The 70,008-nt window shown below is 39.3% G+C and overlaps 6 protein-coding genes across 11 annotated transcripts in view; 2 read left to right on the top strand and 4 right to left on the bottom strand.

Moving 5' to 3' along the window:
- Positions 1–1,598: 1,598 nt before the first annotated feature.
- On the bottom strand, positions 1,599–4,121 carry LOC311068839 (zona pellucida sperm-binding protein 4-like). Of its 3 annotated transcripts, none has more exons than XM_084091584.1 (9): positions 3,533–4,121; positions 3,101–3,460; positions 2,831–3,021; positions 2,660–2,757; positions 2,431–2,588; positions 2,162–2,354; positions 1,945–2,092; positions 1,787–1,859; positions 1,599–1,708 (listed from the first exon to the last, which is right to left on the bottom strand). In XM_084091584.1, exons 1-9 carry the CDS (start codon positions 4,098–4,100, stop codon positions 1,632–1,634), a joined length of 1,866 nt encoding a protein of 621 aa, XP_083947710.1. In that variant the 5' UTR covers positions 4,101–4,121; the 3' UTR covers positions 1,599–1,631. The 3 variants fall into 3 exon arrangements, with proteins under 3 accessions (XP_083947710.1, XP_083947709.1, XP_083947708.1); XM_084091583.1 differs by having other exon boundaries at positions 3,101–3,869; positions 3,918–4,102; XM_084091582.1 differs by having other exon boundaries at positions 3,101–4,121.
- Positions 4,122–6,237: 2,116 nt separating this feature from the next.
- Positions 6,238–8,715, bottom strand: LOC311068841 (zona pellucida sperm-binding protein 4-like). Its single transcript, XM_084091587.1, has 8 exons — positions 7,737–8,715; positions 7,470–7,657; positions 7,299–7,396; positions 7,070–7,227; positions 6,801–6,993; positions 6,584–6,731; positions 6,426–6,498; positions 6,238–6,347 (listed from the first exon to the last, which is right to left on the bottom strand). The coding sequence occupies exons 1-8, from the start codon at positions 8,692–8,694 to the stop codon at positions 6,271–6,273; spliced, it is 1,893 nt and encodes a 630-aa protein (XP_083947713.1). The 5' UTR covers positions 8,695–8,715; the 3' UTR covers positions 6,238–6,270.
- A 1,899-nt stretch (positions 8,716–10,614) lies between these two features.
- On the bottom strand, positions 10,615–12,915 carry LOC311068842 (zona pellucida sperm-binding protein 4-like). The gene is made up of 8 exons (XM_084091588.1): positions 12,111–12,915; positions 11,841–12,031; positions 11,670–11,767; positions 11,441–11,598; positions 11,172–11,364; positions 10,955–11,102; positions 10,797–10,869; positions 10,615–10,718 (listed from the first exon to the last, which is right to left on the bottom strand). The coding sequence occupies exons 1-8, from the start codon at positions 12,892–12,894 to the stop codon at positions 10,642–10,644; spliced, it is 1,722 nt and encodes a 573-aa protein (XP_083947714.1). The 5' UTR covers positions 12,895–12,915; the 3' UTR covers positions 10,615–10,641.
- Positions 12,916–14,809: 1,894 nt separating this feature from the next.
- Positions 14,810–19,363, bottom strand: LOC311068843 (zona pellucida sperm-binding protein 4-like). The gene is made up of 7 exons (XM_084091589.1): positions 19,320–19,363; positions 15,870–15,967; positions 15,641–15,798; positions 15,372–15,564; positions 15,155–15,302; positions 14,997–15,069; positions 14,810–14,918 (listed from the first exon to the last, which is right to left on the bottom strand). Exons 2-7 carry the CDS (start codon positions 15,932–15,934, stop codon positions 14,842–14,844), a joined length of 714 nt encoding a protein of 237 aa, XP_083947715.1. The 5' UTR covers positions 15,935–15,967; positions 19,320–19,363; the 3' UTR covers positions 14,810–14,841.
- A 3,747-nt stretch (positions 19,364–23,110) lies between these two features.
- On the top strand, positions 23,111–38,957 carry bub1ba (BUB1 mitotic checkpoint serine/threonine kinase Ba). Of its 2 annotated transcripts, none has more exons than XM_084091985.1 (17): positions 23,111–23,233; positions 23,444–23,513; positions 25,388–25,560; positions 27,012–27,112; positions 27,733–27,845; positions 30,198–30,235; positions 30,375–30,456; positions 30,902–30,989; positions 31,294–31,505; positions 32,553–32,683; positions 33,578–33,715; positions 33,792–33,871; positions 34,656–34,814; positions 34,987–35,123; positions 35,248–35,383; positions 36,505–36,620; positions 38,738–38,957. In XM_084091985.1, exons 2-17 carry the CDS (start codon positions 23,449–23,451, stop codon positions 38,850–38,852), a joined length of 1,884 nt encoding a protein of 627 aa, XP_083948111.1. In that variant the 5' UTR covers positions 23,111–23,233; positions 23,444–23,448; the 3' UTR covers positions 38,853–38,957. The 2 variants fall into 2 exon arrangements, with proteins under 2 accessions (XP_083948111.1, XP_083948110.1); XM_084091984.1 differs by having other exon boundaries at positions 23,123–23,233; positions 31,291–31,505.
- A 7,183-nt stretch (positions 38,958–46,140) lies between these two features.
- The window catches only part of pak6b (p21 protein (Cdc42/Rac)-activated kinase 6b), a 32,989-nt gene continuing 9,121 nt past the window's right edge, over positions 46,141–70,008 (top strand). Inside the window, exons 1-8 of one of the 3 annotated variants that reach the window (XM_084091946.1) lie at positions 46,141–46,225; positions 48,149–48,207; positions 50,004–50,063; positions 59,110–59,328; positions 61,732–62,301; positions 64,757–65,173; positions 66,054–66,187; positions 68,378–68,504. In XM_084091946.1, the coding sequence (XP_083948072.1) occupies positions 59,119–59,328; positions 61,732–62,301; positions 64,757–65,173; positions 66,054–66,187; positions 68,378–68,504 (1,458 nt within the window). In that variant the 5' untranslated portion in view covers positions 46,141–46,225; positions 48,149–48,207; positions 50,004–50,063; positions 59,110–59,118. Of the gene's footprint in view, positions 46,399–48,148; positions 48,208–50,003; positions 50,064–59,042; positions 59,329–61,731; positions 62,302–64,756; positions 65,174–66,053; positions 66,188–68,377; positions 68,505–70,008 lie in introns of those variants that run through there. The other 2 variants (XM_084091947.1, XM_084091945.1) reach the window with 2 other exon arrangements.

The following is a 70,008-nucleotide window of genomic DNA, read 5'->3' as shown; positions in this document are numbered from 1 at the left end:
AAAAATCGTCATTTTGCGTCATCGGAGGATTATTTGGCCAGAGGCTAGAAACTACAGCCAGTAGGAGGAGCTGTTCCGCATGTTTTCAACCCGCCCATAGGGGGGGGTTCTCACTCACAGAATGTACAAATAGTGTCAGCCATCTTTTTTTGGAAGCTAAGCTAACAGGCTCTTGTTCTGTGGAGAAAGCTGAGTAGTAGGGGTTACCATCCTCTTTTTCCCGGACATGTCCGACCGTCGAGATCGTCCAAAATGTCCGGGATTCAGCTTTTGCTCTTTACAGTCGCCATTCATTGTTTACATGCACACATCTTGTTTCAATCTAACTGAATTCATTCCGATTGGTGAATCTGAATGTAGTGTTTACATGAACGCTAAACAAGTGTTCAGTTGATGTGCGTTTTAGCATTGCTAAGAAAATTCCCGCTCCTCCGTGAGAGATAACCTACAAGACCAGTGCGTCTCACAGGTATCGCTCATCAGTAATCACACCACCGGCCTCGCACCATTCTCTCCCGCAGCCCTCAGCCTCGTCCTGCTCGCCACAGTAAACATGATGAATGGCGACTGTAGAACGCAAAAGCCAAATCCCGGACATTTTGGGCGATCTCGAAATCCCTGGCAGACTCGTCACGGAGACTCACTAGTAGCCTAGCCTTGTTTAACTGCGTTCTCTTACCGGTAGGCGTGGCTTGGGAGTAGCCTCGTAGGGCAGCAAAGCAAGAGCATTCTGGGAGTTGTCTTTCATCCACATGAGCCAAAAATACATTTTCTGGCTTTTCTCAGTCTAGAAGGCTCCAAATTCAAAAATAATTTCACATTTCTACTACATAAATGACCCATTTTAAATACACATTCATCTTTCCAGAGGTGAAGTATACCTTTAAAATGTTTATGTACTAGGTCAGTATACCATTTTGTGGCTGTTTGAACACAACCACATGAGCATCTACTCTATGAAAGCAATATGGTAAAATGTGTTCGACTACCTCTGGAAGTGGCCAAAAATAGACACTCAAAAACAATTAGCCCCTTTTTACACCATTACCACAGTCCATTTGTGATCCGATTTACAAAAATGCTTCCTAGTACCAGATGGAAACAAGGCCTTGGACAGCTACCTAGGTGGGATACAACAGTTAAGGGATTAATGCTTAAATGAAAGCAGTCTACATTACTGGGACTTGCCTGAAATTTAAAAAAAAAAAAACACAATATCAACCAATCCTTTATCCCAAGATATGACTATACTTGCGTGACTGTAAAAAAGCATTACAAAAAGCCAACGAGTGACCTCAGAGGGGTTTGGCCATCAATATGCAGTTATGTTAGTTCAGCCATAAAGTCGTATGTAAAGCCTGAAACAGACAGAAGCTAAAACCTTAATTTGATATGTGAAACATGAACAGGGCCCCAAGTTAACAACTAGAACTTGACAAATAGTAAAGTTATATGGCTTAGGCAGAAACTTGGTTTGTTTAGTTCAAGTCATGAATCTCAATGCAAAAAGAAAAAGGTTTAGTAATGCAGAAGTCAAACTGAGAACAGTCATGAAACAGCCAACTCCAGATAGAAATGAATACCAAAGAGAAACATGTTGAGTTTCATGAAGTTTATTAAAACACTTAAATTCACTTGACCAGGTTAACTTGTCCACTAGACACCACAGTTTGCCCACTAGAGATGGTCTTGACGTACGCGTCTCTTCCTGTAAAAAGTGGTAGAAGCATGAGGGGCATTCAAATCAATTCTCAGTTCCTGAAGTCAACTTACAGCAAGCACTCACTTTTCCTAGTGCAGCTTTGCTCACAGGAGCCAGAGGAGGGATGGCACACTGCTGTACTACAGTGGATGAAGATCTAACAGAGGGGGAAAGGGTTAAGCCATAGAATTCACTGTAAAAAGCACTAATATTAAGGGTTGCGGTAAGGCTGCAGAGCATACCGTTTCCTGCAGAGGAGCCAATGATGCTGGATCTACAAATGTGAACATCTTCACAATAAAGCGCTTGTAGTGGGTCGGGAACTGAAGACCAGATGATCCAGCCACTGGAACCAATGTGGTCAGGTAACGATCATCCTGGTAAGGGCATCTGAAAGGCAAAGAGGCAGTCAGAAATGCCTTACAGCACACTAGATGGATAAAGACTGGCCTTGCTCACCCATCAACCAGAAGATCCCATTGGGGTAGACTGAATGGACTGGGGGTTGATGTCGCCCAGCAATGTCCCAGCATCAGGACAATGTTGGGGTCGGTCCTCTCCAAAATGTGCACCTCAACAAACACAGGCTCCCGCAGGACTTTTGTAACTGGATAATCAGCATCACTGTAGTAGGACGTGTACGCCTCATCCCCTGAGGAAGAATGCAGCGTTTAACTAGAAACTGGAGTTTAAGAAATACTTTAGGCATACTTGGGACCAACACTTACCTTCTGCACAGCCTTTGGTGACACATTGACCATTTGCCAGTCTAAGCTCCACCCTGAGGGGTCCAGGAGCAGCTACTGGTGGAGGTGGAGGAACGGTGTTGACCTCCACAACCAGAGCTTCCACAGAGGTACCAGAGTACCTACACTGGAAGAGAAGCCTGGACGACAAACAGTCAGCTTGTAGCATTTGTCAATGATTCACATTTATGATAAAGCATACATCACTTACTCAAAATGGCTGTCCCTTGTAATGGAACCAAGTGGTCCGATACCCACTTCATATGAGGAGGTCATTCTGTTTTCATACACCACATATCCACTGTCCTCCTGCAAATAGCAACATTGTTAGCATCCAATCTATTCTAAGCCATGCAGAACAAAACCACAAGCAGCTACTCACTAGTATGCTTGTGCCACATGCAGTGACAGGGAACTGGTATATAGCAAAGAAAGGTGTGGATCCCACAGGACTGCAAGCTGGATCACCACTTCCACCCAGGAGACGGACTGAATCCAGGCTCAATCGAGGCAGCGTAACATCTCTAGCCACCACTACCACAAACTGACCATCTCTTATACACTGGACAGTCACTGGAACATGTTACAAGAGCAGGTTATTGTTGAGGATCAGTTTAACATGAATGCCTCTACATTGACTCTACACTCTTACCTGCCTTCCCATAGTAACACTGCTGTCCATCAAAGCAGCAGTTGATAGCAGCACACTCAGCACCACTGATACCAGGAGGTCCACATTGAATCTGCTCATAATCAGCTACAGTACATTTGTCAAGGGGCTCTGCCTGTGCCACTGGCTGCTTAGGCAGAAACTGCTGAGGAAACTGTTGACCTGACTGAGGAAACTGTTGACCAGCTTGCTGTTGACCTGACTGAGGAAACTGTTGACTAGCTTGCTGTTGACCTGACTGATGAAACTGTTGACTAGCTTGCTGTTGACCTGACTGAGGAAACTGTTGACTAGCTTGCTGTTGACCTGACTGAGGAAACTGTTGACTAGCTTGCTGTTGACCTGACTGATGAAACTGTTGACTAGCTTGCTGTTGACCTGACTGAGGAAACTGTTGACTAGCTTGCTGTTGACCTGACTGAGGAAACTGTTGACTAGCTTGCTGTTGAACTGACTGAGGAAACTGTTGACTAGCTTGCTGTTGAAATGGCTTTTGAACCTGCTGAAGAAACTGTTGACTAGCTTGCTGTTGACCCTGCTGAGGAAACTGTTGACTAGCTTGCTGTTGACCTGACTGAGGAAACTGTTGACTAGCTTGCTGTTGAACTGACTGAGGAAACTGTTGACTAGCTTGCTGTTGAAATGGCTTTTGAACCTGCTGAGGAAACTGTTGACTAGCTTGTTGTTGAACTGGCTTTTGAACCTGCTGAGAAAACCATTGACTAGCTTGCTGTTGAACTGGCTTTTGAACCTGCTGAAGAAACCATTGACTAGCTTGCTGTTGAACTGGCTTTTGAACCTGCTGAGAAAACCATTGACTAGCTTGCTGTTGAACTGGCTTTTGAAGCCGCTGGTCAGTTTGCTGGAACATCAGAGCTTGAGGATTCTGGGGCAGATCACTCCACTTCGGAACAGCATGACTGAACGCACAGAACCAAACACAAAGTGCCAGAGACTGAACAGCACACCAACTTCCTGCCATTGTTCAACAGCTAGTCACACTGCTGAGGTGCTGCCCTTTGGTCCTTTTGTACTCTACAGACTTTGGCTAATTAATGATAATCCCTCCCTCTTCATTAAGTCATGATTCTCCAGACTTGCACGAGTGGGAGTTTATGCAACTAGGTGATTCAATTGTTTCTTAAAAGTAATTTTTTCCCTTTTGAACATACATAAAACCACATTGAGCTGAATTCAGAATAGTTTTCTAGTACTATTTCTGCCATTCTGAATTCAGCCTTTTTTATATTAGATGTTTTAGCTATTCTGGATTGTTTTTTTGCTTTGAAACACATCATAGTTTTCTCATGGCAACAGGCCTGTTTTTTTTTTAAGAAAGTTTAAATCACACCTGCTAGCGCACCTCTTAAAGGGATACTTCAGCATTTAGCATTAAGCTTTGTATCAGTAGAAAACCTGTAGTATTTTCGAATTACGGTGCTTCCCTCCCTCATATCCCCCTGAGACGAGAGATTTATGTATTTTTTGTCTGGAGAAAATCCTGCGATGACGTAAAAATCGTCATTTTGCATCATCGGAGAATTATTTGGCCAGAGGCTAGAAACTACAGCCAGTAGGAGGAGCTGTTCCACATGTTTTCAACCCGCCCATAGGGGGAGGATCTCACTCACAGAATGTACAAATAGTGTCAGCCATCTTTTTTTGGAAGCTAAGCTAACAGGCTCTTGTTCTGTGGAGAAAGCTGAGTAGTAGGGGTTACCATCCTCTTTTTCCCGGACATGTCCGACCGTCGAGATCGTCCAAAATGTCCGGGATTCAGCTTTTGCTCTTTACAGTCACCATTCATTGTTTACATGCACACATCTTGTTTCAATCTAACTGAATTCATTCTGATTGGTGAATCTGAATGTAGTGTTTACATGAACGCTAAACAAGTGTTCAGTTGATGTGCGTTTTAGCATTGCTAAGAAAATTCCCGCTCCTCCGTGAGAGATAGCCTACAAGACCAGTGCGTCTCACAGGTATCGCTCATCAGTAATCACGCCACCGGCCTCGCGCTGTTCTCTCCCGCAGCCCTCAGCCTCGTCCTGCTCGCCACAGTAAACATGATGAATGGCGACTGTAGAACGCAAAAGCCAAATCCCGGACATTTTGGGCGATCTCGAAATCCCGGGCAGACTCGTCACGGAGACTCACTAGTAGCCTAGCCTTGTTTAACTGCGTTCTCTTACCGGTAGGCGTGGCTTGGGAGTAGCCTCGTAGGGCAGCGAAGCAAGTGCATTCTGGGAGTTGTCTTTCATCCACATGAGCCAAAAATACATTTTCTGGCTTTTCTCAGTCTAGAAGGCTCCAAATTCAAAAATAATTTCACATTTCTACTACATAAATGACCCATTTTAAATACACCTTCATCTTTCCAGAGGTGAAGTATACCTTTAAAATGTTTACGTACTAGGTCAGTATACCATTTTGTGGCTGTTTGAACACATCAACCACATGAGCATCTACTCTATGAAAGCAATATGGTCAAATGTGTTGGACTACCTCTGGAAGTGGCCAAAAATAGACACTCAAAAAAAAAAAATTAGCCCCTTTTTACACCATTACCACAGTCCATTTGTGATCTGATTTACAAAAATGCTTCCTAGTACCAGATGTAAACAAGGCCTTGGACAGCTACCTAGGTGGGATACAACAGTTAAGGGATTAATGCTTAAATGAAAGCGGTCTACATTACTGGGACTAGCCTGAAATTAAAAAAAAAAAATATATATTCAATATTAACCAATCCTTTATCCCAAGATATGACTATACTTGCGTGACTGTAAAAACATTACAAAAAGCCAACGAGTGACCTCAGAGGGGTTTGGACATCAATATATGCAGTTATGCTAGTTCAGCCATAAAGTCGTATGTAAAGCCTCAAACAGACAGAAGCTAAAACCTTAATTTGATATGTGAAACATGAACAGGGCCCCAAGTTAACAACTAGAACTTGGCAAATAGTAAAGTTAGATGGCTTAGGCAGAAACTTGGTTTTAGTTCAAGTCATGAATCTCAATGCAAAAAGAAAAAGGTTTAGTAGTGCAGAAGTCAAACTGAGAACAGTCAGGAAACAGCCAACTCCAGACAGAAATGAATACCAAAGAGAAACATGTTGAGTTTCATGAAGTTTATTAAAACACTTAAATTCACTTGACCAGGTTAACTTGTCCACTAGACACCACAGTTTGCCCACTAGAGATGGTCTTGACGTACGCGTCTCTTCCTGTAAAAAGTGGTAGAAGCATGAGGGGCATTTAAATAAATTCTCAGTTCCTTAAGTCAACTTACAGCAAGCACTCACTTTTCCTAGTGCAGCTTTGCTCACAGGAGCCAGAGGAGGGATGGCACACCGCTGTACTACAGTGGATGAAGATCTAACAGAGGGGGAAAGGGTTAAGCCATAGAATTCACTGTAAAAAGCACTAATATTAAGGGTTGCGGTAAGGCTGCAGAGCATACGGTTTCCTGCAGAGGAGCCAATGATGCTGGATCTACAAATGTGAACATCTTCACAATAAAGCGCTTGTAGTGGGTCGGGAACTGAAGACCAGATGATCCAGCCACTGGAACCAATGTGGTCAGGTAACGATCATCCTGGTAAGGGCATCTGAAAGGCAAAGAGGCAGTCAGAAATGCCTTACAGCACACTAGATGGATAAAGACTGGCCTTGCTCACCCATCAACCAGAAGATCCCATTGGGGTAGACTGAGTGGACTGGGGGTTGATGTCGCCCAGCAACGTCCCAGCATCAGGACAATGTTGGGGTCGGTCCTCTCCAAAATGTGCACCTCAACAAACACAGGCTCCCGCAGGACTTTTGTAACTGGATAATCAGCATCACTGTAATAGGACGTGTACGCCTCATCCCCTGAGGAAGAATGCAGCGTTTAACTAGAAACTGGAGTTTTAGAAAGGCTTTAGGCATACTTGGGACCAACACTTACCTTCTGCACAGCCTTTGGTGACACATTGACCATTTGCCAGTCTAAGCTCCACCCTGAGGGGTCCAGGAGCAGCTACTGGTGGAGGTGGAGGAACGGTGTTGACCTCCACAACCAGAGCTTCCACAGAGGTACCAGAGTACCTACACTGGAAGAGAAGCCTGGACGACAAACAGTCAGCTTGTAGCATTTGTCAATGATTCACATTTATGATAAAGCATACATCACTTACTCAAAATGGCTGTCCCTTGTAATGGAACCAAGTGGTCCGATACCCACTTCATATGAGGAGGTCATTCTGTTTTCATACACCACATATCCACCATCCTCCTGCAAATAGCAACATTGTTAGCATCCAATCCGTTCTAAGCCATGCGGAACAAAACCATAAGCAGCTACTCGCCATCATGCTTGTGCCACATGCAGTGACAGGGAACTGGTATATAGCAAAGAAAGGTGTGGATCCCACAGGACTGCAAGCTGGATCACTTCCACCCAGGAGACGGACTGAATCCAGGCTCAATCGAGGCAGCGTAACATCTCTAGCCACCACTACCACAAACTGACCATCTCTAATACACTGGACAGTCACTGGAACGAGTTACAAGAGCAGGTTATTGCTGAGGATCAGTTTAACATGAATGCTTCTACATTGACTCTACACTCTTACCTGCCTTCCCATAGTAACACTGCTGTCCGTTAAAGCAGCAGTTGATAGCAGCACACTCAGCACCACTGATACCAGGAGGTCCACATTGAATCTGCTCATAATCAGCTACAGTACATTTGTCAAGGGGCTCTGCCTGTGCCACTGGCTGCTTAGGCAGAAACTGCTGAGGAAACTGTTGACCTGACTGAGGAAACTGTTGACTAGCTTGCTGTTGACCTGACTGAGGAAACTGTTGACTAGCTTGCTGTTGACCTGACTGAAGAAACTGTTGACTAGCTTGCTGTTGACCTGACTGAGGAAACTGTTGACCTGACTGAGGAAACTGTTGACCTGACTGAGGAAACTGTTGACCTGACTGAGGAAACTGTTGACCTGACTGAGGAAACTGTTGACCTGACTGAGGAAACTGTTGACCTGACTGAGGAAACTGTTGACTAGCTTGCTGTTGAACTGACTGAGGAAACCGTTGACTAGCTTGCTGTTGACCTTGCTGTTGACCTGACTGAGGAAACTGTTGACTAGCTTGCTGTTGACCTGACTGAGGAAACCGTTGACTAGCTTGCTGTTGACCTGACTGCGGAAACTGTTGACTAGCTTGCTGTTGACCTGACTGAGGAAACCGTTGACTAGCTTGCTGTTGACCTGACTGCGGAAACTGTTGACTAGCTTGCTGTTGACCTGACTGAAGAAACCGTTGACTAGCTTGCTGTTGAACTGGCTTTTGAACCTGCTGAGAAAGCCATTGACTAGCTTGCTGTTGAACTGGCTTTTGAACCTGCTGAGGAAACCATTGACCAGATTGCCGTTGAACTGGCTTTTGAAACCGCTGGTCAGTTTGCTGGAACATCAGAGCTTGAGGATTCTGGGGCAGATCACTCCACTTCTGAACAGCATGACTGAACGCACAGAGCCAAACACAAAATGCCAGAGACTGAACAGCACACCAACTTCCTGCCATTGTTCAACAGCTAGTCACACTGCTGAGGTGCTGCCCTTTGGTCCTTTTGTACTCTACAGACTTTGGCTAATTAATGATAATCCCTCCCTCTTCATTAAGTCATGATTCTCCAGACTTGCACGAGTGGGAGTTTATGCAACTAGATGATTCAATTGTTTCTTAAAAGTAAATTTTTCCCTTTTGAACATACATAAAACCACATTGAGCTGAATTCAGAATAGTTTTCTAGTACTATTTCTGCCATTCTGAATTCAGCCTTTTTTATATTAGATGTTTTAGCTATTCTGGATTGTTTTTTTGCTTTGAAACACATCATAGTTTTCTCATGGCAACAGGCCTGTTTTTTTATTTTTTTAAGAAAGTTTAAATCACACCTGCTAGCGCACTTCTTAAAGGGATACTTCAGCATTTAGCATTAAGCTTTGTATCAGTAGAAAACCTGTAGTATTTTCGAATTACGGTGCTTCCCTCCCTCATATCCCCCTGAGACGAGAATTTATGTATTTTTTGTCTGGAGAAAATCCTGCGATGACGTAAAAATCGTCATTTTGCGTCATCGGAGGATTATTTGGCCAGAGGCTAGAAACTACAGCCAGTAGGAGGAGCTGTTCCACATGTTTTCAACCCGCCCATAGGGGGGGGATCTCACTCACAGAATGTACAAATAGTGTCAGCCATCTTTTTTTGGAAGCTAAGCTAACAGGCTCTTGTTCTGTGAAGAAAGCTGAGTAGTAGGGGTTACCCATCCTCTTTTTCCCGGACAGCCTACAAGACCAGTGCGTCTCACAGGTATCGCTCATCAGTAATCACGCCACCGGCCTTGCGCCATTCTCTCCCGCAGCCCTCAGCCTCGTCCTGCTCACCACAGTAAACATGATGAATGGCGACTGTAGAACGCAAAAGCCAAATCCCGGACATTTTGGGCGATCTCAAAATCCCGGGCAGACTCGTCACGGAGACTCACTAGTAGCCTAGCCTTGTTTAACTGCGTTCTCTTACCGGTAGGCGTGGCTTGGGAGTAGCCTCGTAGGGCAGCGAAGCAAGTGCATTCTGGGAGTTGTCTTTCATCCACATGAGCCAAAAATACATTTTCTGGCTTTTCTCAGTCTAGAAGGCTCCAAATTCAAAAATAATTTCACATTTCTACTACATAAATGACCCATTTTAAATACACATTCATCTTTCCAGAGTTGAAGTATACCTTTAAAATGGTTACGTACTAGGTCAGTATACCATTTTGTGGCTGTTTGAACACATCAACCACATCTACTCTATGAAAGCAATATGGTCAAATGTGTTGGACTACCTCTGGAAGTGGCCAAAAATAGACACTCAAAAAAAAAATTAGCCCCTTTTTACACCATTACCACAGTCCATTTGTGATCCGATTTACAAAAATGCTTCCTAGTACCAGATGTAAACAAGGCCTTGGACAGCTACCTAGGTGGGATACAACAGTTAAGGGATTAATGCTTAAATGAAAGCGGTCTACATTACTGGGACTAGCCTGAAATTTAAAAAAAAATAATATTCAATATCAACCAATCCTTTATCCCAAGATATGACTATACTTGCGTGACTGTAAAAAAGCATTACAAAAAGCCAACGAGTGACCTCAGAGGGGTTTGGGCATCAATATATGCAGTTATGCTAGTTCAGCCATAAAGTCGTATGTAAAGCCTGAAACAGACAGAAGCTAAAACCTTAATTTGATATGTGAAACATGAACAGGGCCCCAAGTTAACTAGAACTTGGCAAATAGTAAAGTTAGATGGCTTAGGCAGAAACTTGGTTTTAGTTCAAGTCATGAATCTCAATGCAAAAAGAAAAAGGTTTAGTAGTGCAGAAGTCAAACTGAGAACAGTCAGGAAACAGCCAACTCCAGACAGAAATGAATACCAAAGAGAAACATGTTGAGTTTCATGAAGTTTATTAAAACACTTAAATTCACTTGACCAGGTTAACTTGTCCACTAGACACCACAGTTTGCCCACTAGAGATGGTCTTGACGTACGCGTCTCTTCCTGTAAAAAGTGGTAGAAGCATGAGGGGCATTTAAATAAATTCTCAGTTCCTGAAGTCAACTTACAGCAAGCACTCACTTTTCCTAGTGCAGCTTTGCTCACAGGAGCCAGAGGAGGGATGGCACACCGCTGTACTACAGTGGATGAAGATCTAACAGAGGGGGAAAGGGTTAAGCCATAGAATTCACTGTAAAAAGCACTAATATTAAGGGTTGCGGTAAGGCTGCAGAGCATACGGTTTCCTGCAGAGGAGCCAGTGATGCTGGATCTACAAATGTGAACATCTTCACAACAAAGCGCTTGTAGTGGGTCGGGAACTGAAGACCAGATGATCCAGCCACTGGAACCAATGTGGTCAGGTAACGATCATCCTGGTAAGGGCATCTGAAAGGCAAAGAGGCAGTCAGAAATGCCTTACAGCACACTAGATGGATAAAGACTGGCCTTGCTCACCCATCAACCAGAAGATCCCATTGGGGTAGACTGAGTGGACTGGGGGTTGATGTCGCCCAGCAACGTCCCAGCATCAGGACAATGTTGGGGTCGGTCCTCTCCAAAATGTGCACCTCAACAAACACAGGCTCCCGCAGGACTTTTGTAACTGGATAATCAGCATCACTGTAGTAGGACGTGTACGCCTCATCCCCTGAGGAAGAATGCAGCGTTTAACTAGAAACTGGAGTTTTAGAAAGGCTTTAGGCATACTTGGGACCAACACCTACCTTCTGCACAGCCTTTGGTGACACATTGACCATTTGCCAGTCTAAGCTCCACCCTGAGGGGTCCAGGAGCAGCTACTGGTGGAGGTGGAGGAACGGTGTTGACCTCCACAACCAGAGCTTCCACAGAGGTACCAGAGTACCTACACTGGAAGAGAAGCCTGGACGACAAACAGTCAGCTTGTAGCATTTGTCAATGATTCACATTTATGATAAAGCATACATCACTTACTCAAAATGGCTGTCCCTTGTAATGGAACCAAGTGGTCCGATACCCACTTCATATGAGGAGGTCATTCTGTTTTCATACACCACATATCCACCATCCTCCTGCAAATAGCAACATTGTTAGCATCCAATCCATTCTAAGCCATGCAGAACAAAACCACAAGCAGCTACTCGCCATCATGCTTGTGCCACATGCAGTGACAGGGAACTGGTATATAGCAAAGAAAGGTGTGGATCCCACAGGACTGCAAGCTGGATCACCACTTCCACCCAGGAGACGGACTGAATCCAGGCTCAATCGAGGCAGCGTAACATCTCTAGCCACCACTACCACAAACTGACCATCTCTTATACACTGGACAGTCACTGGAACGAGTAACAAGAGCAGGTTATTGCTGAGGATCAGTTTAACATGAATGCCTCTACATTGACTCTACACTCTTACCTGCCTTCCCATAGTAACACTGCTGTCCGTTAAAGCAGCAGTTGATAGCAGCACACTCAGCACCACTGATACCAGGAGGTCCACATTGAATCTGCTCATAATCAGCTACAGTACATTTGTCAAGGGGCTCTGCCTGTGCCACTGGCTGCTTAGGCAGAAACTGCTGAGGAAACTGTTGACCAGCTTGCTGTTGACCTGACTGAGGAAACTGTTGACTAGCTTGCTGTTGACCTGACTGAGGAAACTGTTGACTAGCTTGCTGTTGACCTGACTGAGGAAACTGTTGACCTGACTGAGGAAACTGTTGACTAGCTTGCTGTTGACCTGACTGAGGAAACTGTTGACTAGCTTGCTGTTGAACTGACTGAGGAAACCGTTGACTAGCTTGCTGTTGACCTGACTGAGGAAACTGTTGACTAGCTTGCTGTTGACCTGACTGAGAAAACTGTTGACTAGCTTGCTGTTGACCTGACTGAGGAAACCGTTGACTAGCTTGCTGTTGAACTGACTGAGTAAACCATTGACTAGCTTGCTGTTGAACTGGCTTTTGAACCTGCTGAGAAAGCCATTGACTAGCTTGCTGTTGAACTGGCTTTTGAACCTGCTGAGGAAACCATTGACCAGATTGCTGTTGAACTGGCTTTTGAAACCGCTGGTCAGTTTGCTGGAACATCAGCGCTTGAGGATTCTGGGGCAGATCACTCCACTTCTGAACAGCATGACTGAACGCACAGAGCCAAACACAAAATGCCAGCGACTGAACAGCACACCAACTTCCTGCCATTGTTCAACAGCTAGTCACACTGCTGAGGTGCTGCCCTTTGGTCCTTTTGTACTCTACAGACTTTGGCTAATTAATGATAATCCCTCCCTCTTCATTAAGTCATGATTCTCCAGACTTGCACGAGTGGGAGTTTATGCAACTAGATGATTCAATTGTTTCTTAAAAGTAAATTTTTCCCTTTTGAACATACATAAAACCACATTGAGCTGAATTCAGAATAGTTTTCTAGTACTATTTCAGCCATTCTGAATTCAGCCTTTTTTATATTAGATGTTTTAGCTATTTTGGATTGTTTTTTTGCTTTGAAACACATCATAGTTTTCTCATGGCAACAGGCCTGTTTTTTTTTTTTTTTAAGAAAGTTTAAATCACACCTGCTAGCGCACTTCTTAAAGGGATACTTCAGCATTTAGCATTAAGCTTTGTATCAGTAGAAAACCTGTAGTATTTTCGAATTACGGTGCTTCCCTCCCTCATATCCCCCTGAGACGAGAATTTATGTATTTTTTGTCTGGAGAAAATCCTGCGATGACGTAAAAATCGTCATTTTGCATCATCGGAGGATTATTTGGCCAGAGGCTAGAAACTACAGCCAGTAGGAGGAGCTGTTCCGCATGTTTTCAACCCGCCCATAGGGGGGGGATCTCACTCACAGAATGTACAAATAGTGTCAGCCATCTTTTTTTGGAAGCTAAGCTAACAGGCTCTTGTTCTGTGGAGAAAGCTGAGTAGTAGGGGTTACCATCCTCTTTTTCCCGGACAGCCTACAAGACCAGTGCGTCTCACAGGTATCGCTCATCAGTAATCACGCCACCGGCCTTGCGCCGTTCTCTCCCGCAGCCCTCAGCCTCGTCCTGCTCGCCACAGTAAACATGATGAATGGCGACTGTAGAACGCAAAAGCCAAATCCCGGACATTTTGGGCGATCTCGAAATCCTGGGCAGACTCGTCACGGAGACTCACTAGTAGCCTAGCCTTGTTTAACTGCGTTCTCTTACCGGTAGGCGTGGCTTGGGAGTAGCCTCGTAGGGCAGCGAAGCAAGTGCATTCTGGGAGTTGTCTTTCATCCACATGAGCCAAAAACACATTTTATGGCTTTTCTCAGTCTAGAAGGCTCCAAATTCAAAAATAATTTCACATTTCTACTACATAAATGACCCATTTTAAATACACATTCATCTTTCCAGAGTTGAAGTATACCTTTAAAATGTTTACGTACTAGGTCAGTATACCATTTTGTGGCTGTTTGAACACATCAACCACATTTACTCTATGAAAGCAATATGGTCAAATGTGTTGGACTACCTCTGGAAGTGGCCAAAAATAGACACTCAAAAAAAAAATTAGCCCCTTTTTACACCATTACCACAGTCCATTTGTGATCCGATTTACAAAAATGCTTCCTAGTACCAGATGTAAACAAGGCCTTGGACAGCTACCTAGGTGGGATACAACAGTTAAGGGATTAATGCTTAAATGAAAGCGGTCTACATTACTGAGACTAGCCTGAAATTTAAAAAAAATAATATTCAATATCAAACCAATCCTTTATCCCAAGATATGACTATACTTGCATGACTGTAAAAAAGCATTACAAAAAGCCAACGAGTGACCTCAGAGGGGTTTGGCCATCAATATATGCAGTTATGCTAGGTCAGCCATAAAGTCGTATGTAAAGCCTCAAACAGACAGAAGCTAAAACCTTAATTTGATATGTGAAACATGAACAGGGCCCCAAGTTAACAACTAGAACTTGGCAAATAGTAAAGTTAGATGGCTTAGGCAGAAACTTGGTTTTAGTTCAAGTCATGAATCTCAATGCAAAAAAAAAGGTTTAGTAGTGCAGAAGTCAAACTGAGAACAGTCAGGAAACAGCCAACTCCAGACAGAAATGAATACCAAAGAGAAACATGTTGAGTTTCATGAAGTTTATTAAAACACTTAAATTCACTTGACCAGGTTAACTTGTCCACTAGACACCACAGTTTGCCCACTAGAGATGGTCTTGACGTACGCGTCTCTTCCTGTAAAAAGTGGTAGAAGCATGAGGGGCATTTAAATAAATTCTCAGTTCCTGAAGTCAACTTACAGCAAGCACTCACTTTTCCTAGTGCAGCTTTGCTCATAGGAGCCAGAGGAGGGATGGCACACCGCTGTACTACAGTGGATGAAGATCTAACAGAGGGGGAAAGGGTTAAGCCATAGAATTCACTGTAAAAAGCACTAATATTAAGGGTTGCGGTAAGGCTGCAGAGCATACGGTTTCCTGCAGAGGAGCCAGTGATGCTGGATCTACAAATGTGAACATCTTCACAACAAAGCGCTTGTAGTGGGTCGGGAACTGAAGACCAGATGATCCAGCCACTGGAACCAATGTGGTCAGGTAACGATCATCCTGGTAAGGGCATCTGAAAGGCAAAGAGGCAGTCAGAAATGCCTTACAGCACACTAGATGGATAAAGACTGGCCTTGCTCACCCATCAACCAGAAGATCCCATTGGGGTAGACTGAGTGGACTGGGGGTTGATGTCGCCCAGCAACGTCCCAGCATCAGGACAATGTTGGGGTCGGTCCTCTCCAAAATGTGCACCTCAACAAACACAGGCTCCCGCAGGACTTTTGTAACTGGATAATCAGCATCACTGTAGTAGGACGTGTACGCCTCATCCCCTGAGGAAGAATGCAGCGTTTAACTAGAAACTGGAGTTTTAGAAAGGCTTTAGGCATACTTGGGACCAACACTTACCTTCTGCACAGCCTTTGGTGACACATTGACCATTTGCCAGTCTAAGCTCCACCCTGAGGGGTCCAGGAGCAGCTACTGGTGGAGGTGGAGGAACGGTGTTGACCTCCACAACCAGAGCTTCCACAGAGGTACCAGAGTGCCTACACTGGAAGAGAAGCCTGGACGACAAACAGTCAGCTTGTAGCATTTGTCAATGATTCACATTTATGATAAAGCATACATCACTTACTCAAAATGGCTGTCCCTTGTAATGGAACCAAGTGGTCCGATACCCACTTCATATGAGGAGGTCATTCTGTTTTCATACACCACATATCCACTGTCCTCCTGCAAATAGCAACATTGTTAGCATCCAATCCATTCTAAGCCATGCGGAACAAAACCATAAGCAGCTACTCGCCATCATGCTTGTGCCACATGCAGTGACAGGGAACTGGTATATAGCAAAGAAAGGTGTGGATCCCACAGGACTGCAAGCTGGATCACTTCCACCCAGGAGACAGACTGAATCCAGGCTCAATCGAGGCAGCGTAACATCTCTAGCCACCACTACCACAAACTCTTACGGTACGTTCACACGGGGCGTCAGCGTCAACGCTTCCCATTGACTTTGAATGGGTGACGTCAAGCGTTGCCGAAAAGAATTGTGGATCCGTCGGCGGCGCTTCACTGGCGTTGCTCGCGGCAGAAGTTGAAAAATTCTCAACTTCTGCCGCGAGCAACGCCAGTGAAGCGCCGCCGATGGAAGCGTCAGCCAATCAGATCGCTCTATGCAAATACAGTAGCTAGGCGGCAGCCAATCACGTTCATCCTGTTCAAGAGCAGCAAACTGAGGATAAATTTTAAAATGGAGGAGAAACTAATTATTGCGGTGGGCAATCACCCGGTCCTTTATGACCATTGAATGACAATGAAGCTTGTTGTTGAGTTCCTGTCTAATTTCATTGGCTGACGCTGCTATGACCATGGCGTCAGTGCCAAACTTCAGCCACGCCTTCCGTCAAGCGTTGACGCTGACGACCCGTGTGAACGTACCGTCATACACTGGACAGTCACTGGAACGAGTTACAAGAGCAGGTTATTGCTGAGGATCAGTTTAACATGAATGCCTCTACATTGACTCTACACTCTTACCTGCCTTCCCATAGTAACACTGCTGTCCATTAAAGCAGCAGTTGATAGCAGCACACTCAGCACCACTGATACCAGGAGGTCCACATTGAATCTGCTCATAATCAGCTACAGTACATTTGTCAAGGGGCTCTGCCTGTGCCACTGGCTGCTTAGGCAGAAACTGCTGAGGAAACTGTTGACCAGCTTGCTGTTGAACTAACTGAGGAAACCATTGACCAGATTGCTTTTGAACTGGCTTTTGAAACCGCTGGTCAGTTTGCTGGAACATCAGAGCTTGAGGATTCTGGGGCAGATCACTCCACTTCTGAACAGCATGACTGAACGCACAGAGCCAAACACAAAATGCCAGCGACTGAACAGCACACCAACTTCCTGCCATTGTTCAACAGCTAGTCACACTGCTGAGGGCTGCCCTTTGGTCCTTTTGTACTCTACAGACTTTGGCTAATTAATGATAATCCCTCCCTCTTCATTAAGTCATGATTCTCCAGACTTGCACGAGTGGGAGTTTATGCAACTAGGTGATTCAATTGTTTCTTAAAAGTAAATTTTTCCCTTTTGAACATACATAAAACCACATTGAGCTGAATGCAGAATAGTATGCTAGTACTATTTCTGCCATTCTGAATTCAGCCTTTTTTATATTCGATGTTTTAGCTATTCTGGATAGTTTTTTTCTTCTTTGAAACACATCACAGTTTTCTCATGGCAACAGGCCTGTATATTTTAAGAAAGTTTAAATCACACCTGCTAGCGCACTTCTTAAAATGTTTACGTACTAGGTCAGTAGGCGGTAGAGTACACCGTTTTGCGGCTGTTCGAACACATTCAACCACATGAGCATCTATGAAAGCAATCTGGTTGAATGTGTTGGACTACCTCTGGAAGTGGCCAAAAATAGACAAGCTAAAAAAAAATAATAATTAGTCCCTTTTTTGCACCTTCATTTACCACAGTCCACTTGTGATCCAATTTACAAAAATGCTTCTTAGTACCAGGTGTAAACAAGGCCTTGGACAGCTACCTAGTTGGGATTTAACAGTTAAGGGATTAATGCTTAAATGAAAGCAGGGGTCTGTTCTTCGTACGTCGCTAACTCACTAAGCTGGATTTGATTGTTGGCGATTTGGAATGATCTTGGATTGTTTGGTTCTTCGACGCTCATCCTGGACTTGCTGTCATAGCAACAGGTCCGTAAGCTTAAACGTGCTCGCCAATAGGCTTATTTCATGTTAACAGATTAATTAGATCCCGGCTTTATAAGCGGAGGTGATATGGGAAGTCTTTCGCAGCCATGTCTTGTCCGTTTTTACGACAGGAACCTGTTGCTGAAGGTGCAAGAATAATTCGCAGAGCTTTTCGAATTAATCGCGTTTTGCGAGATAGACAGGTCATATACATTATTAATTTGTTGGAACCACGTTAAATGTTCGACTCGTCGGAGTCGGGCTTTAACAACGGTACAAACTGTTTGCATTGCATTGAGATTCTTTGCGAGTGGCTCTTTCCTTTACACTATTGGAGATGCGGAAAACTTGGGGAAAAGTGCTGTCTGTCATGCCATTCGCAAAGTTTATCAGGCACTCAAGCAGTTTTAGGGGGTTTTGTGGTATTTCCAAGCCACTTAAGACCACAGGTTGTGAAGCAGAATTTTGTGAACCGAAAGGGATTTCACAGTATAAATGTGCAGGTAAATTACTATTACGATTCTTAATATTCCAGATTAGTAATATATCAAATAAAAAAAGTAATGTGATCAAAAAGTATGCAGTTGACTGACTAAAAATATCTTAGATGGTGTGTGACTCCATGTCCTACATCACAAATGTGGTTGCACCTGACAGGGCCTGTGACATTATTGCATGTGCCATACTCCACAACATTGCCACCATCAGAAAGGAGAGGACCCCTGTGGCTGATGATGACCCCCAGCCTGATGATGACCTCCAGCCAGTGTACTTGGACCAACCTAGTGGCAGAGCTGCATGGGACAGAATTGTGGAACACCATTTTTTTTTTTTTTTTCAAACAAAAACCTTCATTAAATTAATAATAAAAGACAAGAAAACATGCTTAGTTCCTTGAGTTTTATGTCAATTATTCTTTGTCAAGAAAAGCCAGTGATGGTCATCTTTTGCCTGCAATAAGAGATATTGTTATGCAAGGTCAGCAATAGTACTCTGTGTGAAATAGTGTATAGCCTAGCACTTACTCTGAAGTTCCTGTTGAAGCAACTCAATCTCTAGTGCCAGTTTCTCTTCTTTAAGGTGTCAAGTTCTATTTCATCCCTTTTTTTCAGGTCAAAATACTAAATTTTTTGTTGTAGACTCCGTTTACAAAGGGTACGGATATCACCCTGTGCCGTTTTTGGATAAAATAAAAAAAAAGTCGTCAACACAAGCATCATGCCACAGAAATAAAAAGGAAAAGTACTACACTGCTCACCTCTGTATCACTTTGTGCTGTAGGCCTTTCTTCCTGCAACTCATATTGCAGTCAGAAATAATATGTACACAGCTATAAATTATGTTATTTATGCACTTACAAGTACTTCCTCCAAAGGACAGTCATCTGAGAGGGTTTCTTCACTGTCCTGTGCAAAAGAAACAAATGGGCATTACAAAGTGTTGCACTTTCTTCCCTTTTGATGTAAAGTTAGAAAAGTCCATGTACTGCACATGCTTCAATCACTTTCCTGGGAACAGGTAAAACTGTTGTGTCAAACTGCACAAAAGAGGAGAACACAATGGCATTACAATGAACTACACTAGGAAAAAATGTGATCAATAACTCATGGCAAAATATTTTTAAGTTAAGTTCAGCAGTTTTCATCTAAACGAGTCAAAGCAATTGATCACTACTCAATATTTATCAGTTGAAATGACTACCAGCCATTTGGATTATAGGCAAGATCATTTATAACTTATTTACCAGTAATGAAGGAGTTGCTGCTAACAGCAACCAAGAAAAAGCGGAGCAAAAGAAACAGATGGTGGCCCTGCACCCCCACAGAAGAGCTGGTCCTTGGGTTGAATGTGACCGACTCACTGTGGAGATCGTCCCTGGGGCCAGCTCTTCCTCAGACCCACAGTGGGGACGTGCCTCAGGTGCTAGAGCGAATCAGGGAAAACGGATGCTCAGTGCTGCTTGTGGCTCCGCTCTGGGAAAACCAGTCCTGATGCAGTTGGCAGATACTGCACCGTGGCCGATACCGGTGAGGAGGGATCTCCTCTCTCAGGCCAGGGACTCGATCTGGCATCCTCGCCCGGAGCTCTGGTCCCTGCATGCATGGACCATCAACGGGTATCTACTAGCCTCCCGGGAGTGCTAAACACAATCACGCAGGCTAGGGCCCCGTCTACTAGACGGCTCTATTCCTCGAAATGGTCTGTGTTTTCTAGCTGGTGTACAGCCCGTGGCATATCACCCCCAGACTGTGGGGTGGCGGAGGTTCTCTCCTTCCTGCAAGAACTGCTGGATAGGGGCAGAACTCCAGTCACTTGGAAGGAATGATTTGGTCATCCGCTTCCTTAGAGGAGCTAAGAGACCGAATCCTCCCAGACCTCCATCAGTTCCCATGTGGGACCTTTCTACAGTTTTGGAGGCCATGAAAGGCGCCCCGTTTGAGCCAATACAATCTATAGACATCAAACATTTGTCTCTCAAGACAGTGTTTCTTCTGGCTCTCGCTTCAGTAAAGCGTATAGGGGACTTGCAAGCGCTCTCAGTGAGCGCGTCGTGTATGGAATTCGGGCCAAATGACTCGAAAGTCATACTCAAGCCAAGACACGGGTACGTTCCTAAATCCCTCAACACACCGTTTAGGGGCTCAGGTGATTTCCCTGTCCGCCCTGCCGGTCTCTAATGAGGAAAAGGACGCAAGCTTCCTTTGCCTGGTCAGGGCGTTAAGGGCTTATGTGTCTCGCTCGGCTGTCTTCAGACAGACAGAGCAGCTCTTTGTCTCGTTCTATGGACGTTCTAAGGGACTAGCCGTGTCGAAACAGAGCCTATCCAGATGGATAGTTGATGCTATAGCGCTGGCTTACGCTTCTAAGGGCCTGCAGTGCCCATTAGGTGTCAGAGCGCATTCCACAAGAGGCATGGCCTCGTCGTGGGCTTGGTCTAGTGGGATTGCCTTGCAAGATATCTGTATGGCGGCAGGCTGGGCCTCCCCGTCTACATTTATTAGGTTTTATAACCTAGAGGTTCCCGCCTTGCAGGCTAGGCTGCTTTTCGGTCTAATAGATCAGTATTGTCTGCCTCGATGCTTTCGGCCCAGATTACTGAAACTGCCTGAGCAACGCTCGCTGTTAGATCATGCAACCCTTTGGGCAGTGTGTAAGACCCATAATTTTCATCAGACTAGGCCGAGTTTTCGCCCTGGCTGTATGGTACACTATCATTATAATTGCTCCTTATAGGATGCTGTTTATTACAGGAATGATGCTTGTAGCCTCTCTTCCTGGACTCTCTGCGAGTCCCTGATGATCATGTACTATATGGGCCCCGGGCACCTGCCCTTGGGACTTCGGTGTTGGATCTCAGCACGCACGGCGTTTTACACTGTGTTCCCCATAGCGTAAGATATTACGCAGTACGAGAGAACCTCTCGTGAGAGAACGTACTCGGTTACTAACGTAACCTCGGTTCTCTCTAGAGAGGGAACGAGTACTGCGTATCTTGCCGTGCCTGCAACACGCTCTGGTTCGCTTCGGCGATGAAAAACCAGATTATCCAGCCCATCGAGCTATATTTATAGGCCCTGGCCACGCCCGTTTCGGCGGAACGCCCTCATTGGATCTGACGTCATGAGGGCCTCTCTCGATAGGCTGGTGCAGTTGCCGCAGAGCAGCCAATAGGCACGCCAGCCGTCTGCGTGCTGCTGCAACGCGTTTTACATTAATACAAAATTAAGGATAATTTTTTGGCTTCAATATCTTGCGGAAAAGAGATTTCCCTCATAGCGTAAGATATTACGCAGTACTCGCTCCCTCTCTAGAGAGAACCGAGGTTACGTTAGTAACCGAGTACGTTTGCTAGCAAAAAAGAGATTTTCTCCCTTTGGTACAATTCAAGTACAGAAATATCACTAGAGTATAGTTGTTTACCCGATTACCCAAAAGTTGTGTTTGGCTGCTCTTCTAATCTCACATCTCCATCTACACTTCTGGAGTATCAGGGTGAATTAAGTGTAACTCAAACTGACCTCAATTAACATACATTTTTGTTGAATATTTCATCAAGGCATGGATTTCAACTAATCATTGAGCTTTATTTACTGTATGCTTGCTCACCTCAGGCCTCATAATCACTGACGTGAACAGATCCAGAATAACTTTAAAAGTCACTCAAGCACAATGATGTAAACATGTTTGTCTAGTGATTGAAACCCTGAAATATTGCTTGTCCCATTTAAACACTACAATAAATGGATCACTTTACTATAAATATAGACTCGACTCTTCTTATTGTTCTACTTCATTGACAATTTTACATTAAATTGTACATTTTGTGATGTTCATTGTTATTTAATTGATGTTCATATATTTAATATACTTGTACCATTGCAAAATAAAAAAAAAAGGATGAAATGACTTTTGGCAAAAGTTAGTTATTAATATTACTAGTTATATTCCAGGTTTTTCTTTTGTAGTTTTTATATGAAAATGTAATAACTCCTGCATTTAAGATGCAAATAGCCTACGTGTGAACCAAAAACAACACATATATTTCCTTGACTAGATGATATAATCACAATTATTAAACCAGTGCTCTTTAAATGATCTTATTCAAGAACAATTAATTCTCCTCACCTGAACGGCCATGGAAACAGAGCGCGCGCCCTGTGTGTCCAGCGGTTTTTTGCAACATCATTTATTTAAATATTTATGACGTAATACAAAAATTGGTCTATGAATTCTCTCAATTGAATTAAATATAAACTGCTGGAATGACCGTATTTTATCTCTGACATACTGTTATCACTCAATTAAATAACGTTTGAATTCGTTTAAAACGTTATATAAACACAATCAGTGATTTAACTCCTGATTTCACTGCAAAACAGAAGAGGGCAGTATATGCACAAGGCTTCCGTAGAAAACAAGAAGAGATAAATGAGTTGCCTTTTGCCTTTACGTTTTTATAATACAATGACATATTGTTTATAAATAGTTTATAAAATGAAATATATATATATATATATATATATATATATATATATATATATATATATATATATATATATATACCGCGAAAAAATAAATGTTAAATTCCCAAGTACGTTATTATGTGACGTCGAGCCGAGGAGGAACGTCGTCAGTTACTTAATACGTCACAGTCACGTGGTAACATTTGAAATTGAGCCTCGAATGCACAACAGACACACATACACCTCTGCTGTCAGTGTTTTATGCTAGCAAACTTCGCCGAAACAGAAATATTTGATGATTTTCGGAGGTACAGTCATGATTATTACAACTTGAAATGTATATGACTCGCAAATATAATGTTTTGTTGATTTGAAAATGATTTGCTAGTATCTGTCGCTGTGAGGCCAGCTGTCATGAATACTAACCCATCCTACTCGTGTTATAAAACATCATAATTTTAGTATTCTGATTACAAATAACCTTCGTTGCATGCTACTGGATTTATTATATCACACAGGATAGATGGCTTTAGGGTTTGAGCAATCAAAACGCGTGAAGATGGATGAACTTTCGTCTCACATTTGGAGGTAAGCAGTGTGCTGAAGATCCACTTGTTCATGATGTTTTTATTGTAACTTAAGTGATTTTTAATAAGTGTTGTTTTGTTTTGGGTCGTTTGTCACACACACACACACACACACACACACACACACACACACACACACACGGCTCATTGTAGTGAAGTCTACATCGATGTAGTCTAACCTGCCGAAACCAAATAAGATTAAGGATAAGTTTATATTAAATATGTTTTAATCATGAGTATTTTATATTATATCTAAATAATTGTGTTCATGTCTCCTAATTTGAATTCCCTTATTAACAAATAACATTTTAATTTACAACAGCATGTTTTTTTTTTTTTTTGCACAGAAGTCAAAGGGCTTATTTATACATTGTTCATGTTAAACGTTCTTCTCCTATTATTTATTTATTTATTTTTATAAATGTTATAAATTTTATAAATCTTGTTTCAGAATGTTCAAAGAACATTTAAAATAGAGGTCGACCGATAGTGGATTTTACCGATAATGATAACCGATCAATCGATTAAAAAATATGAATGTATTCATGTATAAACTATGTACTAATGTATTAACTAAGACACAACTTTAAAATATAAAAATGTATTAGTAAATATAGAAATCAACAAATTAACAATACGTTTATTAACCAAAGTTAATGTTACAAGTGTTAATGTAAATGTAAAGTGTTACTATGGCATATAAATCCAAACATTAATGCTTAACTACACAAGGGCCAGAGCGTTGGTATTAGACACACGTGTGTGTATTGTCTGTATACTCTCACACTTTATTTGCTTCTATTTTAGAACACTTGATGATTCATCAAAATATCAAATCAAATTATGTTAGTGGTGATAAAACCAAACTGAAAGCGACCTCATGATTTGTTTGTATGTTTCAGTCGGCAGCATATCAACACTCATTGCCTTCTCATGTCACTAGCTCTATATATATCCTCTTCCTGCATAACGGATGCATTAAAGCGATCAGCTGGCGTGTTTTGTTTTTGAGGTATTAATTGTTAGCATCCTCTCAGCCTTGACGGCAAACACGCTGTTCTAGTCAACAAATTAATAACTTTATAATGATATGAAAACGCGTACGGTAGTGTACTGTATATTATACCGTTTCATTCTCCGTTTTAAATCCACATCTGAAGTGTCCCGCTTTGTGCTGCGTCAAAACAAACTCCACGAGGCGTCAGTGATAGTTTTTATTTTGCCTCTTCCAGTTATCGGTGCCGATTAATCGGCAAAACCGTTCGATCGGTCGACCTCTAATTCAAACGTTGCATTTTGCAAAATGTTAAATGGAATTAAAACTCATCTCTGATCACCAAAATTACATATTTAAATGTTTTTGGAAGAAATTCTTCATGCCTTAAAATATCTTGACTGTAACTCGACACCCTCGCCTCATTTAGTATGCGTGGTTCTATGAATATGCAAATGAGCCCCGCCTCCACTCACTCAGCTCAGAGATCCACTGGTTGACGATCACACGTTGATCTGATTGGTTACAAGGTAGTTTGTGACGTCAGAAACACCAGCGATTTCAAAGCGTGTTTTTGAGACTGTCTTTGGTTCACTGCAGTTTTAAGGAGGAAATACTCAGCAATGGAGTCGACTTATGAATTTACACATGCTTTGTCTTAAAGCAGATTAAAAACACCACATAGACACATAAACAACATTAAAATCTGGATTTACACCACAGGGGGACTTTAATGTTTGCATAACCAAGAAAAAAGCGTTTTTATAACTTAAAGGGAATGTTGTTGTTGTTGGACTGTAACTAGTACTTCAGTTCATCCCATATATTGATCTGTGACTGTTTTATTTTAACTTGTGTAATCGTGAGACTTCACGTTTCAGCGCTCCAGCGGAGACTGCGCTCCCGTCCCAGAGGGTTCCGACTCCAGAAGAACAGGCTTCCCAGCAGGAGGATCACGTGCAGCTCATGTACTGCAAAGACCAGGTGTACCAGGGAGACGCGGAGTTCAGCCTGGAAGAGCTTCGTGCGCAGCGCTACTACAGGGCTCTGAGCGGTACGCGTGTTTTACAGCATGTCTGATGTTAGTGTGTTTGAGGCTTTAATCAAGTGTGGAATCAGAAGTGGTTTTTTTGCAATTATCTTTTTATTGATTTTTAACATTTTATTGACATAACAGACAGAAAAAAGGAAAACAAAACAAAAAATAAAATAAAATAATAAAAAAACAGCAAATTAAATCAACTCAGTCCATGGTCACAGATCACAGTTCATCCTTTGTGAATGATATGTAAACATGCCAAACCCCGTTATGACATGGTAGTGTCAGAGGTCCATAAGCGGTTCCCATATCTTTCGGGAGGCGTCTCCCTTGGTTTTTAGGGTGTATGTGCGTTGCTCCAGTCTTAAAGTTTCATTTAGGATTTGTTTAAACAGATTAAATGATGGATTATAATAATCCTTTCCTGCATGTGGTGTCCAGCGTCTTGTCCAATTCCGTACCAAAGAGGTAACGTGTTGGTGAAATGTCCAGTGGGGTTTTCACAATCTTAACAGTTAGATCATGTACCGCCTTCCAGAAATGTTTTAATTTCCTGCATTCCCAAAAAACATGCATAATTAATCAGAAGTGTTTTAACTAAACCCATGCGCTGCGTCTGAAGTCTGACGTCACTTTCCCGCGGGAACACACTCGCTCAGCCGGACGGAGTGGCAGGAGAGCTGATGCGTGACTGGATTTAAGAGGAGAAACTGAAAACACCAGTAAAACGAACGATTATCAGTTTAAACTAAAGGTTGGACTCGATATAGTGTTCCTTACAAATCACCAAAGATCCGGTGATCATGGATATTGACACGCAGCAGGAATCATGTTTCCTCACATTATATGAGCCTGATTTCCACGCCGGGGAAATACATAAAGCTAATTAGCCTGTGAACGCTTTATATTATACAGAATAGGTGTACATCCATGTGATCATTTATATTAATGTTACATATATCATCATATCCTCCAGCCCTAAAACAGCCCAGTGTTTATTAAAAACGTCCAATTTTGCAGAATATACGATGTTAAGTATTTAATTGAGTTGTCAATACAATATATAACAATTAGGGGTATCGTCCATGATAACACCGTAATTGTTTTTTTAATGATATGCAATATTACATTATCGAGTATATCACTCACAAAAACACACCCAGAGCACGCACGCATACGAGTGTGTGTGACTGTGTGTGTGTGTGTGTTTTAAATGTCTATATAGTTTTGTAAAAAAAAATAAAAAAATCAGTTTTAGATATTACTAAATTAAGTCAAACTAACTGACAATGAGAAATGTAGCTGAAATCAAATAGGTTTAAGATTTTTATATATATATATATATAATTTCTTTTAATGTTTATTTTATTTCAAGGAACACGTGTCTTTTATGGTTTTAGTTAACTATAATAAGCCTTGATTAGACCGTATAGCATTTTAATTCGATTTTACATTTCTAACTGCAGAAAAGGCCTCAAACATCAACAGAATAAAGCAGGAACTGCAGCTTCAGATCGAGCAGAAGCAGAGACTCATTCAGCAGAGGATCAGCACAGCTCCACAGCAGGTACAGCCTTACACTCAGTATCTGATAAATGATGAAAGAACTTGAAGTTTCGGGTGAAGGATTCCTTTAAAGGGATAGTTCACCCAAAAGTGAACATTAGCCCATGATTTACTCGCCCTCAACTTATCCCAGGTGTATACGACATTCTTCTCTCAGACGAACACAGTCAGTGTTATATTAAAAAATGTCCTGGCTCTTCCAAGCTTTATAATGGCAGTGAATGGCCGTATATTTTTTGAAGTCCACCAAAGTGCATCCGTCCATCATAAAAGTTAATCTGTCCATGATAAAGTGCTCCACAGGCTCTGTGGGGTTAATAAAGGCCTTCTGAAGTGAAGCCATGCGTTTGTGTAAGAAAAATATCCACATTTAAAACTTAATCAACTAAAATAGAAGAGCCAGGAGATTTTTTTAATATAACTCTGATTGTGTTCGTCTGAAAGAAGAATGTCATATACACCTAAGATGAGTTCAGGGAGAGTAAATCATGGGCTAATGTTCATTTCTGGGTGAACTATCCCTTTAAACGCATGTTTTGCATTTTTAAAATGAGCTTTCAGACACACACCAGCATAAGTCTGGCTCCTGTTTTAACAGTGTGATTTTAATTCTTGGTCTAGATCGTCGACGAGGAGGCCGGCTCTTCTGGTGCGTGTGAACCTGCCGCCCCTGTTGTGAAACGAGCTCCATTCGTCATTTACAGCGATCAGGAAGAAGGGCATGAGGTTCAGAGGTCAGCTCTTATAATGCTTTAAGAAAGACCTTTTTCTTTTTTCTTTTTTTTTAATCCCTATGGAAAAAATCCTCCTGGAACCGACACAGTTGAGTTGAGTTGAGTTGAGTTGAGTTGAGTTGAGTTGAGTTGAGTTGAGTTGAGTTGAGTTGAGTTGAGTTGAGTTGAGTTGAGTTGAGTTGAGTTGAGAGTTGTTGAGTTGAGAGTTGTTGAGTTGAGAGTTGTTGAGTTGAGAGTTGTTGAGTTGAGTCGTGTTGGGTCGAGTTGAGTTGAGAGTTGTTGAGTTGAGAGTTGTTGAGTTGAGAGTTGTTGAGTTGAGAGTTGTTGAGTTGAGAGTTGTTGAGTTGAGAGTTGTTGAGTTGAGAGTTGTTGAGTTGAGAGTTGTTGAGTTGAGAGTTGTTGAGTTGAGAGTTGTTGAGTTGAGTCGTGTTGGGTCGAGTTGAGTTGAGTCGTGTTGGGTCGAGTTGAGTCGTGTCGTGTTGGGTCGAGTTGAGTCGTGTCGGGTCGGGTCGAGTCGAGTCGAGTCGAGTCGAGTCGAGTCGAGTCGAGTCGAGTTGAGAGTTGTTGAGTTGTGTTGGGTCGAGTCGAGTTGAGTCGAGTTGAGTTGTTGAGTTGAGTCGTGTTGGGTCGAGTTGTGTTGAGTAGGGTTGTGTTGAGTTGGGTTTAGGGATGGCGAAAACTAAAAGTTGGGTTTAGGGATGGCGAAAACTAAAAGTTGGGTTTAGGGATGGCGAAAACTAAAAAATTTCTTGACCGACCACCGAGCCTCATTAGCCGGTTGAAAGTTAGTTTTTCAGTATGCTACGCTATTTGAAATAACAGCCATTTCGAGCCGCGCCTGCAATTTCGCAACTTTGTCGCAATCTCTCTGCCGCCCTTCCACTGACGTCACTTTTTTTAAATCCCCTCAGCACGAAACATGAGTCCCGCAAACGCGGCGCCGAGGAGCTTGTATGTAATCGGAGGACAAATGGCTCCTTAGTTTCGAAATGGTTTGGGTACAAGGTGATCGCGTTGAAAATAAAGGCGTTTGTCTAGCGTTAGAAGCTCATTGGAAACATTGCCGCGGCTCATTTAAGAAAATGACAGCTCCGAAGAGACGCCGCTTTAGTTTGAGGTAACGTTAGTGCTAACAACAATAAAGAAAGATGATGATCATCAGGTGTCGCGTTTTCAGGTGATACATCATAGATGATGTGCTACTACTGTATTTAAGCACTGTATCACACAAGTTGCAACTTACATCTGTTTGGTGAAATAGTCCCACACACTACTTTTCTTTGCACGCTTCATCCTGTCGTCTGCCCTGGCTCTAACCCCGAGTGTTTTAGCCTGTAGCCTTTACTTTTCGCAAACCTTGTGAGCGCGCAAACCCAAACGCTGTGACCTCACACCAAATGTTTTTTATTGGTTTATTAAGTACAAACAGGCGAGTTATGAAAAATTGAGTGTGAGGTATTTGTTCACTTCACACAAAAAGATCTTGGAATGAGATGGCTAACTGTAGTAGCGTTTAGTCCACTGTCTATAATAGCCTAATTTAGAGAGAACTTTTTTTTCTTTTTTTTTTTTACCGACTACTGACAACTTTAATCGGTTAACCATCGGTCAAACGGCCATCGGTTAACATCCCTAGTTGGGTTGTGTTGTGTTGAGTTGGGTTGTGTTGGGTTGTGTTGGGTTGTGTTGAGTTGGGTTGGGTTGGGTTGAGTTGAGTTGTGTTGGGTTGAGTTGGGTTGGGTTGTGTTGAGTTGGGTTGGGTTGGGTTGTGTTGAGTTGGGTTGGGTTGTGTTGTGTTGGGTTGTGTTGGGTTGGGTTGTGTTGAGTTGGGTTGGGTTGAGTTGTGTTGGGTTGGGTTGTGTTGGGTTGTGTTGAGTTGTGTTGGGTTGGGTTGGGTTGGGTTGTGTTGTGTTGAGTTGGGTTGGGTTGAGTTGTGTTGTGTTGGGTTGTGTTGAGTTGGGTTGAGTTGTGTTGTGTTGGGTTGTGTTGAGTTGAGTTGAGTTGTGTTGGGTTGTGTTGAGTTGGGTTGGGTTGAGTTGGGTTGTGTTGGGTTGTGTTGAGTTGTGTTGGGTTGTGTTGAGTTGGGTTGGGTTGAGTTGTGTTGTGTTGGGTTGTGTTGAGTTGAGTTGAGTTGTGTTGGGTTGTGTTGAGTTGGGTTGTGTTGAGTTGTGTTGTGTTGAGTTGTGTTGAGTTGTGTTGTGTTGTGTTGTGTTGTGTTGTGTTGTGTTGAGTTGTGTTGTGTTGGGTTGAGTTGGGTTGGGTTGGGTTGTGTTGTGTTGTGTTGTGTTGGGGTATTTGCATTTAAATGTTTCTCTGATCTTTTTGCTGATGGTTTTTCTGTTGTGTGTTCAGGAGGAGTTCAGTGAGCCGAGAGGAGCACACGCATCAGAGTGAGTCTCTCCTGTCTGTAACACACTGTGTGTCTGTGTGTGTGTGTGTTCAGGTGAAATTCCTGTGCTAAACACGTGTGTGTGTTCAGGTGATATTCCTGTGCTAAACGTGTGTGTGTGTGTGTGTGTGTGTGTTCAGGTGGAAGTGACTCTCAACAGCAGAAAACAGCCACAGCAAAACCATCTAGCGCTTCTGATGAGAACAGACAGACACACAAACCGTGAGGACACCAGCTGGCCTTTCTTTCTTTCTTTCTTTCTTTCTTTCTTTCTATTCATCGTTCTTATCATTTTATCGTTGATCTTTCTTGTATCGCTCTTTTATATTGTTCTTCCTTTCTATCATTCTATCTTTTGTCATCCGTTTATCATTCTTTTTTATAGTTTGTTCTTTTTTATCTTTTCACTTCTATCGTTCTTTTATCATTCTTCCTTTTTATTGTTCATTCATTTTTGCATTCTGTCTTTATATGGTTCTTTCTTTCTTTCTTTCTTTCTTTCTTTCTTTCTTTCTCCAATCTCCTTTTTCATCTCTTTCTAGTTCTTTTGTTTGTTCTTTTTGTCATTCCATTTTAGTTTTTTGTGTTTGTTTTATTTTTTATTTTCCTTCTTTGGTCGCTCTGTCCACTCTTTCATTTAATCAGTATGTTTTCTCTGCAATTTCAGATCATCTTCAGCTAACCGTGTGTCTCTGAAGCTGCCGACCTCGAGTCTGAAAGTGCCGAAGTCAAGAGCAGAACCCTCCGCTGACAGAGTGAGATCAGCGTTCCTACAGGGAGTAGCTCACTTAATGAACATTAGCCCATGATTTACTCTCCCTCAACTCATCCTAGGTGTATACGACATTCTTCTTTCAGACGAACACAATCAGAGTTATATTAATAAATGTCCTGCTCTTCCAAGCTTTATAATGGCAGTGAATGGCTACCAACAGATTGAAGCTCAAAAACGTGCATCTATCATGGGCTAATGTTCATTTTAAAGTGAACTACTCCTTTCAGTTTCTTCTCAGTGTTTGTAATTGAAGTGTTCCTGTCAGTAATCACGTTCATTAGCAGGACTCGTCCATCTCTCGCTGTGAGGAAGCCATCGTCAACGGCCACTGGAATAAGACTCTGTGCCGGAGTCCAGACGACACGTGTGAGTTCGCTCGTGCCACTCATCTCGCTTCAACTCCATTCGCTGGAGTCGAGAGGCAGAAACCCCCGGAGAACCCAGAGTCCACTAAAGCACCGAGCTCTGCCATGAGCCCTGAGGAGAACAAGCTCAGGTACTCCAGCTGCTTAACGTGCTTGAATTTACTGTTTTTATTATTGAGCTCCCCAGACAGCAACATGGTGTCGGCCCAGATCTGGTACATGTGGATTCAGCGCGCACCGGATGTGGGCCGGATCTGGGCCGACTCTTTGTTGCTGTCTGCAGGGTTCGTACAATGTGTTTAAAGTGCTTGAATTTTACTTTTTGAAATGTAAGTCCTGAAAACCCATGAAAACAGACATATTTAAGAAAAGGTACTTGACAAGTGCATGAATTAGCAGTCTGTCTAATACATATATAGAGGCATTTCTCATGGATATGAGTGTGATATTGCTCATATAAAGCAATCATTGCTTTCATTCTTCAGATCAATCATATATTCATGGAAATTGATAATCAGATTTAATAAGGAAAGCGATATCTTTGTCATAGCGTCCTTTCAATGATTAAAGTTTCCACCGTCATTGCATCTGCTGCACTTTATTATTTGTACCATTTTTTGATTAGTTTATTTTTCATCCATTTACATTTTTTTTATTTAAAAGATAATAAAGATATTGTTTGATAAGTGAGATCTCAGTCCTTGAAAACCAAAAAAGTGTTTCATTTTACAGTATCTGTCAAACCCTGGGTACTCAAAGATGACGCATCAGCGTGTTCGCTTACTGCGATAAAACTGTCTGGAAATGTTCAGAATTGTCTTAAAAATGTCTTGAACTGAAAAAAAAAAAATTGGTGTAGAAACAATTTTCACAAATAATTACGAAGAAACTTCAAGTAACACTGGAAGGACCAGAACAGTATTTTCGTGTAAAACGTTCTCCAATAATCTATACTCAGTCCCTATACTGTAATAAACACATTGGGTGAAGTTAAGAAATCCACTATCAGACAATGACATTTATAAAACACTAAAAGACGAGGGACATTTTTTTTAAGGAAGTAAATACTAGGGGTGGATGAAATGGCCAAAATCTTATTTCACAATATGAGAAATTTTATTTCATGATAATGAGATACTACAGAAATGTAATGATCGTATTATGCTTTGTGTTCACAGTCCTATCCTAGAGATCAGTCAGGACTTGGGCGGCACTTCCTTCGCTAACTTTTCCCAGGATCCCATGAACCGCTTTAATGACACGGAGATCAGCCGAGCCGTGGAGGGAGCAGAGACTGTGCTGGAGAACGGTGGGAAATAAAGCTCACACTTTAGAGTTTATATGCTCTCTTAGTGAAACGAGTCTGTTTTAGAGCTGCTCAATTAATTGTTAAAAGATCGCTATCGAAGTTAAATCACCTTTTAAAAAATTAACTTGAAGCTTCAAATAAAGATTGTATCATTACATCGTTACACCAGTAGGTGGCGACAAGAGACTGTTAAAAATGAGTTTGAATCATTGAATCATCCACTCAAGAGATTCGTTTAAAAACACTGATTCATCCAGTAATGAAACAAGTGAACTCTTTATGAGTGAGTCATTGAATCATTCACTCAAACCGATTTTTAAAAATAATTCAAGTCAAATATACATTTTTAAATAGACTGCAGCAATTAACATTTAGTCAGAAGAACCCTTTAGTAAATTGCATGTTGTTTTGTTTAATTATCTGTTCAGAATCATGGGAGAATCAATGATTCAAAAATGATTCAATTTATCCAGAATTGTCCATCCTAATCTATTGTGTTTTGTTTAGATCTTAAAAAAAAAAACAGATACATTTTAGGTTCTTTCTTGTGTGTGTGTGTGTGTGTGTGTCTGTGTGTGTGTGTGTGTCTGTCTGTATATATATATATATATATATACGCACACAAGACTAAAAAATCTAATTTAAGACTTTTTAAGGATCCATGGGAACCCTATATATATATATAAAATATACAAGAAAGAAACCTAAAATGTATTTTTGTTTTTGATATATATATGAATGATTCAATGACTCGTTCACAAAGACGTCACTTGTTTCATTACTGGATCCCAGGCACACACATCTTACATTATCTGGTCATTTTTCCACGCCCAAAATATGTTCTATGATATATGATCTTACATCTTTTTAACATGTTTGTACTTGTGCTCAAAGTGTCAGTCACTGAATCCGAGGACGTCTGCGGTCCAGGCGTGAGGTCCAGGCTGTGTCAGCAAGCAGACGTGACAACCTTTTCCAGCTTCCACCGTAAAACTGAGCTTCTTCCCGACACCAGCGGGAACTTAACTCTTGGTATATGGAAAACTCATGCACAGGGGCAGTAATATTGTCAAAATAATGTTTAATAGAATATTCCCCACACTTCCAGATGGAGAGACGTTGGTTTACCGCGAGAAGAAGAAAGGGTTCACCGTTTACTCGTCCAGCAATGCCACTGTCCTTCTGAAGGTGCGACACTATATCAACACTCGGCTGGCAGGGTAGAAGACAATACAATGATGGCAAATGAGATTTACAGATAAACAGACACTTTTTATTTATATTTAAAGTGCAATTTTAGTATTATTTATATATTATTATAGTATTTATTAAAGTCCCCTGTAGTCAATAATTGTATCCCTTTAAACTCATCTCTGATCACCAAAATGACATTTTTAAATGTTTTTTCCTTGAAAAAAGTCTTTATGCCCTAAAATATCTTGAATGTAACTCTAAACCCTTGCCTCATTTAGTATGCATGGATCTATTAATATGCAAATGAGCCCCGCCTCCACTGGTTGACTATATATATATATATATATTATATATATATATATATATATATATTCACACTCTTGTGTATTTATACTTTGTTGATATATTATGATGTTCGTGATAACCTTTAACTTTTAGATTTACACTGCTCTTCCTCTCTCTCTCTCTCTCTCTTTCTGTTTATATAAATATATATATGCTGTCAAATTGATTAATCGCATCTAACATAAAAATTTGTGTATATGTGTGTATATATATGTGTGTGTGTATATATACATATACACACACACACACACCAAGTATCATATAAACACAAACTTTTATGATAGGTGATTAATCGATTTGACAGCACTAATATATATATATATATATAAACACTCATTTCTTATATCTTTATTTGTCATGTTTTTGTGACTAACTCTGATGTTTCCATATTTCCTCCTCCTGTACTGTACGCTTCCCTGTTTTCCTGGTTCAGCTGGACTCTTCCTCAGTGCCGTGGGATTTCTTCATCAGCTCGCAGCTCCGAGCTCGACTGTCACATGACCAGCAGGATCGCCTCGTCCAGATCTCCTGCTACGTGTTCGAGAACGGCTGCATGACTCTCTGGAGGATTCCTCACGGAGTGACCATTGAGGTACGTCTCCTCAGTTCGTTTTTCTTTTCCTCATAACCGCCGCATCTTTATCACGCAATTCTGAGAAGTAAACTCGCAATTACCCTTTTTATTCTTTATTCTGTGGAGGAAACAATCTTTTTATACACAAGTCCTCAATGAAACATTTCTGTTTTCATCTTTCCACCGTTAGGATCTCCTCGCTAAGCCCATTGCTAGTCCGGATGTTTCACGCTTAGTCCTTCTGTTACTAGAGTTGGTGAAGCGGTTTCATTCCTGTCAGGTGGTCCATGGAGGCCTGAAGCCAGAAACCCTGTACTCTTACCACAGGTACATGAGTGAAGCACACACACACACACACACACACACGCACACACACACACGCACACGCACACGCACACGCTTGGCATTGATACCCGTTTCCAAGCCGCTCTTCCTGTGTTTGTGGCCGCAGTGGCGTCGCAGCTCTAGATTTCTCACGCGCAGTGGATCTGCAGCTCCAGAGTGACGTGAAAACTGCACAAGACCTTCCGTCGGCGCAGGAGTACATACAGCAGGGTCTTCTGCCCGCTTCTGCCTCGCCTTATCAGGTACATTCACACTCTTTCCTCCAAATATAGCAACACTTTTGACTCTCAGTTTGTGTAAATTCACTTTGGGTTCAGGGTATTTATTTTTTCCCACATTAATTTCCCACGTCTTGTACAATTATGTGGTTTTGCTTCATTAATACAGTGAATGCTTTTTCTTTCTTGATTTACCCTGAAAGAATGGAAGTGAAATGTGACAACATGCCCCAAAGGTGACCATATGACAGATTAAAATGTTATCTGATCTAATCCAAAAAAATATACAAGACAAACTAAAATATTTTCTCAATAAAATACAATTAACTTTAGTCTTTATTCACCTTATTCTCATGGTTTCTCAATAGAATTCATGAAAGTATAGAATAGAATAGCATAGTTCTAATAGGGGCTCATTGTAACGCAGTGTGACAACATGCCCCGCCTGCACACCTGGGGTTTAAACCCGGCGGGTGTTTCTGCTGTTAGATCAGCATTAAAGAGCCATATCAACTGTTAAATAACACACATAAGATTACAATAATATCAGGTTTGTCTAATTTTAAATAAACAAAAAAAAACAGAGATGAAAAATTAAAGAAATGTACTTTTGCTACAGTTAAATGTTCAGCGATATCTTCCAAAGATTTTTTTTTATTTTGGTGCATTTTTTTCCTCTATATAGTGTTGATATGGCAACTAGTAAATACACTAAGTTTTGTCATGCTGGCATGTGTGGAAAGTTTTAAACCATGTGTGTTACATCTATGGCACAGCTGATTGGCTCTGCTGATCCTGCAGCCAATGGGATTGCTTGCTTAACATTGAAATAGTCTGGTTCAGTGTTAGCTTTCAGCTAGTCCTGCAGTGCTAACAGACTCTCTGAACCCCCCCCCCCCCCCCCAGCTCCACCTGCCTAGATCTGAATCGGGATTTATGTGTGTCTGTTTATGAAGCGGCAGAAATAATCAAGAAGAAGAAAAAACATAATCTTTAAACTACTTCAGCTGCCGGCGTATGGTTTAGGGCTTGCACCAGTTTGTTCATTTATCTAGCTAATCAATAATGAATAATCAAATCCATGAAATGTGTAAAAAGCAATAATTGTTGCATAATTTCTGTGATTATTTCTGCTCTTGCAACAGGTTGATCTGATTGGCCTTGCAGAAGTCGTGCACACTCTGCTGTTTAACCGGCCAATGAGAGTAAGGCAGGAGAACTCGGCCTGGAGTCTGGAGGAGTCATCTGGATCTGATCAGAGGTGCGAGCAACATTAACTATTAATATTGTACAGACATATGGAGGAACACAAACATGTCCAGGTCATAGTTACCACAGACAAAAGAGAGCTGTGAGTGAGTGTGTGTGAGTGTGTGTGTGTGTGTGTGTGAGAGTGTGTGCGTGTGAGTGTGAGTGTGTGTGTGTGAGAGAGTGAGTGTGTGTGTGTGTGTGTGTGAGAGTGTGTGCGTGTGTGAGAGAGTGAGTGAGTGTGTGTGTGTGAGTGTGTGTGTGTGAGTGAGTGTGTGTTTGTGAGTGTGTGTGCGTGTGTGAGAGAGTGAGTGAGTGTGTGTGTGTGTGCGTGTGTGTGTGAGTGAGTGTGTGTGTGTGAGTGAGTGTGTGTTTGTGAGTGTGTGTGCGTGTGTGAGAGAGTGAGTGAGTGTGTGTGTGTGTGCGTGTGTGTGTGAGTGAGTGTGTGTGTGTGAGTGAGTGTGTGTTTGTGAGTGTGTGTGCGTGTGTGAGAGAGTGAGTGAGTGTGTGTGTGTGTGCGTGTGTGTGTGTGTGAGTGTGTGTGTGTGAGTGAGTGTGTGTTTGTGAGTGTGTGTGCGTGTGTGAGAGAGTGAGTGAGTGTGTGTGTGTGTGCGTGTGTGAGTGAGTGAGTGTGTGCGTGTGTGTGTGTGTGCGTGTGTGTGAGAGTGAGTGAGTGAGTGTGTGTGTGTGTGTGTGTGTGTGTGTGTGTGTGTGTGTGTGAGTGAGTGAGTGTGAGTGAGTGTGTGAGTGAGTGTGTGAGTGAGTGAGTGTGTGAGTGAGTGTGTGAGTGAGTGTGTGAGTGAGTGTGTGAGTGAGTGTGTGAGTGAGTGTGTGAGTGAGTGTGTGAGTGTGTGAGTGAGTGTGTGAGTGAGTGTGTGAGTGAGTGTGTGAGTGAGTGAGTGAGTGTGTGAGTGAGTGTGTGAGTGTGTGAGTGAGTGAGTGTGTATGAGAGTGAGTGTGTGTGTGTGTGTGAGAGTGTGTGTGTGTGAGAGAGTGAGTGTGTGTGTGTGTGTGTGTGTGAGAGAGTGAGTGTGTGTGTGTGTGTGTGAGAGAGTGAGTGTTTGTGTGTGTGAGAGTGAGTGTGTGTGAGAGTGAGTGTGTGTGAGAGTGAGTGTGTGTGAGAGTGAGTGTGTGTGAGAGTGAGTGTGTGTGAGAGTGAGTGTGTGTGAGAGTGAGTGTGTGTGAGAGTGAGTGTGTGTGTGTGAGAGTGTGTGCGTGTGTGTGTGAGAGTGTGTGCGTGTGTGAGAGAGTGAGTGTGTGTGTGAGAGTGTGTGTGTGAGAGTGTGTGTGTGAGAGTGTGTGTGTGAGAGTGTGTGTGTGAGAGTGTGTGTGTGAGAGTGTGTGTGTGAGAGTGTGTGTGTGTGAGAGAGTGAGTGTGTGTGTGTGTGTGTGTGTGTGTGTGTGTGTGTGTGTGTGTGTGTGTGTGTGTGTGTGTGTGTGTGTGTGTGTGTGTGTGAGTGAGTGAGTGTGTGTGTGAGAGTGAGTGTGTGTGAGTGCGTGTGTGCGTGTGTGAGAGAGTGAGTGTGTGAGTGTGAGTGAGTGTGTGTGAGAGTGTGTGTGTGTGTGAGAGAGTGAGTGTGTGTGTGTGTGTGTGTGTGTGTGTGAGAGTGAGTGTGTGTGTGTGTGTGTGTGTGTGTGTGTGTGTGTGTGTGCGCGCATCATCATAATGCAAAAACAAAAATCTCATCACACAAAAATATTTGGTAACGTTTTTAAATATGGTCCCATTAGTTATTGCATTAATAATGAGCAATACAATTGTTACAATACTTATTAATGTTAGTTAATACATTTTTCATTGATAGTTTGATGACATGTTTGATCAGGTCCATTAATAATAACAACAGTGATTATTAAAAAAATGAAACGGATACAACTTTATATTTGTATAATGTTTACATTAATGTAAATTAACATTAACCAAAATTATAAGTGATATAAGTATTTTTTTCATTAACTAATATTAACAAATAAAACCTTATTATAAAGTGTTTCCAGATATTTAGAGTGAAGTATTTGCACATGTTTATAACCCTCTAAGATATGCACATGCAGATCTGTGTTAGTTTAGTGTTGCTGTATTCCAGTCCAGATGTTTGGCATAAGTGTGTTTGATTGGTCGTCCCTCAGCGCTCCTGTGAGCTCCTCATGGAAGGACTTCTTCCACATGACTCTGAATCCAGAGCAGAAGTCTTCTCCGCTGCTGGTGGCCGACCTCATCCGGCACGTGAGCGACAGCTTATGAATGTCGGTTTATTGTAAAATAAGGCCATGTTCTTTTCACTCCGTGTGAAACTGGAATTAATGTTATATATTGTTTTTTATACTCGTTAATAAACTATTTTCACAATGTAGGCTTGGGTGTTTTTTTAATTCATAATAAAGAAAATCTCAGTGATTGAGGCATATATTTGTTTTTTAAATATAAAATAGTGGCTTAAGATGCGATATGTTGTTTATAGTGAATAAATGGTATGTGACACTATATAAAACAAGTTCAAGTATCATGCTTTTTGTGAAACTTTTGCTACATAATAATTAAAAGATACACATTTATTAAATTTTATATTAAAAGTATGAACCTTCCACGATTGAGACATGACATCTGTGTTGTGAACATATACAGCTGTGTTCTGTGTTCTGTGGATCGCCGTTATTTGACTCATGCATTGAAAACCTGTAAATCAACATTCTAGATTAATGATCTTCACAACAGTGCATAGCTGATGCATTCTGGGTTCATAATCTCCTCTGAGTGAATCAGCATTTCTAATTATTTAGTTCATTCAAACTCTTTTCATGTTTGCATTTTTAACACTTTATAATAAGGTACACTATGTAAGTTTTTTTTGTTGGATTAAAATGAACAACATTTAAGTGAGTCAGTACATGTGTGTTTGTCTGACCCTGGTTCACCACGGTAAGCCTGTTATCAGTGTGTATTTTACACCGGTCAGGAATATTAGGTACTTGTGTCTAGGGCTGCACGATACTGAAGAAAAATACAATAACTCATTCAATAATGCGATATACGATACGATAATGCTTAAAGTGTGTGAAATAAATTATCTTTAAAATGTATTTAAAATAATATAACCTACATACGTGACAAGAAAACATCCCTAAACTTCTGAACATCAGTGTTTTACTGTATATCAGAAGTGTTATTCTAACATCAGTGTAAACCTCGGGGGTCAGGAGTCAGGTTATTAAACAACAGAAACTGAATAATCAAATGTAAAAATAAACACTGCTTAGTTTTCACTGTATGAATTAAATATATCCTGATTCTTATTAAAGCGACAGAAGTTCTTCAGCCGAGAGCGAGTGAGTTTCTCTTCGTCTTTTGTTCATGACCGCAGTTACTGCGAGCCGTCGAGATATTCACGATATACACACATCTGCAATATTCCGATAATTTCCATATATTGTGCAGCCCTACTGCGTCACTCGCCCACGTCTCGTCATATCTGTAAATAGAGAAACGTTGTCTGATGTGAGAGTGGAGTGTGTGTGCGCGTGCGTGTGCGTGTGTGTGTGCGTGGGTCAATGACGTGACGCCTACATTTTCTGTCCGATTGCATTTTTTCAGGCAAAAATGGGTTTAAATGCATAAAAAGATACTGTATATTTATAGTACCTCTCCCATGTATGTACTCACTTTAACTTTTAAAAAACCTTTACTTATTTGTTATTTTTTTTGTTATTTAAAGTGTCAAAACATCATGTGGTGCGACCGTCCGGCCATAACTTCTGTTTTGAAAACGTCTTTGAAATTACTCTGAATTTATTCAAATTTATTTTCTGCACTATCTGGCATGATTTCCAAAATGTTTTGTAATCCTTTAAAAAAATTCAAAGCATTTGTATTTATATTTCCATCATAATATACAAACAAACTTTGTCCGATGATGTCCATTTTATGAAATATCATGTGGTGCGACCATCAAGGAACTACCATTTTGGGACTTATATGTTGAAAACTATTCAAACACAGGAAGTTACATCATAAACCAATATACCAAGGACCCATGGAAGCAGCAAGCAGGTTTGTAATTCTCTCAAATTGGAAAAAAAATAAACCTTTGTAATGGTTGGTATGTAGTTGCCACATTTGGATGTCATGTGGGATGACCTCAAAAAAAATTTAATATTAAAGTTATTTCTACAAATATATATTTTTATTATAAATTTCATAGTGACCTTTTTTGGCAAGCTAGCTTGTTTTGTTTAGGTGGCCAATTCTGTGCCTGTAAATTATGACTGAATTTGAAAATATCATGTGGTGCGACCAAATATCATGTGGTGCGACCACTGCAGACTGTTTTCCATGATAGATATATGTCCTAGATTGGCAGTTTTATGCTTTTATATTCAATTGACGGTTTATATAAAAAAAGTACTTTACTTTAATATCATTTGGAATAGATTTTTATGCAATTTGAGATCTTTTTTATAGATTTCAGACAGTTTGTGTTTACTCTTTGTACAATATGAGAAAAATGCAACAAAAAAAAATTAGAGCATGTAATTTCAGTTTAGTAATAATGCATGTATTAGTAGTGTATTTATTATTGCCTATTTATTTATTTAAAACTATTTTAATCTATTTTACCAGATGCCACTGCCAAGCGAAAAAATTCTAACCCTGCAGCAAGAGCAGAGTACCTTGATAGGAGAAGAGTGAAATATTATTACAGTTTAAAATATCTGTTTTCTATGTGAATATATAACTGTAATTTATTCCTATGATCAAAGCTGAATTTTCAGCATCGTTACTCCAGTTTTCAGTGTCACATGATCCTTCAGAAATAATTCTAATATGTAACCCTAGACCACAAAACCACTCAATGGGTCAATGTCACATGGGTAAATTTTTTGAAATTGAGATTTATACATCATATGAAAGCTGAATAAATAAGCTTTCCATTGATGTATGATTTGTTAAGATAGAACAATATTTGGCCGATACAACTGAAAATCTGGAATCTGAGGGTGCTACAAAATCGAAACATTGAGAAAATCGCCTTTAAAGTTGTCCATTTATGTTTGCAATATTGCTATATTCACTCACAAAAATAAATGTTTATAAATTTATGGTAGGACATTTACAAAATATAAAACATGATCTTTATTTAATATCCTAATGATTTTTTGGAATAAAAGAAAAATCGATAATTTTGACGCATACAATGTATTGTTGACTATTGCCACAAATACCCTGTGCGACTTGTGACTGGTTTTGTGATCCAGGGTCACTAATGATTTGCTGCTCAAGAAACATTTCTGATTATTATCAATGTTCATATTTTTTTGGAAACTGTGATACATTTTATATGTCAGGATTATTTGATGAATAGAAAGTTCAAAAGAACAGCATTTATTTGAAATAGAATCTTTCGGAACATTATAGCCTGCTCCTGAATGTGACACTGAATGTGTCCTTGATTAATAAAGTATTAATTACTTAAAAAAAACTATTGACCCCAAATGTTACCTGTATACAATACTTTTATGAAATAATTTATATCTATAACATTATTATTTGTTAGAAAGAAATTCTAAGTCAAGTTAAATTAAATGGTGCACTTGTGTTTGTGAAGTGATTTTTTTTTTTTTATAAAAGTGAGTTTATAAAATGTTTGTGTTCAGGAAAATTCTGTGAAATTTGTATAAAATCTGGTTTAAATAAAAAAATTTGTATAAAATGTATTGTTCATTGATCTCTTAAATAGATTTTTAACTATATAAGGTTTTCGTGTCATTTGGAGCGACCACTTATCATGTGGTGCGACCAATAAAAGCTATCACTGTATTAAATTTAAAATAAAATATCTTATTTCTGTGGCTGAAATATGAATCACTGATACAGTATGCTTTAGTAAATTATATTTTTAAAACATTTCTATCAGTTTTATGCGATTTACAGGAAAAATAAGTCTGTTAACTGCATTTTAGAAGGCGACTGAAATTGCAGAACAAAAATATGAGATCATTATATACAAAAACTCAAAAGAAATTCAAATACTCTGTTTTTAAACACTTTAATTACTGAGAACATGTAAAAAAAAAAAAATACATTTATGTTAAGGAAATTAATTAATTTTAAGATAAATCACGGTCGCCCCACATGACATTTTTTAAGCCTATGGACAATTCATCTAGATGAAAAAACACTAAAATCACTTAATTAAAATTTTTTATTTGAATTTATATGTACACAACATTCTTAATGATTGAACAATTGCAATATATATTGTTAATTTTCGTATTTTAAAATTGGCCTGTTGAAAATCCTTATACGTCATTGACCCGCGTGTGTGTGTGTGTGCGTGTGGGTGTGTGAACAGAGGAGAGTCTGCTGGAGAAAAGAGAACGAGAGCTCGTAATAAAACGAATCAACATCAGATCCTGTGTGTGAGAGAGTGTGTGTGTGTCAGGAGTTAGTTATATTGAATGTGTTATGGACATTCTTCAGTGTTTTATGAACATGCTAGAATATGATTATCGTTTACTATGCTGTTTTTATAAGGCAAACTTGATCTTTGGATTCTATAATAATTCAAGTCCAGAGAACAAAAGCATCAGAGCTGCTGCACCCTACTGGATGAACACACACACTCTCTCTCTCACACACACACACACAGTGTGTTAATGATTGACGTCCAGAGCTGTTTTGCTAGTGAAATGAGTCCTGCAGGAGCTGTTCGGTGCTGCGTGAGGAACACACAGGTGAGTGATGTCTTCTCTACTGAAGTTCAGGAACACATGGTTGCAAGATAAAATGCCCAAATTATCGATTTAATCAACATTATTCTGTGGACATAATAATAATGTTGATCATTACATCGCTCAGAGCTGTTAGTGTTTAATGCTCTAATGTTTGATGTTTAAATGAGTTTCTGTAATATTTCACTTTTTGTAGAATAATGCAAGTGACAATATCTCATTCGTCAAAGTCCCCGTCGTCAATCACTGTATCCCTTAAAACTCATCGTTGATCACCAAAATGACATATTTAAATAAACAAATAACATTTGTTTATGTGTCTATGTGGAGTTTTTAATCTGCTTTAAGACAAACCATGTGTAAATTCATAAGTCGACTCCATTGCTGAGTATTTCCTCCTTAAAACTGCAGTGAACCAAAGACAGTCTCAAAAACACGCTTTGAAATCGCTGGTGTTTCTGACGTCACAAACTACCTTGTAACCAATCAGATCAACGTGTGATCGTCAACCAGTGGATCTCTGAGCTGAGTGAGTGAGTGGAGGCGGGGCTCATTTGCATATTCATAGAACCAATCAGATCAACGTGTGATTGTCAACCAGTAGATCATCAAAACAACTGTGAGTTTATATCTCGTGATTCTGACACTTTTTCTTACAATTTTGAGTTTCAGAAGTTATATCTCACAAATCTGATAATTGGCAAACGTCTATTTACATTTTTACGACTTAGATGTTTGCATAAAATATTCTAAATACTTTTAAATCATTGTTAGTGGCAAAACATTTGTCGCTGGACCCGGCTCACCAGCCAAACCTAGACCTCCCAAGATGCAATGCACCGCATGACTTTAGTAGATTCAGTCGTACACAGATTCAGAAGGTTAAGTTTCATGTCTGGTGATGAAGCAGTGAATAAGCCGTTGGTTTAGACGTAAACAAGCCGTCTGGTTCACTCTTGGCCCCGCATCTTCATCATCTTCATCATCATCATCATCTTCATCATCTTCTGCGTGTCGGTGCAGATCTCCGGCTGACACGTTTGCACATCCAGGGCGTGTCGCAGATTCTTCAGAGGTCCTGAAATTCTTCATGAGTCGACTTCCTTTAGTTGTCTGGGAAAGGGAGTCAGACTGACGAAATAATCCAAACACAATCCGTTTATTAAGGTTTAGTTACAGTTAAAATGTTTAACCCTAAAGCTACTGTTTTAGATTTGATACACACACGTGTCTAAGGCCTCTTAGCGATCCACTACACACTTCTGTCGTCTGATTCACAGTTCAGGCTTCTGAGGAAGGGTTATTTGTTCATCTCTCAATCACTGTACTGCATTACATTATATGTGTTAAAACTACAGGTTTGATTAATAAAACTAAGCATTTAAATATCATCTTACTAAGACATTAATGGCAGATATTGATATTTATATGCATTTTATTATATGCATCAGTATCATATAAATATCAGCATCTGCACCAGATTGCATATTTTCTCTCAGTTTGGGCTGTTTCTTCCTCCATATTCTCACTATATCCCTTCTCTTTCTGACCCCATCGGCAGATATTTCTTCTTGTTTTAAGCTTAGACACTTCATTTTGCTTCTCCAGTAAGTGTATCTGACAAAATCCGCATTCAGAAGATGTTAAGCATTTAAAACTCACTTCCGCCAATATGGATCAACGATTTTGACATCACTCTGCACTTCAGCTTCTCTCAGATTTCCTGTCCAATCAAATGCTCTCTAGAATCTGAAGCTCCGCCCCCTAAATTATAAATAGAGCTTGGGCTGAAATCAGTCACTTGTTCAATGTCAACATTTACTGTTTTCTACATGGTGAACAGAAAGCTGTATTTTAAAGCAATATGGAGGAGATTAGAGGAGAAACGGTTTGAGATTGGGAGGAAACTGTGGCTTTACTGAACTCAACAGCTCAGGCCGAGCTGTGATGTAAACCAAACGCTATTGGCTGTTTTAAAAAGGGGGAGGAGCTGTTTGATAAGCCCCGCCCATCTTCCTGTTTCAGTGTAAATTCCATCAACACCTTGAGTAACATTTCAAGGCACTTCAGTGGGACTGAGCAGGATGGATTCTGATTGGCCCAAAAGCATCGTTAGCCAACCATGGACGCAAGTTCCGTTGAAGTGTATTCAATGTTATTTATATTCCACAATATTATTGATCTCCTGCATTGACACCATTATATGAGAACTGAACTGAGCTGGACGATGACATCACGGTTTTCTCCAGAGCCGCTTTATATATATATAAATGAACTAAATTAATAACTTTTTTTACAACAAAAATGAACCATCACGGAACTTAAGCACAACTATGATGCTACTTTCTTCTAGAAACAAACTTTGTTGCATTATTTTCCAGTTATCTCTGTAAAGCTGCTTTGAAACACTGTGTTGTGAAAAGCGCAGTATAGCGGTGACTTGACTTGAACTGTGTTACTAACGACGGAACTTTTGACCAACTTATAAAAACAGTTGAAAATTGCTTAGCTTTTGATGAGTTAAAGGAATGTAAAAACGCGTTGTCAAAACTCAAAATTGATTTCTGAAATGGATTTTGACGATATCGCTATGACTGTGTCGTTATCTGTATAGTTGTGAACTCTGTCTCGTTATCGACTCTGGTGTGAACGGGCTTTAGAGTGACTTCTCCTCCTCATGGAAGTGAGTAAACTGATGTGGATCTGTCCCACATGAGGAGAAGAGCACGACACGTCTGTCGGTGACTCACATCGCCGAGAGACGCTCCCAAAACCTGCGGACATGCAGCGGCACGCAGACCTACATGCTGATGATGGGAGAAACCGTGTGTGTGTGTGTGTGAGAGAGAGAGAGACCTTCACGAGCGTTACGGCGATCCTCAGCTCCAGGTAAGACAGATTCAACGCTCTTTCTTTGATTCTCTCTCTCTCTGTCTGGTCTAAGTTAAGATCTCTGGATGGTGTTGGACTTTGTTGCTGACTGAAGAAAGTAAGCGTGAGGTTTTGAGAGCTGGAGAGTTGAGGAGAACGAGCTCTTGAAGATCATGTGGTTGAAGAAAACGGTGAGGCTTCGTCCTCGTCTTTCCGGTTCATTCACTTCCAATCCTGAAGGATCACGCTGCAAAAACGGATGTTCTTCCTCAGTATTTTTGTCTTGTTTTCCATATGCAAATATCTACATATTCTTCTTTACTGGAGAAGCAAAAGGACTGTCTGAACATATTGAAGTTTGATCAAAATTAAGTGAGTTTATGCTTAAAACACAATGGAAAACAAAAAACAAGTAGCCTAATATTTACTTAGTTTTAATTTCGCAAGTTTTTGCACTGAGATATTTTTAAGTAAATTTCACATATGGAATTAAGTAAACTCTGCTTAACTAAGTTAAGTAAAATTAACAAAGAAAAGTAATCAACCTTAAGTATGTATGCCCCAGTGCATAGCGGGAACAGCAGTATCAGAAAAGTTGAGTAGGTTTTACTTAATTTAATAATGTTGATACTTATGCTCTCTGCAAGCTTAAATGAGTGCTAATATAGAATTATTTTTTGTTAATTGTTGCCTGAACTAAATTTTTCATGTAGAAATTACATTTTGTTTTTTTCTGTAGAATTCACCACAGAATCATTTTTATCCAAAAAAGGAGAACAATATTATTTTTCTAACATTATTTTTCTTACCTCAGAGAAATTTGTTCAGATATTTGTTCAGTGCAACAAAAATGCTTAATTACTTAATTAGTCTGGGTCATATTTCACCTCAAAAACAAAATAAATACATAACTGGTAACACTTTACAATAAGTGGCCTGTTGCATCAACTGTTTAGACTATATATAGCCTATATATATAGCCTATATATATATATAAATAATATATAATATAATAATATAATTATTATATATATATAATATATATAAATAATATATATATATATATATATTTTTTTTTTTTTTTTTTTTTTGAAAGTTGGTCACACTAGTTTTTCAGACTCAGTGTTAAAATAGTGACTGTGTTTATGCAATTGACTTTTTTCCCCTCAGAATTGCGTGATATAAACTCGCAATTGCAAGAAAAAAGTCAGAATTGCTATAAAAAGTCAGAATTGCAAACCAAAGGTGAATTTTAAACCTTCTTTTCATAACTTTGTAACTTGCATACAAACACAGATTATTACCATATGTGGAGGAATTGTTACTTGTGAGATATAAACTTTATTAAAAAAAATTGTGATACAAATTCTGAATTGCAATTTAAAAAAAGTCAGACATGCAATTTAAAAGAATTCAGAATTGCAAGACAAAAAGGTCAGAACTGCAAGATGAAAAGTTGCAATTACCTTTTTTAATTTTTAGTCAGTGGCGGAAACAAGCGTCCATACAATTGTAAGCATTAGTTAGTACTTTATGCATTTATGCAATACAAGACATTAATTGATTTTTAGTAATGAGAATTGTTATATTATTATCATAGAAGGACCAAAACTCAAGTAAAATAAAAATACTGAAATAATTGTATATGCATAAATGCAATGCATAAATGAAAATGGTCCTAAAAGACAGAATTTTCTTGCAAAATCTAATTTCTTTTCTTTTCTTTTGATTCTGAGGTGACCTGGATGTTTTAATGAGATTAGAATAACTAAAGCTGAGCTGTAAGTGATGGTAAATAACAGTAAACGCACGCATTGAAACATTCGTTTGCTTGTTTCGTTTCTGTGGTGCGAGTCTTGATCAGGTTACACAAACCCAATGCGAATAATGCATAATGATGTAGTAGTTTTGTTAAGGCTGATCTTTTACTTGTCTAAACAGAGCATGACATTCCTGGACATGGATCTGGCATGAACTTGATGAAGAGAGGAAAACGTAAGGTGAATTTTAAACCTTCTTTTCATAACTTTATTACTTATAACCTATATTGGATGTAACTTGCATAAACCCAGATTATTTTCCACATATGGAGTAACTGTAGTGCAATTGCATCTTTAAATCTCTGATTGTTGACAATTAATTCACAATTATGAGAAATATATTAATATTATGCCTGAAAAAAAAAATGCTTCTTGTTATTGCAAATTCAACTAGTCAAGTGATTTTCAAAACTCAAATTCTGCAACTTATTATATCCATTTAAAAATCTTATTTTCCCAATGTTGCATCAATATTTTAGGGTTTGATATAAAATAAGCACCCATCTGAATGGATAACCGTTATAAAGCACATAATGAAGTCCTCAACCAGTTTGGTGAGTGTAAATATCTCTGAGACGAGTTCTAGGGCGTATCTCTGGTGATGTGACGGACAGAATCTTCATGTTTGAATGATTAGTTTCTGCAACTCTACTTGATCAGGAACATTAGATCTCAGTGTGTCATTCTTCATCAGGAGAGGATCAGAAACGCACGTTTGTAGAGGAAAGCAGGATTGAGTTTATAAATCAGGCATTTTATATTACGAATATTGTTGGCTCTTTCATAAACTGCTTTTGTTCCTCTTTTTGAAAGTTGCTCTGGATAAATCTGCTAAACGCACAAATGTAAACAAGTTTTTACTCTGTTTCGGCTAATTTTCTTTAAGAATATGGTGAATAATATGACATAAAAATAGATATATTTTCGATATACATTTTTTTTTTTGCATGCAGTTTAAAACATTTTTTTTCTTGCAATTGAGTTAATTTCTCACAATTCCAACTTTATTTCTCGCAATTCTGACTTTATATCTCGCAATTGAGTTTATTGCTTGCATTTCCAACTTTATTTCTCGCATTTCTGAGTTGAATTCTGTCTTTTTCTCGCAATTCTGACCTTATAACACGAAATTATGACTTTATATCTCACAATTATGACATTATATATCTCAATAATGCCTTTATAACTCGCAATTATGACTTTATTTCTTGCAATTTTATTTCTTGAGATTTTAGTTGATATCTCATAATTTATTTTTTGACTTTTTTTCTCAGTTGCAAGTTTATATCGCACAGTTCTGAGGAACAAAAAGGTCAGAATTGCAAGAAATAAGACCCATAATTGCCAGATATGCACTCTAGAAGAAAAGTAATTATGAGATAAAAAGTCAGTCGCAATATTTTTTTATTCCACGCCAGAAACAAGCTTCCATAATTTAATGAGCATTTCAACACAGAAATCTCAATGCCCAATAATTATAAATGACACAATCTTTGCTCATACTGTTTCTCAACCATGTTATAAAGGATATGACTTGTTAAATAATACTGGCTTCCTGATTTCTTACACAATTTGAGTAAACATGGCAGAAATGGGTGTTCCCAATCCTGACCTGTCTAATGTTGTATACTGACATGCATTTTGGCCGAAGGCATAAAGTTCAAATATCTGCAAACCCCCTGAGTTAGGATTTTCTGAATCAAAAGGCCCTAAATGTTTTCTGTAAGCTCTGGTATCTGATCCATCATGGCATGTTGAGATTTAAAGGCTCTTTCAGAGCGATCATGTCTCGACGTGTTGCAGGAACCCAAGGCAGTGCAGGAGTAGCAGCATTTCTTCAGCGTGTGCGAACGCTCCTCATCTGTCATGTGTTTCTCTCCACACCCGCTGAATAAACAGCACAGCGACGCCGGACTCGGACTCGGGATGGAGGACTTCTTCTTTTCACTCATATATTGTGTTTCTGTCCTGATCAGGGTCCACTGATAGAGGAGATGAATGAGCTGAACTGAGGGAAATCACACACAACTGCACAGGTCAGACCTATGAAAACTTGTTTGATTGTGTTGTATTTGATTTGTTGAAATACTGCTATTTTTTTATATCGGTTTATTGGTTTGTTGTGTGTTCAGGGATGCTCTTCTGCAGACCTCGGTTATAACCAGCGCTTATTTGAGTTACTGTTGCCTTTCTATCGGCTGACCCAGTGTGTGTGTGTGTGTGTGTGTGTGTGTGTTGTAATGAATAGTCTGATCATTCTCCTCTGATTTCTGACATCTTCTGGCATTTTCATCCACTGGATATTGTCTCTTGTTCTGGTCATTCTTGTGCGTGAAAATCCCAGTAGATCAACAGTTTCTGAAATACTCACTTAAATCCTATAATTTTGGAGAATTTTGACAAAATAAGAGGAATCATACAAAATGCATGCTTTTTTTATTTAGTATTGTCCTGAATAAGATATTGTACATAAAAGATGTTTACATATAGTCCACAAGATAAAAATAGATAATTATAAAGATGATCCCGTTCAAAAGTTTATGAACCCTGAAGTTTATGAATCTGGATGATCCACGACGGTTTCCTCATCTTTGGTGATGGCTGTTCTCGAGTCCTCTTGTTTGTCCTGAGAAGTCAAACATTTGAACCCTTTCCAGCAGTGACTGTATGATCTTCAGATCCATCTTTCCACACTGAGGACATCTGAGGGACTCAAACACAACTATTAAAAAAGGTTCAAATGTTCACTGATGTTCCTGAAGCGAGGGGTGAAAACTTTTGAACAGGATGAAGATGTCCAAATTTTTATTTTGTTTAAATATGTATATTTTTTTCATTTAGTACGGCCCTTCGGAAGCAACAGAAGATACTTACATGTTTCCCAGAAGACAAATTAATTATAATTTACCTTGATCTCCAAATTCAAAAAGTTTTCTCCCCCGGCTCTTAATGCATCGAGTTGCTCCCTTCTGGAGCATCAGTGAATGTTTCTAAAAACCAAAACGTTTTTCCTTTGCGATTTTCACGTACAGACGATAACGTTGTGAAAACAATCTCCGTTCACACTGATCCGTGAGAGCGATTAAAAAGCACTGTATTATTCATGCCAGGCCAGTAGATGGCGATGTCACTTTGTAAAGAATATAGACTGAACACGTAACAAGCACAATGCCACCGTTTCTGTACTTCACACACATGATATCGGTATTGTTTCCAAAAACTTGCACTTTGAAACCCTTTTTAAAACCGCTGTTATCGTGTAAATTAATGTCCAAACTACATTTTCAGTTTTTAGTTGAAAACAGTGTCTAATAAACGGCCCCTCAGACATAAAGCTTTTTACAGAAATTACATGCTTCACATTTTGTTTGATAACAGTGGCTGGAGATATTAGAAATATTTTATAGCAATATTTACTTTTCTAAAACATATTTTACGGATAACATAATGGATTAAAAAAAAATGAAATTGATTGTCATGTGTTCATGACGTCTTATCTGGTTATTTTGCGTATTTATTGCTCACTGTTTAATGTTCTCTACTGGGCAAATATTGATTGACAGCTCATACAAGAGGAGTTTACAGACACACACTGTCATTTATGGAAATCCACTGGCTTCTGTTTGTGCAATTGTAGTTTATTAACTGCATATGTTTGCAAAACCCTTTAAGAACCCGCAAAAAGCTGATCATTTTTAACCCTTTCATGCATGAATTATGATAACCTCAGTCAGGATTTTTTTCCTATGTGTTTTTATTGCTCTTAGGGCATGAAAAACAAGAATTGATTTTTATTTTATTTTTTTACAAATTTTTCAAAGAGATCTTCAGATGTCCACTTGAGTGGACAGCATGCGGTTGGTTTAAACTTAAGATATACTATATTAAATATAAGACAATAATCAAACTCATAAAGTATGTGAATTTAACAAACTAATCAATACAATTATATCAAATCATGTGAAAACTATAAAATATATACAAAAAATATGAATGCAAAATATTGCAAAGGCTTCATACAACTTCATACAAGTTGCACTTCGCGTATCTTTGATATCAGAACATGAGGACGTGATTCCATCAGAATTTTCTACAGTCTGTCAAGGTACAACTGTGGAAACCACTCAGATGCTCCCTCCAGTGCACCAGAGTATGGAGATTTACCCTTATTAGCTGATAATTCTGATTATGTTCAAGATGGACATGCACATTTCTATCATAGCCCTCCTCTGAGAAAACCTAGCGATATGTGTTTTCAATCTCATCTGAAATGATCAGTGTTGGGGGTAATGCATTACAAGTAACATGCATAACGCATTCAGATTACTTTTTTGATGTTACAAGTAAAGTAATGTGTTACAAGTAACATGCATTACCTAATCAGATTACTTTTTGATCTAACAAGTAATTAACTACAAGTAATGTGCATTACCTAATCAGATTACTTTTTGATGTAACGAGTAAAGAAACGCATTACAAGTAACATGCATTACGTAATCAGATTACTTTTTGATCTAACAAGTAATTAACTACAAGTAATGTGCATTACCTAATCAGATTACTTTTTGATCTAACAAGTAATTAACTACAAGTAATGTGCATTACCTAATCAGATTACTTTTTTTAATGTAACGAGTAAAGAAACGCATTACAAGTAACATGCATTACGTAATTAGATTACTTTGTGATGTTATGAGTAAAGAAACGCATTACAATAATGCACATTACATAATCAATTACTTTTTGATGTTATGAGTAAGGAAACGCATTACAAGTAACATGCATAACGCATTCAGATTACTTTTTTGATGTTACAAGTAAAGTAATGTGTTACAAGTAACATGCATTACCTAATCAGATTACTTTTTGATGTAACAAGTAATTAACTACAAGTAATGTGCATTACGTAATCAGATTCCTTTTTGATCTAACAAGTAAAGTGTCATACATTATGTAATCACATGACTTTTTTCGATGTCAATGAAAATTACATTCTAATAATACAAGTAAATTTATTTACAGTAAAAAAAGTCACTGCAGATTAAGTATTTAAGTTTTAAATTTCAAAAACAATATTCACATTATAATTATGAATTGTAGCTGAAATATAGCAATTGATGCATGACGTCCACTACAGTGGACATGTGATTAATCAGAGTTTTCTCTCAATCTAAAATCAAAACTTGGAAAATTTTACTGTGATATGACTCATTAGATATTGCTTGATGCTGCAATATTTTTTTTTACCTACAAGAGTCTCCTAGGATAGAAGGAATGGGTGGATATTCCGGAGCAACTTGGCATGTCTGACTGACCCTTGGCCATCTTGGTTTGGAGGGGGAAAAAATCGAAACACAAAGGCTTGCCACTTGGTTGCAATTTATAGGATGATGCACCAGGGTCCAATGAAGAGGCTGATGTGCAACTTTGCCATAAAAACCCGTGCAAATTCAAGAAAATGCTTTTTTAATAGCTGTCCACTGTAGTGACCACTATGCGTGAAAGGGTTAAGAAATGAGAAGGATCATAATATTGCGTTAGTTCTGCTCTGATTAGGGTATTTGATATGAAAGATAACTGACACGAACCAAGAGGATTGAAGCTTTTCATAATAATGCAGGTTGTAACATGAAAACATGTTATCAGAGTAACACAAATGACACTTAAATAAAGCAATAAGCATTAACAGAATGACTCAAAACACCCTAATGTACATTACTTGCAGTATATCAAAAATAAGATTAAACTATTTAAATAAATTATAATCGTATGTTATGAATCATGCTGGGACTTTTTTCCTTTTTTCACCATAAATTATACAGTAATTCATATTTTTTTCTTGCATTTTGCAAATTTGACAGTATTTTATGATAAAGTTACATATATTGTGATGTTCAACCATTTACAGTTTTTAACTGTATGCATTATGTTAAGATAACTTACTGAAGAGGGTTTTACTAGAGATGCACGGATGTATCGGCCCGATAATCAGTGTCGGCCAGTAAAAGCAATTATTTTCACTAACGGCCGATTGTTTAAAACAGCCGATGGTCAGGGCCGATTATATCCCGTCAATCAAAAGGGGGCGGGAAAACGTGTCAGACTGCAGCTCACACTGTGTATGAAGAAAATGTCTCTTGTGTTGAATTTAGGGCTGTCTATGTGACAATAACACTTTAACAATTAAAAAATAGCGATGTTAAAGCAAAAGCAGGCTGTATTTGACCCTCTGAATCACCAGGGTTGTCAGGTCCACAGTTTTTCCCTATATCAAACATTATTTGTAGCCTCCCATACAATATTCGCAAAGTGCTTTTTTACTTCTGATAAGAAACAAAGTCTCAGTTTTCAATTTCTGTCCATTTTATCATGAAATTCAAACTAAAATGGTGTTTATGAAAACTACCTTATATGCAACTGAGTTATATACAAACATTTCATTTTTGATTTGAGTGTAAATTTTTATATCTAAAAATATAAATATAACAGTTTTTAACTTTTTAATATTAATCTACCAAATGAAAGAGAGGGAGAGGGTTTTTTTTCATAAGAAAATCAAACTATCGGTATCGGCAGATAGATGTTAAAGTTAAAACTAACTTTAGCTGGAAAATAACTTTATTAAAGAACCGCTATAAAGCCAAAACAATCTCTGTTACCCTAAATTATACGTTTGTCTCTGTAAAGCTGCTTTGAAACAATCTACATTGTTAAAAGCGCTATATAAATGAGGATGACTTGACTAGATATCATTCTGAATAATCGCTATTGGTATCGGCAGTTTTCATTCTCAATGATCGGATATCAGTATCGGCAGATATCATTCTCAATAATCTGATATCAGTATCGGCAGTTTTCATTCTCAATGATCGGATATCAGTATCGGCAGATATCATTCTCAATAATCTGATATCAGTATCGGCAGATATCATTCTCAATAATCTGATATCAGTATCGGCAGATATCATTCTCAATAATCTGATATCAGTATCGGCAGATATCATTCTCAATAATCTGATATCAGTATCGGCAGATATCATTCTCAATAATCTGATATCAGTATCGGCAGATATCATTCTCAATAATCTGATATCAGTATCGGCAGATATCATTCTCAATAATCTGATATCAGTATAGGCAGATATCATTCTCAATTATCTGATATCAGTATCGGCAGATATCATTCTCAATAATCTGATATCAGTATCGGCAGATATCATTCTCAATTATCTGATATCAGTATCGGCAGATATCATTCTCAATAATCTGATATCAGTATCGGCAGATATCATTCTCAATAATCTGATATCAGTATCGGCAGATATCATTCTCAATAATCTGATATCAGTATCGGCAGATATCATTCTCAATAATCTGATATCAGTATAGGCAGATATCATTCTCAATAATCTGATATCAGTATCGGCAGATATCATTCTCAATAATCTGATATCAGTATAGGCAGATATCATTCTCAATTATCTGATATCAGTATCGGCAGATATCATTCTCAATAATCTGATATCAGTATCGGCAGATATCATTCTCAATAATCTGATATCAGTATCGGCAGATATCATTCTCAATAATCTGATATCAGTATCGGCAGATATCATTCTCAATAATCTGATATCAGTATCGGCAGATATCATTCTCAATAATCTGATATCAGTATAGGCAGATATCATTCTCAATAATCTGATATCAGTATCGGCAGATATCATTCTCAATAATCTGATATCAGTATAGGCAGATATCATTCTCAATAATCTGATATCAGTATAGGCAGATATCATTCTCAGTTATCGGATATCAGCATCGGCAGATATCATTCTCAATTATCGGATATCAGTATCGGCAGATATCATTCTCAGTTATCGGATATCAGTATCGGCAGATATCATTCTCAATAATCGGATATCAGTATCGGCAGATATCATTCTCAATAATCTGATATCTGTATCGGCAGATATCATTCTCAGTTATCGGATATCAGTATCGGCAGATATCATTCTCAGTTATCGGATATCAGTATCGGCAGATATCATTCTCAATAATCTGATATCTGTATCGGCAGATATCATTCTCAATTATCGGATATCAGTATCGGCAGATATCATTCTCAATAATCTGATATCTGTATCGGCAGATATCATTCTCAATAGTCTGATATCAGTATCGGCAGATATCATTCTCAATAATCGGATATCTGTATCGGCAGATATCATTCTCAATAATCAGATATCAGTATCGGCAGGGGCATAGAATTTAGTAGGGACGCTAGGGACGTGTCCCTACCAATATCCATTGACACTGATATGTCCCTATCAATAATTTCGATCAAAACTTAAAATATATTTATATATAACCACTGTTGTCCGGTTGTGTCTTGTGGTTTTTATGTAGGCTTATTTAATTTAATCAGGAAACATCTTATTTAGATTAAAATCTCTTACAAGAGCGTTCTGATAAAAATGCGCAATTCATGGTACACAAACGGTTAATATATATCTGAGTCCCGCCTGCTAACACACATCGCAAAACTGATTGGCTTTGTTTTTTCTATCTAACTTGTGAGAGGCTCTTGTGTAAAGCGGCAATGCTCGAAGGAAACCTAGATGCGGTAAGCTAGGGAGAAATCAACAGTTCTGTGCACAAAAATGCGGGACAAATCAGTTTTTACTACTGTATTACAATCGCGGGATAAGTGGCGAACAATCGTTAGTTTGACAATCGAGAGAGAGATTGTGTATGCTTAAGTGTGTGTGTGTAACACTACATTATAGGGACAAAATGTCACCACAAAGATGGCAATATACGAAATACTTGTCCTTGTGGGGATTTATTTATTTATTTTATTTTTGGAAAACAGCTGAAAATGTAAAAATGCAGAAAGTTTTCTGTGATAGGCAGGGCTAGTGTAGGGGGATATAATATACCGTTTGTACAGTATAAATCATTATGTCTGTAAAAAGTCCCCATAAAACATAAAAACAACATGGCTTGGTCTTGTTGAAATGAGAGGAATGTTTGATGAAGTTGAAACCCTTGTCATCCCAGTCTCATCAGCTGAGGCTGAAAGACGTGTCAGTGCTCTTAGGACTCAGAGCAATGGCACAAGTGACACTTAACAGTATTGCTGTGTGTCATGTCCAACAGGACAAACTGGACATTATTGATGTGAAACAAATATGCCAACAGTTCATTTCTGTAAGTTCACTTTTAAATGAAAATTCTGTCATCATTTACTCTCCCTCAAGTTGTTTCAAACCTGTATGCATTTCTTTCTTCTGCTGAACACAAAAGAAGATATTTTGAAGAATGTCGGTAACCAGTATTGAGTTTTTTTTTTCTACTGTGTAAGTCAATGGGGTCCATCAACTGTCTGGTTACCGACATTCTTCAAAATATCTTCTTTTGTGTTCAGAAGAAGAAAGAAATTCATACAGGTTTAAAACAACTTGAGGGAGAGTAAATGATGACAGAATGTTCATTTTTGGGTGAAGTGTCCCTTTAATGACAGATGCAGCTCAGCTTCAGGGGATGTCCCCACCAATTTCAAAATCAAACCTACGCCCTTGAGTATCGGCAGATATCATTCTGATTTTTTGGCTATTGTTATTGGCGGAAAAATTTTGTATCGGTGCAGCTCTAGTTTTTACTGTACCTTTTTTACAGTATTTTTCTGTAAAAATAACAAACATTTTTTACAGTGCACTACTACATAAAAATGACTTATGAAAAATATCTTATGTTTGTATACATTATGCATGGGGTTTATAAATTTGTTTCCATTCACTTCATGCACCAGGACAGATGTTGAGGGTCACAGGAGGACATAAACTATTACTGAGGAATAATAGTCGAACGGTGATCAGATCAATATGTTCATCCACGCTGGTGATGTGATTGATCGAGTTAATGTAAAACAGAGGCCTAATGTCTACAAAAACGACTGAGATATTAACCCTGTAAAGCCTCACATTTGATATATTAGTCAAACAAGAACAAAAACATTTTGTATCATATTTGATCATTTTATAGCTTATATGGTATAATATAGTGAGAATATGGAGGGAAAAGAAGTATTCAAAGGCCCAAACTGAGCAAAAATATGCAATCTGGTGCAGATGCTGATATTTATATGGACATATAGTAATATAAAATTCTGATGCTTGTAATGTAAATCAGTGATAACAGTATAGCAGATACTTGCATGAAATGCATTTAAATATCTGCCAATAATGTCTTAGTAAGATTATATTTAAATGCTTAGTTTTAGGATCAAAACATATGATGCAATGTAATACAATGATGACTGAGAGATGAACAAATAAACCTTCCCCAAAAGCCTGATGATCATATTTGATACTCATGATTTTTCTAATAAATGATGATGTATAATCAAGTAAACCGAAGCTGCTTCAGTGCAGCTGCAATATTACGAACAATCTATAAGTTATTCCTACGTTTACTTGATACAAATCAGTGCAGAAAGACACGTGAAGCACGAGCTAAAGGAAGATTTTTGTACAATTACTCTAAAAGATTTTTACTTGATAAAAGAGTCTAAACTATCAATCAGTCGGAGAGTGTGTGAAACAGGTAATTTATATATGTGTGTATCGTAAATAATATAGGGTTATGTAGGGCTAAATAGATTCAGGCTTGGGAAATCCAATGTACTCAAAATCAGGACATTGTTTTCTGTGGTCGCTTTCATTGGTTGATATGACCTCAGTATGACCTGCAGGAATATTGAGCCTGTCACTAGTAGTTTGGTTCCTATGGTTCACTGAATATGCATCAGTAAAGACTCGATCTACAACCGTCTCACTTCAGTGTCCGTGTAACAGGACGCTCACGGTGTCAGGTTTGAAAGAGCTAGAAAGGGGGCGTGTCCTCAGGTGTCTGATTGACAGCACATGTCACACCTCTCCCCGCCCCCTTTTGAGTCTTGTTTTTTTTTTTTTTTATCTCTTCAGTTGGACATGTAGTGCATGTTGTGAATGCGACCGCATGGCATTGCTGGAGAAACTGAGCGTGTCGTTTCACAATGGGACTGACTCTTGTTTCCCACAGGCTGTCGGGATGTTCCTGAGGAAGAAGAAGAAGAAGAGGAGGCTGGAGATCTCCACACCCAAGAACTTCGAGCACAGGGTGCACACGTCCTTCGACCCGGTTCAGGGATGTTTCGTCGGTCTGCCGCCCCAATGGCAGAGCATCATAGAAACACTCAAGAGACCCAAACCTGTGGTGGACCCATCCAGAATCACACAGATCTATCCCAAACCAAAGAAGGTAAAGTGAAGCGTGTTCAAAACAAGACATGTTTCACAATATCAGAGTATCAGAGCTATTTTATTATATGTTTTTGGCATTTATACATAATTAATTAACATGTTTATATATATATAGATAAACTATAGAGTAGTTTGAATTATACACACAGCAATTATATTATATATAATTCATATATATATATATATATATATATGTAATTAAAGTCCCCGACTTTAATTTGCAAACGAAGTTGCAAACGACTATTCTCCAGTTTTGTGACGTATTTTCATGCTAAACGGAATATTGCACAGAGGGCGGGGTTTACTCTAGCTCCTCCTCTCCATCTCTGCTCATAGCAGACTGACGGTTTGAGGGGAGTGGTTATGCGTTTCCCAACCCAAGCCGTCAAACTGACGTCATCAGAGAAGGAACGCCATTCCAGACCGGAAGTAACTTTTCAGATTTTGATGAAAGATTACCACGGCAGACAATTTTTTTCTGTGTATTAACTTGCACGGATTAATTGTTCACCACAAGATTAGTAATATGCGCTAACAAAGTAAATAGGGTCAATTTTGATTTCATGTCGACTTTAATTAATGGTTAAATTACATTATATATATTTTTGCATTATTTGCAAAACTTAGTGACTTTTTATGACAATTAGGCAAAAAAATGCATTTGATATTACAGCGCTGCATAGATATTTCAATTTTTAACATTATTATGCAATTATTGTAAATAGTTACTAGGTAGGTGAATATCACAAAATATTACAGAATATCACGTGTGTATGTGTGTGCGCGTTATATTATATTATGTATATATATATATATATATATATATATATCATGTGTGTGTAATCCAAAATTGATGCTTGAATGTTTTTTTTTTGCATTCATTATTTGCCAAACTTAGTGACAAAAATTTCAGCCAAGAAATGATATAGTTGATATTATTTTGCAAAACATTTCACTGCATAGATATTTCATTAATACCGTTCTATTTGTAACATTATTATGCAGTTATTATATACAGTTACTAGGTCGTTAATTCTCATGCCCAGATCTCATTTCACTACAAAATCAAAATATATATATTTTTAATTATTGCATAAAGAAAATTATAGCAGTGTTTGCAAAACTTACCGACAATATTTTAAGACAATTAAGCAAAATTATCAGGCAAAATATATAATCTCTTAAAATATATAATGTCTCTTGATTTTGCTGTGAAATTAGACTGAGACACGTTCTTTGCAGCATCTACTGTAATTTCTTTAAGAGTGTTTTTCAACAGAACATGTTTTCCCGGAGGAAGTTTGTATCTCGTTAATGTTTGCGGCTCCGGTTAATAATCACATGTCTGTTAAACAGGTTCTGTCTCAATGCTTATGTCTAAACCCTCGTCTCTGTTACATTTCCCCAGAGTTCTCACGTATCCGCTGCTCCATTCAAACGCTTTAAGAAAGTGACATTAAGCCTTTCTGTTTGCTAACGTTGACCTGATAAACCTGCTCGACGCTGCTCTAGGAGGAGCTGCATCATCCCACCAAATGACTTAGGGCAAATGTCTGAGGTCCTGAAAAATTCTGCTTAGATATGCAAATGAGATGCAAATGCTCCTGAATAAAAAATAATAAAAAAAATGTCACAACTTGTTTCAGAGCCTTCAGAGAACATTTACAAGTAACATTCCCAAAATGTAATGTTCACTTAACATTCGCATAACCAATAAAAACATTTTTAAAACATCATGGACATTTTGAATGTTCAGAAAACCTTCAGAAATTATGTTTTTATAACTCAACGGGAATGTTAGCAAAACTTTCTTAAGCATATTTTGTTATCTGGGATAATACAGACAAATGCTCATCAATGCAACTGACTACTAAGATATTAAATAAATAAAATGATTTGACCAATTTACCAGTCAGTGATTAATATTAAAGCCAACATTAAACGCTGTTTACAACCTGTTCTGCCTGATAAGTGCATGTGATGTGATGTATTTTAGATTGAAACAAGATGAAAAAATTGGTTCACAATAAGACAAGGAACATGAATTAAGTCACATTTATTCATACAGCGCTTTATACAATACTGATCGTTGCAAAGCAGCTTCACAGTGATAAACAGGAAAATACAGTGTTAATGGCATCAATTATGAAACTAATACAATTTTAGCTGTAAAGCAGCTCCACAATGTTGATTCAGTTCAATAACGTCAACATTACAAAGTGAATGAATTACGAAACAAATTTGATTCGGCTCAATTCAGTTCGACAGCAGTGCAAAGTTCAATTATCAAACGAATTCGATTCCGCTAAAAAGGCAATAGTGTCGTCATTATTCAGATCGAGTCAGTTCAACAGTCAAATCTTCTAGTCAGTTTTGATGCCGTGTTTTCTCTCTCTTCCAGAGCATCGTGCGCGGCAGTTTCATCGGACACGAGGACTACATTTCTGCAGCGATCGCGGAGATGAGCCGACTCTCGGTCACCAGCTCCAACTCCTTGAGGAGAACCAGCCCGTCTTTGCGGAAGCGAGCTCAGTCTCTGGGCCGTCTGGGAGAGGTAGTGGAAGGAGAGACGTACGAGTATCAGGAACTGAACGAGGCCAATCTGGGAAACGGTCAGCCGGTGTTGGACTGGCGCTCCCGATCCCGACAGGTCCAGAGTGAGAGTGGAAGTCCTCAGCCTGACCTCAAGAAGAGCTTCACGTTAAACCCAAACGACTCACGGACGAGATCCAAATCGATTCACGAGGCGACGATGTTCACGGAGCAACCGATGCTCATGCCTCGGGACATTTTACTCGCGCCTAGGACTGTTCACGAACGGCTCGGCGTCGCTAGAATGGACGGTAAATCCACGCAGAGGCCCGTGTCGTGTCTCTACAGCGCATACAGAGAGAACGAGGGAGCAAAACTGATCCCAGAACAGCCGAAGATGGAAGCGCAGAAGAGGCCACTGTCCACCTACAACTTTAAGGTGTGTAAAGTCACATTTATATAGCGCTTATTCAATACAGATTGTTTCAAAGCATCTTCACGGTGATGAACGGTGTTAATGTTGAAAAATGCATCACTTATGAAACAAATAAAGTTTCACCCGTAAAGCAGCTCTAAAAAGATTATAGACTCATTGTTCAGCTCGATTCAGTTCAATAACAGTGGGAATGTTGTAAAAGTTTGTTAGTTATGAAGTGAATCAATTCAACTAAAGCAGCTCTAAAAAGACAATAGAGTTATAATTCAATGCTTATTTAGTTCAATAGCAGTGCGAAGTTCATCAATTACAAAATGAATTCAGTTCAGCATCTGATAGTGTCAGTGCAGTCAGACAGATAATACTACTGAATATTCAGTGTCTTTTAAACCCAAACTTATCAATCCAAAGGCGAGTACTCAGTCTGAGAAACTTGTTTGGGTGCTATTTCATATCGCAATATTTACAATAGTGATGTTACTTTTTTTCTAATGTGTTAGAGTCTGATTTCATTTGATAAAGAACAGGTCCAACAGATTGCTCTGGGTGGAATACAGGTTGAGGGTTGCATGAACGAGCAGACGTCACCTTTACAGCGACGCTCTTACAGTCTCAGTCACTGAGCAAGATAAACACTTCTGTCACTCATAAAGCAGAGCAGGCTTTAACTACACCAACATGGGCTTGATTCCCAGAATGCATAAACCCATCAAATGTTCCTTGAATGCAAAATACTGTTAAGTTTCTTGGGATAAAAATGTCTGTCTAATGCATTAATATAAAATAAGCACAGCCACAGTTATTAGTGTTTACATGAAGCTAGTGTGATAGAATTGTTCACTAAAATTCCCTGTGCAAAGTTGTATACATTTTTTTTTGGTGCTGTTTTGACCCTTTAAAGCTGCCGTCGGCAACATTTTTTTATCATATTCAGTGAAATCGACACTATAATCCGACGGAACAACATAAATAAAGTGGTTTTAGAAAAAAACCCGAGCTTCTAATTCCACCTGGAGCGTGTTATTTGTTTTGCAAAAATCCACTTCTCCCGGATCATCGGGTCCAATCAGCGCGGGGGGGGGGTGAGATCTGACTGTCAATCACAGGTCGTGCACACGCCACAGATCCCACTCCACCAGTGTTGCCAGATGTACGATAATTATCGTATTTGTACGATAATTTTGACCTCTGTACGATGTACAATCAATAATGGAAAAAATCCTATAATGTACGATAATTTCAGACCTGTGTGACACTTAAAATGATGGTCGTTGTAATCATAGGGTTTCTCATTGATCTAGCTGTGGATTCTACGTCTACCGGGGGAAGAACGTGTAGAGAGAGGGAGCGAGAGACCTTGCATGTGTGTGCTAGTGTGCCTCACGAAGCGCATGTAAGGACCCAACCAATCAAATGTAAGAACCGAACCCCCCCCTGTATTCTGTACAGGTTTGACTCGTGTACGATCATTTTCTTCCAAATACGATAATTTTGAGCTTCTGGTACGATACTTGGACATTTCCAATCTGGCAACACTGCACTCCCCCTTCGCGCTGAGTCGCTCACGTTAATATCACATGCACTGAAGTTCGCAGGTGTGTTGGATTGTACGACGCGTGATGGCAGAGAGAAAATCTACTAACAAGCTTCCAATTGCTCGGTTATTGCTATCTGTGGATAGATTAGCCAGGGCAGCCTACCTCCGAGTCCATGGTGTTGATCGATGCTGAAGAGACGGACGCGTTCACAGAAGATCAGGTGCACACGCACTGACGAGCACATACTCGATGGGGGAGGGTGCTCGCTGGTAGTGGGGGAGGGGCATGAGAGTTGTAAACATTCAACATTTTGGCTAAGTCGACTCAATCTGCCAGACTTGCCGACTGCAGCTTTAAATTTGCTAAAAGCAGAGTTTATACAGTATATGCACGGTTTACATGAAGAAAACTCCCATCACTAAAATGCAGATTTAGCTCTGTTTAAACACCACTGTGACATCTTCATCATCTTCTTCTCTCCGCTACTCTCGCTCTATAGACTTCCACTGTGAGTACAGGACTGTAAACATGATTATTGCTTGCTTATCGAGATCGCACAGGCTGATGGTCCTTCACTCAGTCTGCTCTGTAGGGCTCATCTGATTGGTTCCTGCTGTATCAGTAGCCAATGAGCTCGCAGCTCAACCTTCAAATACTTGGTCAGAATTTTCTGAGGAAGTTTTTCTCAGCTCTCCTTCAGAGACCCTCCTCCTTCCCCAGCTCCACCTGTGTAGATCGGCTACGGGTCATTCATGTGTGCTATACTGTACAGAAGCACGTTTGTTAACGATAACGCAACACTGCCCAGATGTTTATAAAGCTTGTTTTAAATCAAAGATATTCCCTATTCTTCCAGTAATAAGCTGCTTCCTACTGTAGTCTGCCGAACTCAACAGACGTCATGTTTATCTCGAACACAGGCGAACTCCCCGATCTACGCGGCCATTTCCAAACCCAACGGCACCAGTAGTCCAAAACCAGGGCATGGGCTGATCCCCGTCCAGACCACACGTCGTTCCTCCAATGACATCGTGGACGGCGTTTCTCCCAAGGAAACCTCGGGAGCACCGACCCAGCCCAGGCCCCCCCCCACAGGCTCGTCTGAGAGTCCCGCCGGCGTCCCGGAGCCCAAGGTCTCGCACGAGCAGTTCAGAGCCGCGCTGCAGACGGTCGTGGACGCGGGCGATCCTCGCTCGTACCTGGAGAGCTTCGTGAAGATCGGGGAAGGCTCCACGGGTGTGGTGTGCATCGCGCGGGAGAAGCTCAGCGGACGGCAGGTGGCGGTGAAGATGATGGACCTGAGGAAGCAGCAGAGGAGAGAGCTGCTCTTCAACGAGGTGCGACCACACCGGACTCACTCTCTCCGTCATGTGACGTTATCTGAGGACAGCAAAACTTTTAATGAGAAGTTAAACTATGAACACTTAAAGAGATCGAGCTATTCGCAAATGATGACTTGCTTAAAGATCCACATCAGTGTTGTTGTATAAATAAATACAATTATATTATAGAAGGATGAGTTATTCTAAAAAATAAATATAATAGAAATAGACGTATATTAAATATTTATAATATAACGATATATAAAAAGTTGTATGTATGTACTTTATATATACATACATGATATAAAATATATACAAAAAGATTATATACATATCATTTATTTATAAAAAACAATGATATATAAAAAATCACAATGTCTTGCCTTAAAAGAACCACATTAGAATTTTTGTATAAATGTAAAAATTATATTATATACAAATTATATTACCTCATATAAATTATATTATAATATAATTATATATATGCCTAACCCTAACATATATAATATTTGAAAATATAACAACATATACCTAATTTTTAATATATCATTGTTTACACACACACACACACACACACACACACACACACACACACATATATACACACACACACATACTCACAATATATAAATATGTAAACCATGATAGTATGATGAAAAAAAATATAATGTTTATATATATATATTAATCAATTAATATATTGAAAGTATATTAACGAAAATTATATATATAATATTTTTACACTTATATATTCTTTTAAAATATAACAATAATAAACACGTTTTAATATATCATTGCTTACGTATATATATATATTTTGTGTGTATAAATATATATAAAATATATATGTGTGTGTAATTTTTTTGCATGTGACTCTATATGTCATGACTCACAGGTGGTTATAATGCGAGACTACAGTCATAAGAACGTGGTGGAGATGTACAAGAGCGCGCTGGTGGGTGAAGAGCTGTGGGTCATCATGGAGTACCTGCAGGGCGGCGCTCTAACCAACATCGTCTCAGAAACCAGGTGATCCACCGGTTCGACACACACACGTATGATGGATCCCTCAGATCACGTGTGCTGTTTTCACAGCGTTAGCGCAGAAGCTCTTCACTGACGTTCCTCACGCTAGCTGTTCATCTAACATCAAGCATTAAACGCCTGCGAAGAAGAAAGCCCAGACTGCAGTTTTTGTTTAATACGTTTTGCTATACATTATATAATGTGAATATGAACTGATGCGATTTTGCAATGTGAAGATGCAATGCATTAGACAACCATTCAATCCTGAGGCGTTAAAAAGCGTTCTAATGTTTCAGGCCGGTTAGATTTTTTAATGCTTAAGTCTCTTACTCAGCAAGGCTGCATTTATTTGATAAAAAATACTGTAAAAATTGTGAAATATTATTCTAATGTAAATCAGCTGTTTTATATGTGAATATCTATCTATAAATTACAGAAACGTCTGTCTGTCTGTCTGTGTGTGTGTGTGTGTGTGTGTGTGTGTGTCTGTTAACCGCATATCTCTCGAACCGTTAGTCCGATGGATTTCAAACTCGACAGGTGTCTCGATACGGGCACGAGTAAGTGCAGTGCCAAGTTTGACACTGTTTGGTTGAGAAATGCAAAAGATATTGTTAAATATATCATTTTTAAAAGGTTGTGGTTTAAAAATAAACATTCTGACATCAGTCAGCTACACTGTTTACTTCTGAATATTAGAGTTTGGTTCCAGAACGTGATAAATCCATTTTAATTAATTTGAGTAAAAATGTGTTTTCTTTACCAAGAAAGTAGCAAGATGAAAACCACTATTTTCTGTTTCCAACTTTCGCATCTTTAGGTTATAATAACATAAAAAATTCAAATCCAGATTTGGATTATCAAAGATCTATTATAAAAACGGATTATTTCCCCCTAAAAATGCAATAAATTCATGACACTTTTTTTTCAAAATGCTATTATATATTGAAACTGTTGAAATCAGCCGTCGCTAAGAAATATCTCCTGAACTTTTCTGACGGCGATCAGCTCACAAAAACTGATTTTGCACGGGCACTTTGCACTGCTCCCTGAATCAACACGCTTATTCATTTGTGGATGTAAACTGAATCTGTAAGTCAGCTATGCTGTTTACTTCTGAATATTATATTTCATTCTGGTGAACTTAACGTTATCGCTGCTGTGTAATAGTAGCCTATGCTATTCACCAACTAAACATATCCTATTCAATGCGTTCACAGTCTCTTTCACGGGCATCATTTGTAGTTGCCCATTCACAAACTGTTTCCTCAAGCATAGCGTTTTCTCGAGTTCACTGTGTGCTTTCTACCATGCACAAATAAAAATGTCACTGAACTTTTGCTGTGTAATTGTAACAATGAGCACTCAAACACACCAAACCAACAATTACTAAAAACAAAAACTGATTTTGCACGGGCATTTTGCACTAGCACTTAGACGGTTGTGGTATACATAAACACTCAGTCAGCTACACTGTTTACTTCTGAATATTATAGTTTATTCACAGCCATCATTTGTCTGTCCATCACCATCACCTAGCCTGCTCCCTGAATTCAATGCGTTCACAGTCTCTTTCACGGGCACCAAACCAACAATTACTAAAAACACACACAAAAACTGATTTTGCATGGGCATTTTGCACTAGTACAGTAAAGTGTAATTTATTCCTGTGATCAAAGCTGAATTTTCAGCATCATTACTCCAGTCTTCAGTGTCACATGATCCTTCAGAAATCAGTCTAATATGATGATTTGATGCTCAAGAAACATTTATGATTATTATCAGTGTTGAAAACAATCATATTTTTATGGAAACCATGATACATTTTATGTCTCATGATTCTTTGATGAACAGAACATTTAAAAGAGCAGCATTTATTTGAAATAGAATATTTTGTAACATTATAAATGTATTTACTGTCACTTTTGACCAATTTTATCCGTCCTTGCTGAATGAAAGTTCTTTTTTTTATCTTACTGAGCTCAAACCTTTGATCAGTAGTGTACTAACTGTGTATTATACAGATGGTGATGGAAAAAATATGAGATGGGAGGAAAAATATATTTCAGTGCTTTTGTGTTCTCTCGCAAACTTTTACCATACATACAGATATATATATATATAACTGCTGAATTTCAGGAGTGGAAGGAGGCACAGCCCTTGTTTATTTAGTGTGTGTGTGTGTGTGTTTAGGCTAACAGAGGAGCAGATCGCGACGGTGTGTGAGTCCGTCTTGCAGGCGCTCTGTTATCTTCACGCTCAGGGCGTCATTCACAGAGACATCAAGAGTGACTCCATCTTACTGACACTGGACGGCCGGGTAAGAACGACTCTAATCTCACATACAATCATTCTGAATGTTAATCGTGTCAGTTGTAAACATTATGGGATACACTCTGGCCAGACAGGATTTAACGGTCATGAACGGCATTTAAAAAAAAAGATGTAATTTTATAATGTTCTCTGAGGTCCACTTATAATGTAATCAAGATTCTTAAAGTCCCCCTGTAGTCAATCATTTTATCCCTTAATCTCATCTTTGATCACCAAAATGACATATTTAAACGTTTTCTTCATGCCTTTAAATATCTTGAATGTAACTCGACACCCTTGCCTCATTTAGTATGCGTGGTTCTATGAATATGCAAATGAGCCCCGCCTCCACTCACTCGCTCAGCTCAGAGATCCACTGGTTGACGATCACACGTTGATCTGATTGGTTACAAGGTAGTTTGTGACGTCAGAAACACCAGCGATTTCAAAGCGTGTTTTTGAGACTGTCTTTGGTTCACTGCAGTTTTAAGGAGGAAATACTCAGCAATGGAGTCGACTTATGAATTTACACATGGTTTGTCTTAAAGCACATTAAAAACACCACATAGACACATAAACAACATTAAAAGCTGGATTTTCACCACAGGGGGACATTAAAAGTAATTTAGAAGTAATAAGCTACTTTTTACCCTCTCTTTTAAACACTCAGTTTTTGTGGGCGTGTCTCATTCATGAGTTGGAAGTAAACGCCCACTGCTGTGATTGGCTAACAGTTTTGCATATAAAAAAAAAAAATCAACGTCCCTGCCATTAAATCTTTGAAACTTCCGATGTTGAAAAATATCGTGTTACATAGTTGAAACCAAACATTTATCCGTATTTCATGCTTTATAAGGCAAATAAAGTTGAAGTACTTTGATTTTCCAGTTATAATTGACTTAAACAGAAGTTTGAATGAATGTACCATCGTTTGTCACACTGTCGTTCTCATTGGCTATTCATAGTTCATCCTGTTCGATAAAGTGAAAAACATACGCATTGCTCTTTGCAGTGTCTTGTTTTAAATGAAATGAAATGTGTTGTAATGTCTTGAAGAAGATGTCACTCACTGAAGCTTTTATTCAGGATTACAGCGAATGGCTTCGATCAAAACAATAACAAAAGCAGCATTTTCTGTGCTTTCTTATCTCCGATATTATCTCCGATAATAATCCAATGCTAATAATCCAATGCATTAACCCCATAAATGCCGAAGAAAAGGAAAGAACACACTATTCAGTTTGACTGTGAGAGTAAAAATACTCGGTGCGTATCAAGCGATCTTAAAAATAAAGTGCATCCACGCTTTATTAATGTTCGGATCATGAAGAAGGCGAAGTGTTTTCCCACAATGGTTTTGCTGGAGTAATCCTGTGTTTGCGTGTCTATCGTATTTACTACTACATGACGTGTGTGAGTCAGTGGGCGGGGCTAAAGAGGCGGTGATGCAGAAGTGGGCGTCGATCTTCTGCAGAGGTGGTCTTTGGTCGCTCTATGACATCATAACGTGA

Source organism: Abramis brama, assembly GCF_963993115.1.
Source record: "Abramis brama genome assembly, chromosome: 18".
NCBI lineage: Eukaryota > Metazoa > Chordata > Actinopteri > Cypriniformes > Leuciscidae > Abramis > Abramis brama.
The sequence above is the reverse complement of the archived record's forward strand: the minus strand, read 5'-3'. Positions and strand labels throughout refer to the sequence as shown.

Coding starts and splice junctions, on each gene's coding strand:
- LOC311068839 (XM_084091582.1), bottom strand. CDS start 4,100: ATGGCAGGAAGTTGGTGTGCTGTTCAGTCTCTGGCACTTTGTGTTTGG. Junction 2,093..2,161: donor TGGGATCTTCTGGTTGATGG/GTGAGCAAGGCC, acceptor TTTGCCTTTCAG/ATGCCCTTACCAGGATGATC. Junction 1,709..1,786: donor GCAAAGCTGCACTAGGAAAA/GTGAGTGCTTGC, acceptor CACTTTTTACAG/GAAGAGACGCGTACGTCAAG.
- LOC311068841 (XM_084091587.1), bottom strand. CDS start 8,694: ATGGCAGGAAGTTGGTGTGCTGTTCAGTCTCTGGCATTTTGTGTTTGG. Junction 7,658..7,736: donor GTGTTACTATGGGAAGGCAG/GTAAGAGTGTAG, acceptor AACTCGTTCCAG/TGACTGTCCAGTGTATTAGA. Junction 7,228..7,298: donor ACAAGGGACAGCCATTTTGA/GTAAGTGATGTA, acceptor TTTGTCGTCCAG/GCTTCTCTTCCAGTGTAGGT.
- LOC311068842 (XM_084091588.1), bottom strand. CDS start 12,894: ATGGCAGGAAGTTGGTGTGCTGTTCAGTCGCTGGCATTTTGTGTTTGG. Junction 11,365..11,440: donor CACCAAAGGCTGTGCAGAAG/GTAGGTGTTGGT, acceptor ATTCTTCCTCAG/GGGATGAGGCGTACACGTCC. Junction 11,103..11,171: donor TGGGATCTTCTGGTTGATGG/GTGAGCAAGGCC, acceptor TTTGCCTTTCAG/ATGCCCTTACCAGGATGATC.
- LOC311068843 (XM_084091589.1), bottom strand. CDS start 15,934: ATGACCTCCTCATATGAAGTGGGTATCGGACCACTTGGTTCCATTACA. Junction 15,303..15,371: donor TGGGATCTTCTGGTTGATGG/GTGAGCAAGGCC, acceptor TTTGCCTTTCAG/ATGCCCTTACCAGGATGATC. Junction 15,070..15,154: donor TGGCTCCTCTGCAGGAAACC/GTATGCTCTGCA, acceptor CCCCTCTGTTAG/ATCTTCATCCACTGTAGTAC.
- bub1ba (XM_084091984.1), top strand. CDS start 23,449: ATGGCTTTAGGGTTTGAGCAATCAAAACGCGTGAAGATGGATGAACTT. Junction 33,872..34,655: donor ATGCCACTGTCCTTCTGAAG/GTGCGACACTAT, acceptor TTCCTGGTTCAG/CTGGACTCTTCCTCAGTGCC. Junction 36,621..38,737: donor TCATCTGGATCTGATCAGAG/GTGCGAGCAACA, acceptor GTCGTCCCTCAG/CGCTCCTGTGAGCTCCTCAT.